The 69,280-nt window shown below is 58.2% G+C and overlaps 2 protein-coding genes across 2 annotated transcripts; both read right to left on the bottom strand.

Annotated features, from left to right (window-relative positions):
- Positions 1 to 6,785: 6,785 nt before the first annotated feature.
- On the bottom strand, positions 6,786 to 8,049 carry LOC132596381 (forkhead box protein L3-like). Its single transcript, XM_060293413.1, has 3 exons — positions 7,943 to 8,049; positions 7,451 to 7,619; positions 6,786 to 7,196 (listed from the first exon to the last, which is right to left on the bottom strand). Exons 1-3 carry the CDS (start codon positions 8,047 to 8,049, stop codon positions 6,786 to 6,788), a joined length of 687 nt encoding a protein of 228 aa, XP_060149396.1.
- Positions 8,050 to 15,949: 7,900 nt separating this feature from the next.
- On the bottom strand, positions 15,950 to 52,240 carry LOC132596380 (extracellular serine/threonine protein kinase FAM20C). Its single transcript, XM_060293412.2, has 10 exons — positions 50,608 to 52,240; positions 48,697 to 48,872; positions 43,470 to 43,548; positions 24,913 to 25,005; positions 24,388 to 24,503; positions 18,927 to 19,107; positions 18,279 to 18,388; positions 18,039 to 18,120; positions 17,384 to 17,443; positions 15,950 to 16,818 (listed from the first exon to the last, which is right to left on the bottom strand). The coding sequence occupies exons 1-10, from the start codon at positions 51,222 to 51,224 to the stop codon at positions 16,569 to 16,571; spliced, it is 1,764 nt and encodes a 587-aa protein (XP_060149395.1). The 5' UTR covers positions 51,225 to 52,240; the 3' UTR covers positions 15,950 to 16,568.
- Between the last annotated feature and the right edge of the window lie 17,040 nt (positions 52,241 to 69,280).

Below are 69,280 nucleotides of genomic sequence, written 5' to 3'. Positions count from 1 at the left end.
AAAGGAACTTCTCAACCTGATAAACAACATCTATTTACAAAATAAATGTAAATAAATTTACAGCTGGGTTCACACATCACAGTGGAAGGTGGAATTCTTTCCCCTCAAGGATACCGACTCGTGCCACTTCCATTCAACGTTGCACTGGAGGTTCTACCCTGTGCAAAAGAGCAAGGAAATAAGGCGCATCCAGATTGCAAGCCACGAGACGAAACTTGTAATTTATTCGCCGAAGACATGGCCATCCACGCAGAAAACCTGATGGAAACTACAAAAAGCTAGTAAGTGGGTTTAGCAAGGTTTTGGAATTCAAGATCAATATACAAGAATTAATTGTATTTCTGTAGACTACCGACAAGCAATCAGACCTTTAAAATTTAAAAATACAATTCATAGTAGTATCAAAAATATGAACTAATGTCAATTTTCCCGCAATTGATCTATGGCTTCAACACTATACTAATCCCTCCCAGCAGGTTTCTCGTAGCAATTCACAAACTGATTCTAAAATTTATTTGGCATTTCAAAGGCTCTAGAATAGCCCAACCAACTTTGAAAAAGAAAAGCAAAGCTGTGAGACTAACACTCCACACCTTCCATATGTATTTTAAAGCTATAGCCATAGATATAGTGTGGTATTTGTGCCGAATAGACGAGCAGATCAATGGAACAGAATGAGAGTTTAGAAAGAGACCCATACACGGACAACTGACTTCCAACGGAGACATCAAAATAATCCCACAGGGAGAGGGAATTAATGGTGCTGAAATGACCCTATGGGGAAAATAAACTTTAACGCATTCCTGATGCCATACCCAAAGCTTTATTCAAGAAGGAGCGTATAACTATGTGTAAAGTATAATACTGTGAGCTTCCAGATAATATAAGACGTTTATAACCTGGGGTTACAGGATGGGCAGTGGGGAAGGTTCCTGGATGAGGCAGGGCACAAGCATGAGTTAGCAAGGCTGAGAGCAAAGGCGCCCAAGGGGAGGGCCTGACGTTTGGCCCTTCACGGGGAGCGGAGAGCCGGGCAGCCAGGCGCACTCAGCTCGGAAGCTGGCCCTCGGCTCTGGGTGGGCGGGCAGGACGCGGTCATGGTCTCTTGAGGCAGAGAGAGGGGAAGTGGCCTCTTTTATTTACTGCAGTTGTAGAAATGCTAAAAAATGAAGAATTATTTTTTTTAAATGGAGTAACTGGCCAAACAGGGCTGTGAGTTTTAAGAGTAGTTTTAATGCTTACATTTAACAATGTTAAATACCGACTGCAAAGCATCATCTCATTTGGAGATAATATAGAAGGTGTACCTGCAGCCCTTTGCAGATGTAAGGCCTGGAGCCCCGACATCCCGCCACGGCTCAGGCCCTGCGCTCGATCCTGCCTGTCAGAGGCTGCCTGGAGGCCCTGGGGAGAGTCTTGGCCCCATTTGGAGTGTCCGGCGTGAGGCTGGCAGCCACAGGCAGACAGAAGGCACTGGGGCCTCGACCGAGCGGGGCAGGAAACAGGCTGCGTGGGGAGCTCTTGGGGAGGAAGGCGTCTGCTGAGCTTTCTGTCAGGCTCCTCAGGGACGATCCCAGGATGCACGTGCTCTCGGGCCATTTGGAAAGTTCTCGTGGCCTGACCCCGTGTTTGTGACGCGTCCTGGATGTCCTCAGCACCAGCAGACCCGCGCCTGAGCGCTGGACACATGCTCCCACCTGGGAGGCAGCAGAGACTTGCGTCTGGAGTGAGGGGCCATCAGTCTGGGGATGTTACGGACGTGATTCTTCTGAGGTTCCGTGAGCAAGTGCCCAGCGCTTGGTCCTGCTCCAAGTTATGCCTCCACCAGTGTTAGAAGGCATTTGACATTTCCTTTTGATTTATGCACTAACCTTTACAACCATCAGCTCTGATCATGTTCATCAGCTGTGGCTGCCCCTCTCTGAGAGCACGTCTCACCTCGTCCTGCTGAGCGGCTCCAGCAAATGGGGCTCACCACGGAGACCCCAGTGGGACCCCCACCAGCCACCCCACAGAGGAGCTGGTCCTGCAAGACCTGGGGAGCTCCCAGGCACCTTTGCTTTGCATACACGTTTCTTGGCACAAAAAGGACCGGAAAAGATGTTGATGTGACACACACTCACGAGTGTACACTGGTATGTGCACACACTCTTGTATGCACACCCATCTGAGCACACTCGCAGGTGTATGCTCTGCTCAACCATGTGCACACACGATGTACACTCATTCACACCCACACGTGCACACTCACCAGGGCTCACAGAAGCACAGCTGGGAAACACACACATGGCCCGTGCACGCCCAGCGTTCAGATACGCACAGAGCACCCCAGGTGGGGAACCCTCTCTGCTCCCAGTGGCCAGGGCCCAGGGCAGACAGGACTTCCCATCGCACCTGGTGGACGCAGCGATCCCACTGACGGTGCCCTTGGCCTGGACCAGTATCTGAGGGAGGCGGCGTGCTGAGCCCCTGACCTGCCCCCGCAAATTGCACCAGGCCTCCCTCCCGTGTCCCTCCTCTGGCTGAAATGCCAGGCTCCCTGCGTGTGGATGGAGTCCAGGCTCCAGCGCCCCAGAACCAGTGGCGTGGCCTCCTCAGGCTTCTCGCGGGGAGCAGACCCTCCTGTCCCCGCCACCTGAGTGAGGCTCTGTAATCCAGGATGCCCGTAAGTGGGTGGGGCGGGGGCAGGCGGTGTCACCCTCAGGAGCCTGGCCTCTCGCGCCTCGGGCTTTGCTGTGCCCGCCACGTCTCCCACACCGAGAGGCCCCGGGACTTGCGCTCTGTGGCTCCCCATCTGCGTTTGAAGGGATGGAGAAGGGTATGAAGCAATTAATGGCAGGAGTGGTTACGGATCCCCTCGCCCTCTGGAGCCCAGTGCTTTTCGTGGGCGTCTGAAGAGACAGCTGGTCTGAACTCTCTCTTCTCGCCCCCAGTTCAGGGACAAACAGTGTGGTCTCTTGGATCGTGGGGCCCTGGGCTTGGCAGGGCGGGGGGCACACATCGGCTGCCCCAGTGGACGGCGGGCTCCTGGGTGAGAAGTGTGGACGGAAAACCACCTCCTGATGGGCAACAGGGTGAGGGCCGGGCAGGAGCCCGGGAAGGGAGCGCCCGTCCTCCCACCTCCCCACTCGCATCCCGCACAGAGCCAAGCAAAGTCGGACGGGGAGCTCCAAAGTTCCCACCCCATTTCCGCTTTTTGAAAACGGCACAGCCGCGCAACCTCTCTCAGTTTATTATAAATCTAATACTGTGAGATTCAGCTGAGTGAACTCACGTCTTGTTTGGACTCTGGGCCTGAAGTCACCTAAAGCTGGGGAAACGTAATTGCACAGCCGCACGCGAGGACAGTTAATTTGTCCTCAGCGGCAGCCTGAGGAGCTGTGTCTTCGGTTCTGGGGAACCGGCTTCTCCAGAAAGGCAAGGCCCATTTACATAAGATGCGCTTGGTATTTTAATGGGATGGAAACAGCAGTTTTGCAAATGTTTATGGACTGTTAATTTGTCCTTCCTGGGTTCCTCCTGAAGCCAGGCCTGGGGGCCTCACACCAGGCTGGCCCCGTGGTGGGGGCGAGGGCAGTGCTGGCGCCCCCTGGCGGGGGGCGGAAGGTCGGTCTGCTCGGGGCGGGCAGTGCTGACGCCCCCGACGGGGGAGGGGGGGGGTTGGTTTGCTCGGGGCGGGTAGTGCTGGCGCCCCCTGGCGGGGGGCGGAAGGTTGGTCTGCTCGAGGCCACGCCCTCGAAGTCCCAGATTCGGGTCCCTGGCACTTGCTCAGGGCTCGAACGCTAGTGGACGCAGTGAGTGGCTGGAGGGGGCCCGGAGTGTGGTTACCTCTAACCTCCTGGCCAGAGGGCGTTACCTCCTCCTCAGCCAGGCATCCTGGGCACTTGGAGTGGGGAGGGGGGGCCCAGGACCTGCCCCCCTGAACCTCAGTTTCCCCATCTGTGAAATAGAGCTGTGTGTCTGCCTGTCCCTGCTCACCGGGCTGCTGGAGCTGGCAGGACAAGGCCACTCGTGTTTACATATAGGCTTGGCAGTCGAGGGCCCTGGAGAGGGGAGCCACCCCTGTGGGGTGGCCCTGTGGGGATGAGGGGATGCCGCCAGAGGGGGCATCCACCCTCCCCTTGGTTGTCATTACCCTGTCCTCCCCTCACCCCTGCAGCACCCAGCTTGGGTGGAGGCCCCTCTCTCGGCCGGCTGCTCTGAACAGGGACACCCCACGGTCCGTGGGCGGGAGGCCGCACAGCCCGGGAACCTGCTCTGCACAGTGGCAGTTCGCACGCGTCGCCCACACGCGGGTCCCCGACTTCGCTAATGGAAACCTGGTGATCCATGACGCGTGTGGCAGACATCTGCTTGGGGTAATGTGCTGGTGATGTACGTATCGGTGGTCAATCAACGGATTTGCAAGAGAGGCATAAAGTGTTTAATTATGATTGCGTTGGGCAGGTGTGGCTGGTGGAGGCGACATTTGAATAGGTCAGGCCAGCCCTCGCCCCGCTGTGTTGTTGGGGATTAAATGCCATTCACTCTGAGGGCTGGGAGGCTTTCTGAAGTCGCAAGGTGTCACACGCTGGCAAATTGAAAATGTCCCTTTGCTTCTAAAAACGTGATTGATATCCTTTGCAAAACAAATGCTACACCTCACAGTACACAGGTCTCGCGGCCCGGTGCCGCCCCGTGGCTGCGGCCGCCGTGGGCCTTTGCCCAGGAACGTGTGCAGGGAGGCCGACCCGAGGCCTCCTTCCTCTCCAAGGCTGGTGCGTCCAGATTGTCTGTTCAGGGCAAAGGGTCTTTCCATCTCCGTGAGGCTTGATCACCGGAACGAAACTCAGGAAGAGAACTCGAAAGATAAAGTGAAACGTTATTTGCTCAGTTGGTAGCAGAAAAATATATCTTCAGATACTCTATATGCCGTATACTTGCGTATAGAACCACCTGTATCCTGTCACCATCTGAATTACACCTGGTATAATTTAAAATGATGCTTTCGGCACAACTGACAAGGGGGTATAAGTAAGAGGAATGAGACAGACATAACACATGCCCATGAGGCACATGCATGCACACATGCATGTGACCACGGCATGGAGGAAGCCGTATGTTAGCAGCCTGACCCCGGAGTCACACGCCTGCGTCCTGGACCTGGGCCTGCTGTGCCGCAGGTCCCCGATTTGTAAATGGGATGAGGGGAACAGGGCTGGGGTGCTGGCCAGTGGACAGTTGGCACTGGGGGCTCAGCACTGTGCCTGGCCAGCCCTGAGAGCCCACAGACACTGGCTGCTTCCCCAGCAAAGAGTTCTGGCCGTGGGTGTTTGCGAAGGCGCAGTGATCTCCACGTTACAGACCCTGGTCCTCTCCCACTGACAGAGGCTGCCTTTGGCGGCCTGGCCAGGCCGAGAGGACGCTGGCGGAGCGAGGGAGCACATCACCGCCAGTGCCCATCTCTGGAGTCAGGGCTCGGCACCTCACACGAGTAACCCCCCTCTTCTCAAAACCACCCAGAAGGAACACGTGGGGTTTCTATTCACAGGGCCGGTGAAGGAAGGAATTCTGTGATTTAATGAAATGCCCAGCCTTCTCTGAATCAGCGTGTATTTTGCGTGATTCGGCCTGTCTAGCTGCTGCCTACCTTCATCTACCCCCAGCCCCAGTTTCTCCGAGTCCAATAAAGCAAGACTATAGTTCCCAGTCGAGACAGCCGGCCTCCTTGGGTGTGTTTTTGCCGTTTACAAAATTAGCCAATCATTGTCACCTAGTGAATCAGATTAGGTGTAATCCATACTAATGTTCAAATTAAGTCATGGAAAGCAATTAACTCTGCAAAAAAGGACTGGTGAAAAATGATAAGGTTGGTCAAATAGTTTCACTGCGCATAATTGTGTTTTTTAAATGCCCATCTCTACACGGTAATTAAATCATTTCCATTTCAGATGGGTGCACCCACCTCCATTGCTTGTAATTGTGCAGTCCCTAACCTCACAGTGTAGCAGGAATTTACCAGCCGCCTGCCTCGGAATGTCTGCTTTCTCGGGAAACCAGCTGGATGGAACATGCCAGGACAGGGCTTACTCCCTGCTCAGAACAATCAAGAAAAGTGCGCTTTGCGCCCATGCTGTCCCAGATTTGGACCTCCCTCCCTTCGCCCTCCCACCCTTCCTTCCTTCCTTCTTTCGTTTATAAAAAAAGTACACAGAAGTTTTAAAACAATCATCAAATATTCTGCCCACAACACGAGATGCATTTGTCACTTCCAATCACATTACCCATAACAGGGACACAGTCAAAAACCTTGGGCAACATTCACGGGATTGATTAATAGCTGACTCGACCGTCTGCACTGTATTATTATTGCTTTCAGCTCTAAAGGAAGATGCCCACCAGCTTCACTGACTGGACACTTAGCTCATCGGCAGCTTCGTGCGCATCCGTCTATGAAGCAAACGCTCCAGCGTTACCTTGACTCTAAGTGAATGTGACCCTGAACCCACATTCTTCGTCCTCAAGCAGGATCACCCGGTGAGTCTAGAGCAAACCCTTAAGTCGACAAACGGGAACCCGATGGGTTTCATCTGAAGGGATAAAGCCACAATATGGAAATGAGTGCCTTTCATCAGATCGCCTTCTTTCCCTCCAACCTAGGCTGGTTTCAGCGTTGAGCCTGAGTCTGTGGAAGTTTGTGGGATGTGGCAGAACCTCACTTCTCCACTTGAGGTGGGCCAAAACCACTCAGAAGACCCCAGACTGATTGGCTGCCAGCCCCGGAGGCGGAGGAGCCTCAGCCCCTCTCACATCGTCCAAAGGTGAAGATTCATTTGCTGGGCCTCCAGCCGGGGGTATCTGCCCTCCTGCGCGTAGGGCGACCTGAGCCCGGGAAAGGGGTCGGGGGTGGAGAGGATGTAGTCGATGCTGAACTTGATGTCCCTGTGTGCCTCCCTCCCCAGGGCGGCGGGGCTGGCTGGGATTGGGGCCTCGCGGCGGGGGACGGGGTTCCCCCTCGCAGTGGCCGGCTCAGGGGGACCCCGGGGCGCTTCCGCTTCTGCCGCGCGCGTCCCCCTCGCCTCCTCGAGTTTGGGGCCGCGCCGCCGCCGCCTCCGCCTGTAGTTGCCGTTCTCGAAAAGGTCCAGTAGCGACTCGCAGCCGCCGGCGAAGGTCCAGTAGTTGCCTTTGCCTTTCTCGTGGCCGTGGGTCCGCGGCACCTGTGCGAGCGAGGGGCTCAGCGCCCGGCTGGCTCCCAGGTGCGACCCGCCCGCCGCGAGCGCTCACTTAGGGCCGCTTAGGGTGAGCCCTGGGCAGCCCTGGAACGACGCGCCCGGACCTGGGGCTTGGGGGTGTCGCCCGGTGAGCCGGTACACCCCCGCTCCCCCCGCCAATCAGGGATGACTTGGTCCAGGTGTCGCAAGACCTGGGACCCTCAGGGGCCGCTCGGGGGCGGGGGAGGGAAGGGGCTCACCTTGACGAAGCAGCTGTTGAGGGACAGGTTGTGGCGGATGGAGTTCTGCCAGGCGCGCTGGTTGGCGCGGTAATAGGGGAACTTGTGCATGATGAAGTCGTAGATGCCCGACAGGGTCACCTTGCCTGTCGGGCTCTGCTGAATGGCCATGGCGATCAGCGCGATGTAGCTGCAAACAGGGGCGCTCAGGCCAGGCGGGCGCCGGAGGCGGGACCCCGGAGCGAGTCTGGAGCCTCCCCCGCCTGCCCTTCCCGGCCGGACCCGCTCTGCTCTGCCTTCCCCCAGCGCGCTGAGAACTCCCAGCGCCGTTCTGCGCAGACCCCAGAAGCTCTGCCTCACACCTGGGGGTTCCCCGGGGAGGGTGGAGAACCTTCTCGGCTACCTCCAGACGTGCGGACGAGAAGAGACCCCTCCCTCATCCCAGGCGCGTCTTGGCCCCCTCGCGGAGGAAGGCCGATGTCCCCTGCGGCCCCGCCCCGGCTCCGCGGTCACCTGTACGCCGGCCTCGTGAGCCGCTTCTCCTCGTCCGAGCTGCCCGCGGGGTAGTCGTCGGCGTCGTAATTGAAGCAATTGTAGGGATACTGCGAGCTGTCAAACATCGTGGTGCGCCGGACGCCTGCGGGGCCGCCGCTGCTGCCGCCTCCTCCGCGCCGCCCGCCGGCGCTCCAGGTCTGCGCGGAGGTTCTCGCTGGCGCGGCGCAGCAGCGTCTGAACTGCCGGCTGCTCTCCTCCTGAGCTGGGAACCCGGGTTTCTGGGGTCCCCCCGCCCGCCCCCACCCCGTCCTCTCGCATCCAATCCCGGAGCGGGGGAGGCCCCAGTCACCGGTAGAGCGTCCGAGGGGAGCGGAGCGGGCTCGCGGTGGGCCTCTGACCGGCGGCAGGAGGAGGGAGCCGCGCGCTGGGTGGACCGACGGGCGGGGCGCCCACCGTCACCACTCTGGCCTGATGCACCTCGCGCTTCCCGCGCCGGCGCCAGACTTCAGGGCAGAGCTCGCTGGGTCCCCCAAGCCTGGGCGCACCCCGAGACATGTAGGTTCTTCCCTGGCTCCTGGATCCCCATAGTGGGCTCCTGCGCTGCCAGGAGCCAGGCCACAGAGAGGGCGGGGGCTATCGCCCCTCCCCACCAGGCTCTGCACCTCCGGCCTGCAGCCCCAGAGCAGCAGTGGTCCAGGGTGTGTCCTGCCTGGACACTGGATCAGAGCCAGGCCAGAGACACAGGGTCCAACACATCCTCCAGCGCCCTGTGTCCCTGACGCACTGTCTCTCACTGTCCCCTCCTCCAGGGGCCCGGTGCAGGGCTCTGAGCCCAGTGACCACCTGCCCTGTACCCGGCACCTGCGGCCTGGGGTGAAGAGCTTGCTCTTCTCATCAGCCAAGCCGCTGCGTCACCGGCCCCTTCTGGGGGGAGTGGGCCGCTGGTGGGCGCACGTGGGAGAGAAGACGGGGAGGACGCTTTAGGAAGAAGTGAGGTGGGATCTTAAGGGGGCCCCTTTGTTTCAAGTTGGATGTCCACCCAAAGGCATTTCCGTGAATAATCTGCAAAATTCCTGCCATGAGACTCCAGACTGTGAGCCTGCCCAAGGCCAGGACACCTGGATCGTCTTCCAGAAGATTTCGCCTTCAAAGCTGCACCTGTAGCTCTGAAATGACCTGTGCTCAGTCCAGCCCATTGGCCCAGGAGGGCCTGCTGCTGCCCACCTTGCTGAAGAAGAGTGGTCGCCTGCTGGGGTGGGGCGTGTCCAGGACCTGGGGCCACCGGGGCAGCTACACCAGCGCCCTTCCTGCTCTGGCTCCTGTCCGGGTGGGATCTGAGGTGCACTCGGGCTCAGATGCATTCATTGGCTCCAGCTTCCTCTCTGCCAGGTGTCAAAATTTAAAATGCTGGAACGCGGGAACGTAAACCGGTACAGCCTTTGGGAAAACATTTTGGTTGTTTCTTTAAAAACTAAACTTGCAGATACCATGTGACCCAGCAGTTGCACTCTTGGGCGTTTATCCCAAGTGAAGACTCAACTTCACACAAGCACTTGTGACACGTGTTCATAGTGGCTTTATTCCTCTTTTCCCCAAACTGGAATCAGCCCAGATGTCCTTCAACAGGGAAGCATTGGACAAGCTGCGGTCCAGCCACATCACGGACACCACCAGCAGCACAAAGGGACCAGCGGCTGATATAGCTGAGACCTGGGTGAAGCTCTGACAGAGGCAGGTCTGCACAGTGAAAGTAGCAGGACTCCTACCCTCACAGCAGTAAAACCAGAGCTCTGCACAATCATGACTCTACTTGAATCTGTCAGAGAACTGAGGTTTCAGGGCAACCGGCTCAAGCCCAGGGGAACAGGCCCGGCAGAGGAGAGCGGGTCTGAACGCCCACTTACCTGCAGCAGGTGGGGGGACAGGATGGTGAGTCGCTGAAGCCATGCGAGTGCTGGCGGGAGAGCCCAGAGCCCTGGACAGGACAGGTGGAAGCACGTTCTGCTCTCTCGTGGACCGGCTCTCTCGCGGATCTCACTGGATGCACGGGAGGAAGAGAGAGAGCAGGGGACCGTCTGGAAAGGTCTCCTGCGGGCCAGGCCTGGGGCTGTGGAATCGCACAGCTCCCTCCCGGAACAAAACAGAGTCTGCCCAGGGAAGGTGGCAGCCAGCTGTCGCCCTGTCCCAGAGGTGCTGCAGGTCCTGAGACAGGGAGGGGCCTCTGAAGCATTGAAGAGCGGATGGTAGAGGAAACAGCTCCATTTGTTCACTGATTTAATTGAATAGAAAATGAAGTCTGGTTGGTTAGAAAACCTTCCGAGCGTGTTTTGGTTTCTCAGGCTTCTGAAGACTGCTTGACTTACTTCTGAAAATAACATTAATTTGGGGCCCGGCAGTGAGAAGGAAGGTTTTTCTGGTCTTTAAGCCAAAAATTCCCTCCCAATACCACTAATACTGGCGGCACCAGCCGCAGTCATAGGCCAGCAGTGTTCTAAGGTTCTTTTCGCTTTTTATGCTCACTCACTTCTCAGGACCATCCTGTGAGTCAGGCCTTTTGTTTAGTCCCCTTTACCCGGACGGAGAGGGCAAACAGCTCACCCGAAATCACAGCACTCGTGTGGGGTAGAGCAGGATTTGAACCCAGGCCCTTCAGGAAAGGATGTGACGGCAATTCCAGGGCTCGGGAGGCGGCCTGCGGGAGCTTGCACGCCTGTCCACTGGGAGGCCTATACGCAAACGTGGGAGACCAGCCAGAGGGGGCTGCAGCCTCTTTGGGGACAGTCCTGGACCCCAGCAGCCCTCACCCAGCATGTCTGATGCAGAAACATCACAAACGGTACGAGAGGAGGGTGTGGGGGAAGACGGGACTCACGTGATCGCTATAGTGTCTTATAAGTTACTCATACGCTTTTTTTTGGTTACATCTTTATTGGTGTATAATTGCTTTACAATGGTGTGTTAGTTTCTGCTTTATAGCAAAGTGAATCAGTTATACATATACATATGTTCCCATGTCTCTTGCCTCTTGCGTCTCCCTCCCTCCCAACTCACACGCTTTTGTGTTTTGTAGTTAAAAGCTGTGTTTGTTACAGAAAGTTTATAAAGTAGAGGAAGGTGAAAACATAAAAATCCTCACACGTGGCAGCTCTCCCCCTTCATAATAGGTCCAGAGAGAGGGGCAGGAGCCCAGGGTGTCCTGTAGACCAGGTTTGGCCGTGACCGGCTACCACTCACGTATCCTATTGGCCTCAAAGAGAATTTGGGCACCAGGCGGCGGGGGCTCACCCGACGTGAATAGCAGGAGGTGTGGACCCTTGGGGGCCTGCCTGGGGGCTGCTACCACACACGGGGAATTGGGAACCCTCGACCCCAACGGCGGGACTGCGTGGGGTCTGCAGAGGTTCAGAAAGGCTGGAACGATGGACCGGGCCAGCCTGGATGCAGGGCCGGGAGGGCTGTGCCTCTGTGGAAGCTGACCGTTTCCGTGTCAGGGGAGCAGGCCAGGGCGGAGGGGGCCGAACCAGGCAGAGCTGCCGGCCCGTACGTGCTGGAGCTGTGCTCCTTTTTGTCCTCACGTGGCTCCCAGTCTAGTGAGAAGCGGACACTGGCCAGATGACCTCAGAAACACATGATCTGACATGGGGTGGGGGGGGGCGTCCATGGGAGAATGCACTTCAGTCACCCAGGCTAAAGGCTAGGAAACCTTCCAGGATGAGATGTTTCTGCAGCACTTGGAATAAGAATGAATGAAATAAGGGTGGAGCGGGGGCAGACAGCTCCAGGGTGGAAGGCTGCGCCAAGACCCAGGGACACCATGGAGATGGTGCTTCTAGAAGCTTCCGGAAGGCCAGAGCACTTCAACCCTCCACATGAATTCCATATTCTTCTTCTTCTCTGGTGTTGGAAGTATGTATCAGTGTACAGAACTTGTATTCAGCACTCACTGAAGAACGACCCACTGACTCTATAGGTATTTTGGGGCCCAGGCACTGTGCTAGGTCCTGGAAAACAGGGGACCAAGGTCGACAGCCCCCTCACCTGGGCTCCGAGCCTGGCCTGGGGGGCTGGTGGGGCCACCCTGAGCCCCTGGACCCTGAAAGGACAGGCTGGCCTGGTTGGGGCCCGGGTAGCCACTGGCAGGCCTTGCTGCTGCTCTCGCTGGCTGAGGGACCCATCTGCCAGGCAGCTGAGGGTCTTCGTACCCCCTCTGCTTCTGAGGTGTTGGACTCCGATCCTGAGGACCTAGGGGGCTTCTGAGGCCAGACTCTGGTCATCTCTGCCCTGGGGAGGCTGGTCTTGCTTTTCTCAGGTTCTCCTCTAGATGGTGCAAGGGGACCAGACATGGGCTGTGTCCCCAGCGCAGGCCTCCCAGGGGCCCCCAGGACGGCAGTGACCAGAGGAATACATGCAGCTGAGTGTAGCTGGGGTGCTGCGACCTACAGCAGGGACGGGACCGAGCACAGGCCTTGGGCAGGGCTGGCTGCCTGGAGCCGCCACAGCAGCCCAGCGGGGCTGCCCTGGGCCTGGTGTGCACCCCACAGACGCTGCACTGCAGCCGGCCCCGAGGCCCCCCCAGCCGGTGTCCTCTCCCCGCTTATCCCATCAAAGCCGAGAGGCCAGGAGCTGCCCCTCCCCTTGGGGACGGGATGGACACTGTTCCCAGGCCCCGGCCAGCCCACACCCCGGTTCCCGAAAGCCAGCTCCGAGAAGAGTAAGAAAGACCCCTCTGTGTGGGTGGGGACCCCTCCCACAGGGGCTTTGGAGCTCTGCTCTCCTGATGAAGGTGAGCTTCCTTCAAGCCCCCTCCGGTCCCCCAGGCCAAGGCTCCTGAGGCGTCTCTGCTCACCTGCTTTTGCCATGGTCCCTCTGGGTGGGGAGGACATTGACTTGAGGGAGAGTTTCCTGTGAGGGCTGAGCAGGACCTCGGAGGGTGGCCTGGGGCCGCTGCGCCGGCCTCCTAGGGAGCCTGCGCCTCTGGGCATGGCGTCTGGGGGACTGGCCCCAGGAATGTGCACATGTGATTTGCTCCCAGGTGGGGAGGCGGCGGGGAGGGCCAGGGCCCTCTGCCAGCCCCCTCCTCGGGCCTCCCTGCCCTCCATCCGTCTCAGGCTTGTGGGTGGGGCCCGGAGTGAGGGTGAGCCCACCACCTGAATCCCCAGAGCCCCACTGACACACTCCGTCCCTCGGGCCCACAGGGCAGGGGTCGTGCACGCGCCCCCATCTATATAGTGATTTATTTGTTCATTTACTTGTTTGAATTCAGGAAGTGGTCTCTGCCCTCAGAGGGGTTGCCTCCTGCCTCTTGATTCTCCACAACCAGGCCCCAGGCCGACTGAAGGAGGATTTTTGTTTTGATTTCCCCCCAGTTTGTCTTTTTAATCATGTTTGAATTCTTAACCCTTTCTCCTCAGCCCTGTGGCAGGTGCTGTCCTACTGTGGACCAAGCAGGCTGCCTAACTCTCGTGGGGAAGTAGCCTTTCACCTGGAGGAATTTAACCGAAAACCTTTTCTTTCGTCCTGTTCCAGGCTTCCTCCACCACCCTCGCCCCCTCAGCCCCTCCCTCTGCAGATCTGGGTCCCGAACACCACACGCTCCTGCGTTCATTCAGGAAAGTCCCTTTACCTGTCTGGGCCTCGGTTTAGATGGTGAAAACGGGCACAATGGAATTCGGATTTTACGGCACAGCTGTCGTGAGTAGCACACGGGACAAGGCAGGAGGGCCCTGGGCTGGTGGCGTGCGGTCTCGCGGGGCTCACAGCTCAGGCCCTGCCCCCATCTCTCCTCCCACCCAGCCCCTTTACCTGCTGTTTGAATTCGTATCAAAGTAATAGATAAACACAGTTTTAAAAGTCAAACAACAGGTCAGATCATGGACAAGAGCAGACCCCTGCCCACCTCACCCCTGCTCCCGAAGCAAAGACCCAGAGAAATCACTTCTGTAAGTCTCCCTGGCTGTGCTGTCTCTTGTCTCGTTTGCGCATCACCTCCGTGTTTCTAAATGACAGGCTTTTTAAGTTTTACAAAATCCCTGCCAACTTCCTACCTGAGAGAGGACCGGCCCCTCCCAATTCAGCTGCATCACATTTTCCTTTGGGGAAACATGCTGACTGCTGACGGCCATGTCTGTGAACCTCATCCCGGCCGAGCCAGACTGTGCTGGACCGCGCTTCCTTCCTTGTGTGACTGTCTCCCGGAGGTAGCCTGTCTCACAGCTGCCGCTCTAGGCCTGTCCTCACCCTGACGAGGCCACGGCCTTCCCCACAGAAGGACCGGCTCCTCTTGGCTTCCGTTTTCCTGGGGACTCTGTACTCCGCGCCGTTTGGCAACTTCCATCATCACGCCAGGGGTCCCACCCCGCCTCCCGTTTTCCCTTTTCTGGACTCATTCCTGGCCCCACACCCCGCGGCAGCGTCCTTGGGGCCTCGAGGTGTGCGTGCACAGTCTGTTTGCTTCATGTCTGTCTGTCTCTCCCAGGCTCACCTCCCGGCTTCCCACTGGTGTCTCAGCCGCTGCCCCAGCTCTGGAGCCTCTGAGAGCACTGCTTGCTGTGTGCTAGGGGGACGAGACCCTGTGCTACCCGAGAGGTGTCAGTCAGGCTCCTCCGAAGCCCCTCCCAGCGAGGCCTCGACTCCCGTGTCTGGCTTTGCATCACCCAATTTTAGCAAGAATCCTGTTAGCTCAGTTGGACGAGAGACCCCTGGCCCGCCATCACCGAGAACCCTGGTTTAGCCAGAACCCCGATGCAGTGATTTCCCATCCCCCACCTCACCTGCTCCTTGGCTGTCAATCCCTACCTTCCAGGCTGCATTGGGAATTCGGCCAGTTCTGTACTGAGGCCTTTTTTTGTCCCCATTGCAATGGTGCTGAACGAACCTGTCTCCATGGCTTTAACTGCTGTCCAGCTCTGGGCCTCTTGGGCAGCTCTGCAGAGCTCGGAACCTCCTTTGTGACACTGCTTGGCCTTTGAGGGGAAGCCGATGTCACCTAACGTGTGCCTCTTTGGCGTAACGATTATTTTGAGAAAAAATAGAGCAGAAATTGCCCTTTTGGGAGGGACGTTCACACTGTTAAGGAAATCTCCCCCTGTACGTGTCTCTCTCTCTGTACCTGAACGGGGGTGGCTCTGGATCAGGAGAGACTCTTACTGGGGAGAAGCCCAGATTGAAATCCACGTAACCACCACACCCCGCTTTCTGCTCTTCTTCGTCACCCCCATAACTGGCTTCCCCCACATCCTTCTTCTTTTGTCTTTAGCTCAGGGAATTCTGAGGGACTGAGAAGCTCTGTGTCAGCAACGCGGGGCAAAGACCACATGTGTGTTTCTGATCGTGCCCTGGGTGCCGCACCAGGACGCCACAGACGGCGCAGCTGAAACACAGACTCTTCTCTCTGTTCTGGGGTTGTATCTGGTGAGGCCTCTCTCCCGGCTTGCAGACGGCCATGTCCTCCCTGCATCCGCACGTGGTCTCCCCTCCTGTGCGCACAGGGAGATCTGTGGGGTGACAGCTGAGGGAACCCCCAGCAAAAGGCACAGGGGCTGTGATTTCTCTGCTTCATGAACCGGGGGTCACGCGAGTCCTCATGTGAGTCCTCCAGGGTTGGGCCCCGCCCACAAGCCCCAGCCTCCGGGCCAGGAGACCAATGTCCCCTCCCTCCAGCAGGGCGTTGGGGGGCTGGCTCTCCCAGGCCACCCCTGGCTCAGCCCCTCCCTCGCCGTCCCCGTGGCCAGTCCAGCCACCACTGTCCTGGCTCCTGCTGGGTAAACACGGTGCCCACGTGATGCCAGGCCTGTAGAGACTCTGGGGCGCACCTTCAGGGATCTCCACTCAGCTCCCCGGGAGCAGCTGCAGCAACAGCGGGACAGGCCACACCAAGGCCCACCTCAGACCTTGCGTCAAGCCCCTCCTTCCAGCCCGGACGCCGGGCCACGCCTGGTTCTGGGACTCACTCTTTTGGAGGGCGGGTGGGCAAGCAGCTAAGCACCACGGAGTGGGGGACCCAGACCCCAGCGAGGCCCCAGCACACACTTGCTGAATCTTTATTGCACCTTTACCACATTGCAAACTCTTCCACGAAGATGCCGTGAAAGTAACCAGCTGCCCGGCCACATGACTGTGTCACACACGTGCACAGGCTTCCGAAGCAAGTCAGAAGGTGCCCCGAGGCAGCCCGGGCAGCCAGGTAACGATTGGTCCTTCACGTCGCCCGAAAGCTACACGGTGTTCATCTGTCGACGGGAGTCCGTGACAGCCTCAGGAGCCTCCTGCAGCCCCAGACACCTCAGCCCCAGGCAGGGAGGAGAGTTTTTACTGTACGTTCGGTCCAGAGGGGGAGCCCTTCGCAGGGGCACTTGGCCCTGCCGGGTGGCCCTCCGTGTGACTTGCTGGGTGGTCGGGGTCTGCATAGATGTCTCTATTTATGTACATTTACACCAGGTATAAATACAAAATAGTAAGTAAAGGCTTCCTTTCCATACAAAAGGGTGGTGGGCCGCCGCCAGGCCGCCTCTGTCCACGGGGGCGGAGTGCGCTCCCGCCGGCCCGCCCTGGTCTGGAAAGTGAGGACACGCGTCCCCGGGCAGCCCGTCCGCTCCTGCGTTGGCCCGTGTGCCCCGGCAGCTGGCCTGGCCACGGCTCACGGTCACTACCTCCCAGCAGAGGCTCTGTGCTCGGGGCTGAGGTCGTCCTCCACGACACCGGGCAGCCCGTTCTTCTCCACGCAGTCCCTGACCGCCTGCAGCACGACGCGCAGCCGCCGGTCCAGAGCCTCCAGGTGCGGCCGGTACAGGACGGGGGCCACGCGGTCCCTACGCAGGGACTCGGCCATCAGCAGACTCAGCTTGTACTCCTCCTTAGCCAGGAGCTGCAGCCGCAGGTACGTGGACCTCCTGATCCTGCGGGGAGAATGACGTCAGGCCGGCACCGGGAGGAAGAGCCTGGCCGTCGCTGCAGCCGCCCCGAGCGCGGTGCCGGCCCAGCCCCTGGCCCACTCCAGCCCCGTCCTCTCAGAAGCACGTGGTGAGGGTCCTGCCTCCAGGAGGGGCCCGGGTGGGCCCAGCGGTGTCCAACGGGCCCCGTTACTCCCGGCAGACAGTAGCGGGGAGGGAGGCAGCCCCGGCTTGGCCTGCTCGTTGTCTGGGCCAGGCGACACAGAGCTGCCCCGGGGCCGAGCAGGTGTTTAGCCCCACAGCCTGTTTCCCCATCTGCTAAAGGAGGGGCCGGGCTGGGAGCCCCGAGAAAGGTGGCAGAGTGGGAGCCCGGGGCTTCGGTGTCTTCCGCTGCAAGGTGGGCTATTACGGTGACACGGAGCTGGGTCCCGGGAGGAGCTCTGGGAACTGCCGGGGTGGGGACAGGAAGGCTCGGCCTGATCTGCGGCCGCGGCTGTGGCAGCATCCGGCCTCCTGTGCAGTGACAGGGCCAGCCCAGGGGTGGGGCCCTCGGGGAGGGGCAGAGCCGCACCTGCAGCACTGCTGTAAAGGCACCAGGATGGAAAGCTCGTCGTGGGAGTATTTTCCAAACCTGCGGGAAGAAGAACAGAGCTGTGGAGAGGCCACTCGCAGGGGGACACCGTGCGCAGAGCCCAGGCACTGGGACGGGAGCATCAGAGCAGGCGGTGCCCGCGTGGGCCCTGCCTCGTGTTGCGGGGGCCTGGCCCCTGCTGTCCAGCCCCGGGTGCAGGGCCTGGGACGAGGCAGGTGCCTGAAAGCGGCCTGACCTTCTGGCCACTGGACTGAGCAGAGGTTCGAAGGGGTGAGTCCGGGCAGAATGAGCGGAGAAGGCTCGAGGGCGGGTCAGCCAGGAGTCTAGCTGCAGGGGCGTCTTCTACAGCTGGGAACGCGTGACCCACAGACGTAACTGCCCAGGTGCCCAGAGCTGATTCCCTGAGGCGTCTGAGAACTTGCAGCTCTGACCGCTGGAGTGGTCTGTCCCCTGCACACACACCCACTGCAGGCCTCAGTCTCCCCAGCTCACAGGCTCACAGGAGTCCTGGCCAGAACCCTGTGTCACATAGCGGGGCCTTTGGGGGCTGGGCCGTCCCTCCCCACAGAGCGCCTGCTCCCCCAGGTCTGGGTGGGGACACGGCCAGCCCTTCGCTGCGTCTGGAAGGACTCACCCTCTCCCATTGTCCAAGTGGATGATAAACGTTTTGTTCCCAAACTTCTCGAAGGTCTCGTAGTGATGGCGGTCCATGTTTCCTGTAGGGACAAGCCTGCTGGGAGCCTGTGTGCAGCTCAGAGGCGTCCCCTCCCTCCCCCGTCTGGCCTCCAAGCTGGCAGAACCGAGTACAAGCAGGACCACGGTGGCTGGATCTGTGTCAGGCGTTCCCAGGGCAGGCCGGTGGCCCCGGACATACCCATGAGGAAGTCGAAGATGGTCATGTCCATGACGTCCAGGATGCGGTGGCTGCTGTCGTAGGGGGGCGTCTGCTTCACCTCCTCGCAGTAGTCAGGGTCTACTTCCCACCTGCAGGGGAGCCGGCATGAGAAGGGCGGGCTCCCCTGTAGACAGGAGGACCCAACCAACCTCTGGGGCTGCCCAGCTCAGCACACCGGGTTCCCGGGGCAGCACCGGGCACCGGGTGAGAAAAGGTGTCACCGCAGGACAGAGTGTGGGCGGATGATGCCGACCAGCGGCGGGCTAAGGCTGCATTAACAGGAGCATGGGGCTGGGAGGCGATGGAGCTATAGCACGCGGATGCCACGTACTGGGGGGGCCTGGACAGCACACTTGCAAGGACGTCTCCGTGGCTGTAGGGACTGTGGCTCTCTTGCAAGAAGAGCAGAGGTCTGAAGCCTCGTCTTAACACGGACAGATCCCAGAGGCCAGTGAGCACCCAGTTCCCAAGTGAGGGGCCCTTTCTGATCATCTGCTCCCACACACTTGGCCCTGCCATTCCTCACACCGAGCTTGTTCCCTGCTGCAGGTCGGGCAGAAGCCAGCCCTCTGGAGACCCCGGGGAGTCAGGATCCTGGAGTCCCCGCCCAACGTGCGCCCAACTCACTCTGCCTTCTTGCGCTTGTGGTATGAGCGTCGCCAGGGGTTCCGCCAGGTCTTCCTCTTGGCCAGGGCCAGGTCAGGCAGAAAGGCGGCCAGCGAGCCCTCGATCTGGTCTGGCCGCCCGCACAGGGCGTGCTCCGTGGAGCAGTAGTAAGAGCACTCCCCGTAGAAGCAGATGTTGTTGGCTGTGGGTGGGGGACACGCAGGCAGTGGGGCCACTCGGGCAGCGTCCCCATGCCGGCCCCTCCCGGACATCCACCCCACCCTGGGCCAGCGTGTCTGCGCCACATCCGACTCGTCCCTCCCCTGGGCAGGGCTCACCCACACTCTCACGCCTGACCTCAGCCGCCTGCTCCAACCCCGCATCACAGACCCTGGGGCTCGGACCTGAACCCGAGCTCTTCCTCGTTACCCTCGAAACTAAGTCTGGAGTCTGTGGGGATTCTGTCCAGTGGCTTGAAAAAGGCCCTCATACCAAGAAAAAAAAGTGAGACTCAGCCGGCGGGGAGAGGCCTGCAAACCGTAAGCTAGTAAGCGTCCAGTATTTGCACACAGAAGAGTTCTTACATCTCAGTAATGAGAAGATGAACAGCCCCATCAATAAATGGGCAAAGGAGTTCGAAGGGTATTTCTCCAAAGAAAATATAGAAATGGCCAACAAGGACACGGAAAGATGCTCGACAGCGTTAGTCACCAGGGAAATGCAAACCAAGTCCACAGTTTCTCAACCAGGAGGATAGTTTTGATCAAAAGAACAGATAATAACTAGTGTGTTGAGGGTGTGGAGAAGTCGGGTCCCTAACACAGTGCTGGTGGGAATGTCAGATGGTGCAGCTGCTGCGGAAAACAGTCAGAAAGTTGGAGCCAGAACTACCGCATGACCCGGCCATCCCACTCCCAGGCACACGCCCGAGAGGAATGAAGACACATCCACACACACACTTGCACACAGACGTTCACAGCAGGCCACTCCGGCAGTCAGAGCGGAACCAACCCACGTGCTCGTCAAGGGATGGGCGGATAAACACAGTGCGGTTCATCCATGAAGTGGAACAGTATTAAACCACAGAAGGAATGAAGTGTAACACCTGCTACCACGTGGATGAACCGTGAGCATTACGCCCAGTGGATGAAGCCAGACACCGCTCACGTGAAACGCCGGGAACAGGCAAACCCACGGGGAGACAATGGCAGCTGTCGGGCAGAGCGGGGGTGACTTTGAATAGGGACGGGGTTTCTGCGGGGTGAGCAAATGTCCTGGAATCAGATAGTAGTGACTTGCACAGCACTGAGAATGTACTAAAAACCACTGAGCGGCACACCTCAAATGTTGGCTTGACGACGTGTGGATTATACCCCCACAGAGAAGAGTGATTTGAGAAGCATTGGGCGGGGAGCAGGCTGCAGCCACTCCTCAGTGCTGGGCGCGGTGGGTCTGTCCGTGCAGTTACCAACCGAACCATGTCCTCAGGGTCAACCACTTCCTTCCTTTGCTGGGGAAACAAACCCCGAGCCTGGGGTGTGCAGAAATACAGGGCCAGGGCCCCAGGCACCACTGCAGGCCCCCTTCCCTCCAGGGCCAGGGGTCCCCCCTTCTGCTGCACAGCCTGCCCGAGTGACACTTGTGACCTTCTCTGGCTACAGACAGCAGTCACACCCCCTGGAATGGAAGCGCGGGCTCGGCGGCTCCTCTGAACACGCAGAGTCCCAGGCAGGTCGGGACACGGGGATGGGAGACAGCTCCCTCACACCCCCTGCTTCCCCCCCCTCAGGATCTCGCAGCTGCTGCTGAGTCATGACTGTCAGGCGATCAAAGAAAGATCAGCCTGAGATCTCGTCTGTGGAGACACAGTTCAATCTCAGCCCATTGTCAGGAGGAAAATACTTTTCTGAGCCCTGGAATCGGTCCCTCTAACAGCCTAGACTGGCTTTAGATGGACTCATGTGAAAAGACAGGCAGTCCCTTGGGCCCACGGCCTCTTCTTCATCAGAGACCCAAATCCAGTCTCTAAAGGGACGTCCAGGGTGGGGCTCCGATAGCCCGTAGCCTGTAGCTTCTCAGCTGTGCAGCCTCGGGGGAGGCCCTTCACCTCTCTGTGCCTCGGTCTCCCCTGAACGGGGGCTGCAGCAGTTTTGAGGCTGAGTGTTAAACTTGTGACCCGAGGGAGGAGTGAGGGGCCGGTCATGGCAGTGCCCTGCGTGTGGAGAGGAGGGCGCTGGAGGAGGCAGTCCTGGCTCATCTTATAATGACACTCCAGACAGACAGCTGGGGGTGGCCGGGGCCAGATAGCCAGGAGGGCCTGCCTGCTCCAGCCCCAGAGGACTTGGATGAGATGCACTGCCTGTGCAGGGAGCCTCGTCTCTGCGAGGATCAGTGTCGATCAGAGGACCAACACCCGCCAGCCTGAGGGTCCCGGACGGTCCAGGTGCGCCGTTCTCTGAATGTTTCAGGGGTTTGCCGGCTGGAGGCTGCCAAGATGTCACGTGGGGCAGGGCTTCTGGGGGGGGGGCGCTGAGGATGCCCGGGTGCAGTTCTGGGAACCCCTCTGGCCCTCAGTGGGACTCTGAGTGGGCACTGACCACAGTGTGTGGACAGAGGCCCAGTGACCACCCAGCCAGACCGCAGCCGGCATGGCAGGAAAAGAGCCGATTTAAAAGTGGGGCTGAGTGGCTGGGAGGGGGCAGGAGAGGCTCCTGGGGGGTTCACACGGGGTCCCTGTAGAAGCCCACAGAATTTGCGCAGGAGGACGCGGGCTGATCTCAGGATATGAGGCACGTCCATAGGAATCTGCCAGGAAAGCACGAGGAACGTGTTCCGTAGAAGACGTGGGCTCCAGCCGCTGGCCTCCGCGCAGCCCCACGGTGGCAGGCACTCGGCTGTCCCACAGTCCAACGTAGCCCTGCACCTCCGGCCGCACACTGCTGCCCTGGGCCTGCCGGCAGGAGGGCCGCCTCCACCTCTCACCCCGCGGGCTCCCTGCCCCCAAGGAGGGCCGCCTCCACCTCTCACCCCGCGGGCTCCCTGCCCCCACTCAGGCCCCTGGAGGCGGAAGGGAGCTGGCGTGGATTAAAGTCTACAGGGAAGCTCGGCATCTATGGTGAGTTTGGCCTCCGATGGGTGCAGAAGTGCAAGCAGAGCCAGAGTGGTCCAAATGAATCCCGACAGATTTCATTTTCCAAGACGAGGTCAAAGCTGGCTGCTTAAGAGAAAAGCAAACCTCCCCCAGGGCTTTCAGGAAGAGGTCTGGCTGGCAGAGCAGGGCGGTGGGGACACAGACAGTCTGGTCAGAGAGGTGGGTGTCAGGAGCGGCAGACCAAGCTGAGCCTGCGGCCAGCTGCTCCGAGGACAGCGTTCAGGAGTGCGACCCAGGTGGGGAGCTCGGGCGCCAAGCAGGATTCTCGGAGAAACCCGCGGGGCCTGGGAGAGCAGCTGGGAGCTGGGAACCCGAGTGGGTCCAGCTGTCGGAACCGACCAGTCAGAGTGACGGCTCTGCTCAGGGTGAGGACGGGTGTCGGCATGAGGCTGTGTACTCGGGGACAACCAGGGAGACCAACAGTCATGATTTGTGTGGAGGACAGGGTGGGACGCCAGCATCTCAGCTCATCTGCTTAGGCTAACAGCTGACTCCATCTTCTGGTTGTAGAAAGGACTCCCCACTCAAAGCCCAGGCTAAGGCTGCCTTTCCCCAGGAGAACACGGAGCGGGCATCAACTCGGAGGCCCCTCTGCCCCAGAGGAAGTGGAATCCAGCGCAGAAACCCCTTGATTTGTGTCCCTTTCTCAAGATTTCAAACTTCAATCCCTCCCTTTCCTTGTGGCAGGTTACATCATCCCTTCCGCTCAGGGCCCTCAACTGTCGGGGCAGAGCTCAGAAATGAAAGAGAAAATGCGGGGACAGGCAACAGTGTGGGTGACTCTCAAAATAACCACGTCGAGGGAAAGACAAAGAACAGGCCCAAGGCCGCCCAGCCTCCACTGTCAGAAGCAACCCAATGCACAGATGGAAGGTGGCCCCAGGCCGTCTGGGGGGACGCAGGGGCGGGAGGGGACTCTGGGGGACGGACACGGTCACCATCTTGACCGTGGGGATAGTTCAGACTCCAAACGTCAGTTAAACCATTTAAAAATGGGGATGTGGAAACGATGGGCCACCCCAGGGCCTGAGCGAGGAATCCCACGCAGGTGCTCGGCGAGGCTGGGGCGCCTGCCGCTGTGGCTGCGTCACCTGAACCTTCCCACCTGTGCCATGACAGAGGCAGGGGCACACGCCCCCGGACGGGCCTGTCCCACCCATCCACGCGGCTCGGGCACAGGCAAGGCGACCCCGGAAAGCCCTCAAAGACCCCTCCCGACGCACAGGCTCTCACTTTGCCCTTTGGTTTCTGGTCACACGGGTGAGACACTGACACAAAAGGGAATGAGAAGCCTCCTGCCTCGGGCGGGTGGGTGGGTTTCTGCCCTACTTTCCTCTCTTTACGGGCTCTGAGAGGAGGAGCCAGACGAGGCTCTCGGTGAGCAACGGATGACAAACATGGAGCTTCATGAAATTAAGGACGTGTGGCCTCAGTTCTGATGAATTTGTGAATGCAGCTGAGAAGCGTGCCGAGTACGTCAATCCGAACGTCAGTCTACAAGAAAGGAGTTTCTAGGCTGGGCTTTTATTCGCCAGCAGGTCTTCAGACACAGACAATCCAGGGCTTATGTGGCTTCTGTCGGCATGAACTAACTGGGGTGGGTGCCAGGCATGGCGGAGGCATTCCTGCAGGGGAGCGGGGGGCGAGGTCCACTCTCTGTGGATCTCGGTGTCCCAGCTGGGTCACCCCGCTCTGCTGTGCCAGCATCACTGGGACAACTCAAAATGTTCCAAGATGAAACACAAGAGAGTTCTCCATGGCCCAAGCCTAGTGAGCGTGGGCGCCTGGAACAGCTCAGCGCAGGGCCTGGCGCAAAGGAAGTGCTTGGGAAAGGGATGGGCGGATCGTGGAGGCCCAAGTCTGAAACAGGCTGGGGCAGGTAACTCAGCAGAGCGTGACTTACGTTTATGTGTGCACTTAAGGTTTATAATATGCAGTCTTGAAGGTTTTCATAAATGTCAGCACCTCCTGGTACATGGAGCGTGCAGGGTACCCGAGTGCAAGGGGAACCAGGGTCAACCCTCCAGGGGACCAGGTGAAGTCGCTGCTCCCCGCCGGCACTTGGTGGAGGAGGGGGGCGCAGCACGGCCCCTGCCACTATGGGGGGGTCTTGCTGGGGTGTTTTAAATCTGGGGGAGTCCAAAGGACGGAGTTCCCCTCTGGCCGGACCACCTGGAGGAGAACCCCGAAGAGGTGACGAATTTCCTTTTGCCTTTGGTAGAAACAATATCTATGCCAGCCCGGGGGGCGGAGTCAGGAACGATCAAGACTTTTAGACTTAGGGTGTGTGGCACGCGGTGCAGGGGCAGGTTACCTGGGGAATGAGGTTACCTGGGGAAATGAAGAAGGTTCTCCACAGCTTCTTGTCCCGCGTGACGTCCCGGATCTCCTTGGTCATGTTGACCATCCTACCAGCCACGGGAGGGACCCGGCGGAAGTCCAGGATCCTGGCAGAAGGACAGGGAAAGGAGTCCTCACCTCCGTACCCTCCAGCCGCTCCCACCGGAGCTGAGTGGACACCTCACTCTCCTCCGTTAGGCCCAGACCCCTCACGTCGGCTGCCCACCCTCCTCCCCAGCAGCAAGGGGCCTGTGAGGCCACAAAGAATTTGCATTCTGCTGGCAGAGCTGCCCTGAAACAGGTGATCACGGAGGGAAGGGGCCCAGTTTTGCGAGACTCATGACCTTTGGTCTTGCCAGAGAGGCTGATGCCCTGTGAGTGTCCTCTTTTCTCCCCTTTATTCCCGACGGCCGGCTCTCTACCCTGGGTCACCTGGGCAACTCCTGTCGGCCAGGCACACAGCAGGGCATGGCCATGGGGTGACAATGCCACGAGGGTGCCGGCGGGAGGGCTCACCTGTCCAGGTGGAAGGCAGCGATCTCTGCATTGTGCCTCTCGTAATCGGAGAAATAGAAGAAGTCAGGGGGTGTCTCCTGCTCCCTCATTTGCCTGGAGAAAATGGAACAGAACAGAAGTTTATCAAAGAGAAGTCGTCCCAGTGGAAGGGGGCGTGTGGCTCGTACCAACTCCGGGGAGCTGACTGTCGAATTCCCAAGGATTCTGGGAACAAGTCGTTAAATGTAGTCATTGTTAAAAATTAAATTATATAGGGAATTCCCCGGTGGTCCAATGGTCAGGACTCCAAGCTTTCACTGCCGAGGGTGCGGGTTCAATCCCTGGTTGGGGAAGTAAGATCCCACAAGGTGTGTGGCACAGCCAACAAAAAATAAAAAATAAATAAAATTATATAAACCTACAGCTAAGTAAGTTGCATTTAAGAATAACCACTTAGGGCTTCCCTGGTGGCGCAGTGGTTGGGAGTCCGCCTGCCGATGCAGGGGACGCGGGTTCGTGCCCCGGTCCGGGAGGATCCCACATGCCGCGGAGCGGCTGGGCCCGTGAACCATGGCCGCTGAGCCTGGCAAACACGGTGAGGGCCAGGCTTTGACCTCACATTTTGGGGCGTTTGCCCACTGTCCAAAGTCATGTGGGAGCAAACACACTCCCTGCATGAGATCCAGGTCCGTTCCGTGCCCTGCCTCCACCGCTGGGGACAATTTCCCCAGGAGGCCACCTGGCGGCACCCAGGGAGGAAACCCAACCTTCAGCCTAATAAGAATTTACCAAATGCCAGCGATCTTCTCTGAGCTGGGAAACAGGTCGGGTGAGAGTCAAGGGCCTCCCATGGTCTGGCCCACACCGCCCACTCAAGGCGGAGGCTGTCCAGTACAGGCGTGAATGCGCCAGCGACAGGAGACTCACCACATTTCCCCAGGTAACTCTCCCAGCCTGGCTTCCCTGAGTCCTCACTCCCCAAAATGCAGCTCGAGTTGGCCAGAGACCGCCTGACCCCGAGCATCTGGACCCAACCGCCAGCCGACATCACTGCTAAGCACACAGGCACACGCACAGGTATTGAGTACTGGAGAGCCACCCTCAGGAAACTGAGGCCACGCAGGGAGGACCAGACCCAGGCCTCAGTCCAGTGGGCTGCACATCCACTGGAGGTTCCCTCGCCCCCTGTGCTCTCAGAGCTCCTGACGGGACTCGCCCCTTTCCCCGTGCTTCCCCAAATGTCACCTGAATCAGCCTTTCCAGAACCAGCCTGTGACTCTGGGAACAGACCAGTGCTCACGATTCCAGCTGGTGTAACTCTGGCCTGGGCAGGACTCTGACTGGGGACCACCCTGGCCTTGCACCAGTCCCTTTGTGAGCCACTTAGGGATACCCTGCAGACGGCTGCTGGTGACCAAGGCACAGGCCACCTAGTCACCCGGCGGAGCTGGAGGTGGCTGGCGTGCATTTCCCAGTCACAGACCCTGCAGGGGGCTGGCACCAGGGCGGGGACTGCTCGGCACCTGGGAGAAGGGAAGGCCACGCTGGCCAGGGCTCCGGAGACATAAGGAAACCAAGTTCAGGCTTCCTGGTGGGATCTCCTGACTTTTAAATGCTGGCAAGTAAATTTCCTTTTTTAAAAAACACTGTGGGTCGAATTAAATACATGCGCCTCCCTCACTGGAAGCCACCCATGCCCTGGTCTGCAGCTGGAGGACTGGGCATTTCGGAGACTGAAGGTGGTGGCTGACTTAACTGAGAATCCCGGGCTGAGCCTAGCACTGTCTACACAACACTGCTTCTACGGACTTTGACGTTTAAACTGGAAAAGAGCCGGTGCAGATTTAAGTCAGATTTCTTCCCTGCAGACCCCAGAACAGCCCTCCCCGCAAGGCAGCGCCTCCCAATTGCACAGCCTGCAAACCCCACCCGACACATCCCCGGCCTTTAATTTTTTCAGTCTGTCGTGGAATTAAGAATTATTTTCGTTGTAAGATACATCAGAACTCACCACCAGCTCCTGGGGCAGAGTCCCTCAAAGAGAGCCCTACAAAAGTGTATGAAGCTGTGGGCCCTCAGAGTCCCCGGGGCCATGCCCGGGGCTGGCAGCACAGCTCTCGCCTGTGCTGCCGGAGGATCGGCCATTCTCGCCCCACCCAGGGGCTCCGGGTCACCGACTCTGCTTCTCAGCGTGGCCTGCACTGCCCTCCCCAGCCCAGCAGGACTCTCCTCGGTGATGGACATGCTCTGCACCTCACAGGCACACCCAGATGTTGGACACAGGACCCGACTTCCACATTTTATTTTAATTAACTTACACATAAACAGGCACATGTGGCTGGTGGCTACTGTCCTGGACAGTGCAGATCTAGAGGACGGCCTTTCTGAGGCCTCTCTGCTCCCTCCGACTGTCCCTCTGCCCGTATACCCTCACGCCTGGGTCCTCCTCTGCCCTCTGTCTCCCAGGCTCTGCCTCTCCACTCAGCTCATGGCTCCCCTGACCCAACAGGGCTCTCTGTCTGCCCCCCAGTGGACCTTCCTTCTTCCACTTTCTCGGCCAGGCCATCATCACCATCACCAGTGCTTCAGCCTTTGTTCCCTCTCCCTCACCCTGACCCACCCCTCTGAGCAGGTCACACACGTGGAATGCAGGTGGCTCTGAGCCCTGCTGCTCTGGGAAGAGCCCAGCCGCTTCCTGAAGGCACCGTGACCAGGCTCCGGAACAGTTCCTGGTACCTTCCCATCTCCCGCCTTGGGGTTTTCCGGTGGCCTCTGTCCCCGGGCCATTCACAGGAAGGCAGCTCTGCTCACCTCCTGGCGTCCTTACCAGCCAGTTCACAGCTGGGAGAACTCAGGGAGTCTTGGAGTTTCCATTTATCTGCTGTGGGGAGGATGCCGGCCCACCTCAGGGCGCAGGTGCTGAGCAAGGGGTAGCCTGGGAGCGTCTGCGGGGTGCCGGGGGCCAGCAGCTCCGGTCCCACTGTAGAGACTGGGATTCTGTCCTCGCACTGAGCAGGGAGCAGGTGGGCCATGGGCCCCTCCATGGGGGGCCGGCCACCTTCCTGCCACTTCCTGGGCTGCACTGGGAAACAGCAGGTACTTTGGAAAACTACTGAACCCAAAGCGCCAGGCAGGAGACCGGACTTGGCTGAGCCGGGCCACCTGGCAGCCTCTCCTTCCTCCAGGTGTCCCGGCGGAAGGTGCGCTCAGGTGCAGGAGGGCAGGTGTGGGGTGCGGCCCGCCCCAGGCTTCTTCCTGGGAGGGCGGCATGGAGATGTGAAAAGGAGACGCTATCGGACCCTCTGGAGCTGGCTGAGCACCCAGGGCTTGCCCTGACGAGGGGCGGAGAGCCCAGGGGCCAGGGACCAGCATTTCCTGGAAGGGCACCTGCAGCCCAGGAGTCACGGCCCTCCCCCACCCTGGCCTCGGGACTGCAAGGCAGGGAAATGAAAAGGTGTTAAGGCTGATGACTTCCTGGTCAAACAGCAGCTGAGGATCGAGGCAAACCACGGATTTAGTGTCTGTTGAAGTGAAAGGTGGCCTTGGCAACGGCGACTGGGGTTGAAAAGGGCAGAAAGGTAGAAACTGGTGGAAGTGGGAAGGGCCAGGGTCCGAGGAAGGTTCGGGTCCGCTCCTCCTGTCAGGAAGGCCCTGGAACTTCACACTCCACCTGGCTCAGACAGTCAGATGGAGCCCCAGGGCCACCAGAAAGCAGGCCCTGGAGGGCGGTCCCGGATACCCTCAAAGCCCAGACCCGCTAAACCCTAGTGAGAGGCTGCTTGGGACCAGTTCTTGGGGCCTCCTGCATGTCCCTCTCCCCTTCCTCTCCAGAGCTGACCACACCCAAACCCCCTTCCTTTAGAGGGACTTCCCTTAGCTCGGAAGGAAGCACAATACTACGTGATGGTGGTTATTCACACTAAAGTGAGAAGGACTGCTATGTTGGCCTCTCCCAGGAAGTCTGTGCTCTGAATCCCCAGAACCTGTGAATAGGCTGCCTTAAATGGCAAGAGGAACTTTGCAGGTGTGATTTAGTTAAGGATCTTGAGATGAGGAGATGGTCCTGGATTATCTGCATGGGCCCTATGTCATCAAAAGGGTCCTTATTAGAGGGAAGCACAGGGAGATCTGAAGCCAGAAGAGGCTACACTGGCGGCCCTGAAGATGGAGGCTTGGGGCGGGGGGGAATCTGTTTCCTTCTCTAGCTTCTAGAGGCGCCTGCATTCCTCGGCAGAAAGCCAACTCCAGAGCCTCCAGAAGCCCGCAGCCCCCAGATCCATTTTACATTTCGGACCTCCAGGACCGTAAGAGACCAAGCTTGTGTTGCTTTAAGCCACTAAATTTGTGGTAATTTTTTACCACCGGAGCAGGGAAGGCGTATGGAATCTTTGGCAACACGAAAGCAGCACAAAGGACACAGTGATTTAGCAACCCTGGAGAGGTTGTGAAATTCCGTCTGTTTCCTCCAGATCTGGTCACGCTGAAATGCATTACACTTGTAAGAAGTGACGCAGACGTTTTGAGAGAAGCACCTCTGTTTTCACATAAGCTGAGGGGGCAGAATCCGACGCGCATCGTGGGCCCTCCCTGGGCTGCATGATTTGTGCTTGGGGCGCCCCTCAAGGCTCTGATCTTTGCCCCTGTTTTGATGACACAGACGTCTGAGGTTGGGAAAGGGCGAGTGACGTCTGCAGAGCCACATGGCTGGAAATGGCTGGCCCTGGGTCAGGACCCGGGTGTCTGACCCAGTCCTAGGCTCTTTCTTTAGGCCCCAAAGTCAGACATGGCTCCGGGTGTGGGTCTCGAAAGCCTGCGTTTCCTCTGGGATCAGAACCGCCTCTGGGCACAGCGAGGCCGGAAGACGCTGGCTGCCAGCCGCCAGGTCAGGTGCCTAGGCTCACAGGGGACAAGGGGCTGCAGCCCCAGAGGTTCGGCTGCAAGAACCGTCCCCATGTCCCCAAGAAAGGTCCTGGTTCCTGGTGGGAGGAAGGGCCCACCAGTGCGTCCAGTTCCTGCCAGACGCTTGGCCCAGCTCCCAGCAGGTCTGCACCACTGCACCCCTCTTAACAGCTGTCAGACCCCTTGTCCCTCCCACAGACCAACAGCCTCCCTGCTGACCTCACTGCTACTGCCAACATCTCAGCATTCTTTCACTTGCGCGAAAACAGAAAACTTTTGCTCTGATTGAAAGCAGAGTAAGTTGGCAGCTTATGACCAAACCCACGAAGGGATAAAAGCCAACATTTATCCAGCTCTTACTCTGAGCTGAGCGCCCTGCTAAGTGCTTTCCGCGCGTTCACTCTCTGCGTCCTCACGACCCCTGTGAAGTGTCCTCGTCCTACAGACAAGGACACAGCCAGTGAGAGGTTTCAGCTCACCAACAGAGAGGTCCCGATACAGGGCCCAGCGCTGAGGTCCAATGCCCTGCGTTAGTCCAAGGGGACCCCCGGATTGAGATGGGGGGACTGGGGTGGGGAGTAGGCTGGACCATATTCTCTTCACTGGACACCTGGGGAGGACAACTGGTGGGGAAGGGTCTGCTCACACAGGCCTGCCCGGGCTGCCACCCTCTCCAGGCTGACGGAGCAGGTGCGCCCTTGGTGCCTCTGTGAAGTGGGGCAGGTAAGACGGCTCAGGGGTGACACCGCCAGGGGGAGCAGAGCCCCGCCGTGCCCCTGCTGCTGGCTGCCCCACCAACCCGTGCCGAGTTGCACACGGCGAGCCAAGGCCAGTTGAACGGGGATGCGGGAGCCAGGAGAGAGAACGGCAAACCGTTGGGTGAAACTTTGGAAAAAGGGCAACGGTGCAATTTGCCCAGGGCACACACAGCTGTCACAAGGCTTTTCCGTGTCCTTGTCAGAGCTAAGGGCCCCCGAGATCCCTGAGCCCAGATGGGAAACTGAGGCCCAGAGTGAGGTGGGCCACACATACACCTCTTGTGTGTCGGGCAGGCCCAGCAAGAGAGGCAGAACGAACGAGAGCGTCTCCAAGGCCACGTGAGAATCGCGAAAGGCACCCCTTCAGGTGTCTGCAGGTACCCGCTCGGCCCCGGAGATGCTCACAGACGGACGGCGGTGCTCCCGGGGGTCCTCCCCTGGGTCCCCGTGCACCCAGCCTCCTCTGACCCTCTTCTATCCATTATTCAGTAAGCTACTGATGACAGCAAACCCTCCTGTAGAACTTTCTAGCACCTGGCTCTGCTGTCAACGCTCCACTCACACTGACGCACGCAGGTCAGGACTCTGGGAGGCAGGCAGCGTGACTAGACCCACCTCACAGGTGAGGCACTGTAGCCGGGTCACGTGCTGGGAAGCGGCAAAGCCGGGCGAGGCACGTGGACCGGAGATCCTGGCGGCGTCTGTATCCCCACCGCCTCCTCCTAGTTCCAGGAGCTGGGGGCCCAGGAGGCGCGTGGATGGGTGTCCTGCAGCTGCTGTAACAGATGCCCACAGACGTGCTTCACACAACAGGAGTTCACCCCTCACGGTTCTGAGGACTGGGGTCCAAAATCAGGGCGTGGGCGGGTCACACTCCCCCCAGGGGCTCCGGGGGTGGCGGGTCCCTCCAGCCTCTTCCAGCTTCCTCAGCCTCAGCTCTGCCTCCATCACCATATCCCTCCTCTGGTTTCTCTGTGTCCAAACCAAGGACACACGTGACTGCATTTCGGGCCCATCCAGGGGTCCAAGGTGACCACCTCGCCCCAAGATCCTGACTCCATCACTTCTGCAAAGACCCTTGTCCTAACCAGGTGGCCTGATGTCCTGGGGGGCAGAGGCCACCGCAGGGACGAGGCTCTGGCTCCCGTCCCCGGGCCAACCTCAGGGGCAAAACACCCAACGAGACAGACGCTTGCTCGTTCCTCCAAAACGCGCAGTGGATCCGGTCACCCGGCGCAGGCGAGGAGGCAGAAATCAGCCTTTCTTTCTCGGACAATCTTCCCATCACTCACACGGCAGCAAGCGAGCACCTTGTCATTAAGGAGATATACTAAGCTGTTTAGTATCAGGTTTTCGGCTGGTAGACATTCTGGAAGGGAGAGGAGTCCGCCCCCTGGCAGTTACCTCGGCGAGACCTTTCCGTCAGTATCTCCTGCCAGTTGTGGCAACGTTTGTCCTGGCCCCTGCGGGGGTTGGGATCTGTTTGGTAAAACACGCTCTTCCTATTGAGAACCTCCAGCACCTGTTGTCCACTCCTACCAACCTATTTTCTTTGGGGGGAGGATTTCCCTGAAGGCTATGGGCCTCATAATGACCACACCCAGGGACGGGTTCCCCCAGCATCTTGTTACTCGCCCACAGACCTGCCCATGCCTCGACCGGCCACGCCGTGAGCCACAGCCAGAGCATCAGGACCAGTCAGCGATTTGCCGCCATCAGGTGATCACGAGGGGCCTTCACACCCGCTGACACCCTCCCCTTGGGTCTCCAAGAGACATGGTGACAGCTCTTCAAAGTAGGACACAGGGGACAAGTTGCTCACTTATGGTTGGGTGGAAAAATTAACTCAGAAGAGACTCAAACCTCTTATGGTCAACTTCATGAAAACCAATTAAAAAACAATTCAAAGATCTGTAACTGCAAAGAAAGTCTGAAGTCGTTTCCATTGAAAAATAATTGCAGTGACTCAGACTTGCGTTCCAAAGCAAAGGGTCGGGGCGGGGTGGGGGGTGGGGGGGAAGAGATTTGCTTGAAAGTTTAAGATCTATTGTGTTTTAAATACTTTTCTGTCTGCTCATCTGGAATTTGGGGACGTGACTAAGGAATGACATTAGAGTGCAAATGAATGCTCTGTCCCTGGCAACCATGAACACAGGCCCCTAGTTCTTCTTTCCGTACTTAAGCCTCCGTTGCTCATCTTTTTATTCAAGGTAAAAAAAGATGCTCAAATCTACTAAACCGTGTATTAAATATTTAGCACCAAGGCTACTGCTGTGATGTTGTTTTTCCTGCTGAAGGAAAAACAAAGTCAATCCCGAGCGTAGGGTCGATTCCAGCTTATTTTCGAGGCTTTTTAAGGAGATGTCAGGTCTGCAAAATTTCCTTTTACGGTGTAAAAAACAACCAGCTGACCAAACTGCTCTTGAGATGCCCGACTCGGTTTCTTCTCTGGCATGTGGGAATGAAGACCAGAGTTTCTTTCCTTCTTCTCACCTTCTGCCCCTTTCACGATAGCCCAGTGACGGCCCCCAGAGACCCTAACACCAGGGAGACTCTCCACGCTGCCGCTCAGGAGGATGTTTTCGGAAAAAATGACTTGCTTGCATTGATTTGAGCAAAGGGGATAATCTTTTCCAGAAGCTTCCAAGGAAACATTTGTCATGGTCAGCTGGGGCGGGCGTCCTGACGAGGCTGGGGGGACCGGGAGATGGCACAGCCCCCCACCTGCTCGACAGCGGCCAGAACTGCGCCCTCTGCAGGTTGTACTAACTTCTTACCTTTACCCACTTCCCTGCCTGCCTCCAGTAGTTTCCTTTTTCTTTTCTTTCGTCAAGCAAAGGAATCCCAGCTGCAGGAACAGCCGTGGTCGCCCGAGTCAGGGAGCTGTGGCCGCTGGTGAAACAGCAGGGTGTTTGGGGAGCCTCAGTGGCCGGGCCCTGGCCACTCGAGCCCACGCACAGTGGCGGCCCAGCATAACGGCCAGGCCAGCCACAGGGAGCCACCCGGGAACCTGGGGCGGGCGGTCCCCTTGGCCACGACGCTGGCCTCGCAGCTCTGCGGGCAGCCATTCCCTCCCTGGGCCTCTGGGTCCTGTCTGAACGGGCTAGGATGACGAGCCCCCGGGGCTGCAGTGGGGACCAACTCAATGAATCCTCCCGGCGCTCAAGCATGCCAGCGCCCAGGGCACGTGGGAGGCGGTGGTGCTGCGCTGCCTCGGACCCTTGGGAGCCTCTGACTGGGCAGCATCAGGCCAGCCCTTCCTGGGGGCCTAGGAGCTCAGCTGGTCGGGGCAACCATGTCCTCCACATGGGGACACGGGGACGCTTGGACCCCGGGGAGAAGGCTTGCAGTGGACCCTGGAAGCGAAGCAAAGATTGGAGCAGGAGAAGCCCCTTCTCCAGAGACCCTTCCCCGAGGCCCGGCACCATGCTCCTCAGGCAACAACCCCCCACGTCTCAGGTGAGCCCCTCTGTCCCCCAGAGTCTTCTCCTGCCCTCTCGTTTCCTCAAGACACTCACTCTCAGTGATGGTGGATCTCGAAGGTGGACAGCTGACTCCCCAATGTGCTGTCGGGCAGAGAGCCCAGGGTGGCCGTGCAGGCTCAGCTGGGGTCCTGGCTGCTCTGCCCCGAGCCTCCACTGGGCCAACAGCTCTGCTCTGCTGCTGACAAGCTTGGGAGAGTCTCTCAAAAGCCTGTAATGGGTTGTTACTCGTTTTTCAATTAATAAAGTCCACGGCTTTCTGACTATAAAAATAACCCATGAAATTGGAGACAACCTAAGTGTCCTACAACTGGGGGCCTGTAAGGCGATCAACCACGTGAGACCTGGTGTCTGTTCATCACTCCCAGTGGCATGGGGAGGGCGCCGTGGAGACGCACCAAAGACCAAGGACTGGACCTGGAATAGCTGCTGGAGAGCCCCCCGCACGCTCAGACCCTCACAGGCCAACCGCAGGACCCGTCCACCCACCCCCGTCACAGGGCCTGTGCTGGCCGAGGAGGCCCCCCTGGGCCTGGTGCACTGGGCTCTGCAGCTCTGGACGTTTTCTGTTTGCACCACCCGCAGAGGCCAGGATGGCCCTCAGAGGTCCCGCTCCTTCCTGCAGGGGCCACGTGGGGACACCAGGTGCTGCTCTGAGCCCGCGGGAGCCCCGCACAGCGTCCCTGCCGGGCTGTACATGTGAACTGCAGGAGTTTGGCGCCCGAAGCTCCCCTGAGTCCACTAGGCCCTGTGCATATTGGAGACATAGATGGTCACACCCAGGGCTCAGTGGGAGTCAACTGAGGTTGTGGACAAACTGCAGGGCACTGGGCAGCCCCGGATATGGAGCGCAGGTGGGGCCCTCCCCCAAGGTAAGTGCAGGAAGGGGACTCTGGGCGCCAGCAACCAGCTGAGGTGATGAGACCAGGCCAGCGGGGTGCAGAGCTCCAGAACGACCCGGCGACCCCATCTGTACTTCAATCCCACAGTGGCTCAGAGAGGGAACGGCCAGCCCGGCTGCCCTGCTGTGTTCCTAGTGTGGCCCCTGTCACCGGCAAGGACGCCGAGGCCAGGGGAGCTCAGGGCCCACAGGAGGTGGCGCCTGCCTCTCTCAGCAAAGGAGGCAGCTCTGTGGCTCACAGCCCGGCCCCCGCTGTACAGGATCCATATGGCATGTCTGACGGGAGCATCAAGAGATTAAATATAGGAGAGGCGCTGTCTGACTCATATATAAATCGGTCCTGGAGACCAACACGCAGTACAGGGTCATGGACAACAAAACTGCATTTTACACGTTAATCTGGGATAGCCGCTCAGCATGCAAGGCCGTAGCGGCACCTGTGCTGCAGTGACAACGTGGCCATGGCTCCCGCTCTGGCAGCCAGGAGCCTCTTTAAATCCTCTCCTCGTAAAAGTGATGAGTGCAAATAGCGTGCAATGGTTTCATGCTTTGATAACGAGGCACCGAGCCCCAGGTCCACGGACGCGGTGGCCACGTGGGGACCACGGAGAACGCCACCGTAGACCCTCTGCCTGCCAGCCCTGGAGGGAGGGGGAGGGAGGAGGTGTCGGGGAGAGCCAGCCCCTCCAGTCGCCTCCCACAGAACTGTACCAGGGACGGATAACCTCACAGAGCCAAGCCCCTTGCGACTCCTGCCCCGTGTTGTCCCAGAGAAGCTCGCCCCACGAGGTTGCAGCCAGTGGGCTCCCCCGGGCCTGTGCTCACGACAGCTGGATGCGGTCCTCGTGAGGAGGCGCCCCAGCGAGGCGCAGGGCCTGCTCAGGGCCAGGCGGTGGGTCTGGACCACCGTGTCACTAACCCAGAGGCAGTGCAAGCACTGGGAAGACAGCCGAGAGGGCGCCCGTCTGGGCGCCGCACCCTGCTGGACGCACTGGTCATCGGGAGGCCCTGGCGGGGCCTGGAGGGCAGGCGGTTCAGTGAGGCTGCCCGCTCGCGCCCCTGGGCCCCAGCGCGGGCCTGAGCAGGGCTCAGCAGGCTGAGGTGCAAGTCACCAGGGGAGGCCCTGCCCTCCAGCACTTCCTGTTCTCAGGCCCGCGCTGCCCCCGGCGGGCCAGGCTGGGGGTGGGGGGCGGCTCGCGTTTCTGCGGTGAGAAGGGCTGGCTGGCCAGAAGGGGTTTCTGCAGCTGCCTCTGTGTGTGCACCTCGGCTACAAGGAGCTCCTGGGCCTCAAAGAGCTGCTCAGGGATGGTTTCTCCGGGAGATGCGCACAGGCGCGCGCACACACACGCACACACACACACACACACCCCTGTTCTTTGCAAAAGTAATGCAGGTACTTAGAGCCTCTTCACATGCGATGCCTCTGGGAGGAGTGGGCAGCATGGGCGCCTCCCCAGCAGAGACCCCGGGTCCAGGGTCCCCGGACGGCCGAGCCTCGGCCTGACGGTGCCTGAGAGGCCTGGGACCTGACGTCCAAGACACTGGAACCAAGCCCTGGCCGGCCTCCCACGCCCGATTCACGTTTAAACCCCCTGAGCCTCAATTTCCTCCTCCTTGAAGGAGGGCTGGTGATAAAATTAAAACATGACGTGTCAGCTACAGGGGCACTGGCTTCGCCGGCCAGAGTGGAGGCTGTCAAACCCTAACAGACCTGAGAAGGCGAGGGAACGGGTCTCACTGGCGTGGACAGCGCGGCCGAGCGTGGTAGCCTCAGGGAGACCAGCCGTGGCACGAACAAGGAGCGCGTGGTGGGCACAGGCGGCCATGTGTCCCTGCAGGGCGGGCAGCAGCCCCCGGACGGACGTGCAGACACAGGCCCCTCCGCCCGCAAAGCCACACACGCGGCTGTCCCTCCAGACCAAGGCTCCCAGAGCAGGACAGAGGGGAGCTGCTGCCCGCAAACAAAGGGAGTGAGGCCCCAGGGGCCAGAAGTGGGGTTAGGCCTGGCCTGGTCCAGAGGCACAGGGCATTCACGGCCTGCGACCTGTCCAGGCTCCGTGTACGGCCATCACAGACACTGGCATCAAGCCTGGGTGCCACACCCTGCCCTGGAATGAGCTGCTGGAGTGTAGACCACAGGATGGCTGCCCTGGACAGCGGCTCTACTGAAGCCAAGCTGAACAGAGCCCGACCCTGCCACCCAGCACTGCGCTCCCGGCACAGCCCTGCCCCCAGACGAGCCCTCAGAAGTACGAGAGCGGTCAGGGCAGCTCCACTAACAACATTCTTTAACTGAAACCGCCCCCAAGTCCGTCAACAGGAGAGGGATGAAGAAACCGGAGGTTTTCACACAATGGAACGTGACTTGGCCACGAGAACGAGCCACGGGAGAGGCATCTCTCAGACGCGCGGGCAGCATGGGTGGGGGCAGGGGGGCGGGGATTCACTCACTGGGAACCGGGGGCAGGAGCCACCCTGGGAGGAGGAAACTGCAGCGGCCACAGGGGTCCGGGCGCTGTCAGTTGGCCCTGACCTGGTGCTGGTTTGCTGGTTACCTGGTCACCTGGTTACTGGCGCGTGTTGTAAACACCCGCTTACCGTCTGTGTGCATTTCCATATGAACGTTCCAACTCAACAGAAACGTGCATTTTAAGAAGGCGGGAAGGTGGGGAATTACAAGTGTCGGTAAAGCTAAAATTGTATTGGATTTTACCAGCACTGATAATATTTGCCCTTGATCTAACTGACCCTCCTCATACAACACACAGAGGAGACCCAGGCAGGCGGGGCGGCGGGTGAATCCATCAGCCGTGAAGATGAAAACTCTTTCCTACCTTTCGTCACCCAGGCACTGGGAAGAGGTGCGGGTATACACGGAATATAGTCTTACCTGGATGTTGGAAAGGGTTGAATTGTGTTCCCCAAAATGGGATGTTTAAGTCCTAACCCTGGGGACCTGTGACTGTGGCCTTATGTGGAAATAGGGACTTGGCAGGTGGGGTTCATTAAGAAAAGGTCATAGTGGATCAGGCTGGCCCTGAGTCCAGTGACTGGTGTCCTTATAAGAAGAGGGAATTTGGACACAGACCCGCAGGAGAGACCATGCGACAACAGAGGCAGAAAAGGGAGTGAGTGACCTGGCCACAAGCCACAGAACGCCAAGGATCGACAGCCACGCCCAGAAGCCGGAAGAGGCAGGAAGGACCCTCCAGAAGCCTTCGGGGAGGCGGTCCTGCGACACTGTGGTTTCTGCCTCTGGCCTCCGGGACTGAGGAAGAAGAGCTTCCTGACTCTCTAAGCTGCCCGGGTAGTGATGCTTCCCGACGGCAGCCTGGGACACTCACACGGTGTGGACGCACAGGGTTAGAGCTCAGCTGTTGTCATAAATTAAGGAACCAGAAACGAACCCACACGTTAACGACATCAAAGACGATGATGACCACTGCGCTGAGATCTGAGTAGGGACAGTGCAGTGGTCACTCCAGCCACATCTACTGCTGGCCAGTGCCCTTGGGTGCCCTCGGGCACTCTGAGCCTCAGTCTCCTTGTCCACAAGGTCTGTGGGGTAACAGTGGCCTCCCTCTCTGGGTCCGTGAGGCACTGTGTCTGGCATGGCGCCCTTTCCTGCACCCACGACCTCGGTCCCATCTGCCTCCAGGCTGTGGGGGTGGTGCCTTCTTTGGGGGCGCCTTCCACTGTCGCCCCAGCTCCTCAGCCCTGCCTGACAAGTGCTCAGTGAGCCAGACTCGACCCATTTCAGACTCACTGAGCCTGGCCCGTGGGGTTTTTCTCTTCTTCTGCTTTGCAAGTGATGCCGGGTCTGTGGAACACCAGCGACCGGCTCGTCTGTACTGGAGGTGTCGTCTTGCTGTTGGAGCTATTTTCCCCTCAAAGCTACCACGGGGGCAGGTGTGCTTTCCTTCCCTCCCTGCGTCTGAACACGCTTTGGATCCCAAAACACACATGGCACAGAGGGCGCTGTAGCTCCGGATTCCAAACGCTCAGTAGGCGGCCCGGCTGTTTTGGTGAAAACGGACCGTTAAAGCAGCCTCGCCAGGCCGCGGGGAGCGACGGGTCGCCTGCTGGCAAGTGACCTGAGCAGAAGCGCGGCTGCAGCTCCGTTTCCAGCCTGCATTCAGCTGCTGTGCCCTAAATAGCCACTGCTCAAGCGCACCAAATAGTCATCATCCCTCGAATGTCTGCAAGTCACAACTGCAAACTCCAGCACACCAGCCAATCAAAGAGCAAGGGCTGACTCGGGGAGGCGACTGCAGTGGCTCCGGGAGCCCCACCGGTGCTGAGTTCACCGTCTTCCTTACTGGAGATACAGAGGTCCCATAGGGCAGGGGCCCGAAGCCTCCCGTAATCCAGCCTCATGCAGCGTAAGGCAACCAAGGCCCAGAGAGGGGAGGGAGTGTTGCAAGGTCACACAGCAAGGATACTCTCTACGGCTAGGCCTCACCTTCTAGGTGCCTCCACGTGCACCTGCTCCCTGCCTGGACCCCCACCCCCCACCCCGCACGGCCCCGCAGGCCACTGGCACCTAGGTTGGAAGGCTTCACTCTCTCAGCCCCGACCACGTCCGTCACTGTGCCCAGGGGGTCTTCCTCTCCCAAGTGTCTCTAAGAGCCACGCTCATCCCCCATCCTCACGCCTCCTCAGGCGCAGACGCCAGCACCTCCCATCCGACACCCGATTAGCCCTCCCACCCTCCCCGTATAACGTGGCTGACTGACACTCCTGGAAAAAATCCCAACATCCAGGCCCAGATGCCCTGCAGAGTCTGACCGCTGCCCCTCTCCAGCTGCCTGGACCCGTCTCCCCTCGAGTTCTGTGCTCAAACACAGAACTGTCCCACAGAACTTCCTGTGACGCTGGGCGTGTCCAACACGGCACCACCAGTTATGTGCAGCCCCTGACGCCTCAGGTGTGGCTGGTGTGACGAGAGACTAGGTTGTAACTTCATCTCACTTAAATGAACCTCAGTATAAACAGCCCCGTGATGTACTCTGCACAACAGCACTGGTCCTCCAGACTGTAGAAGCCGCCCGGTCCTGGACTGTGCTGCCTCCTCCAGGCTGTCCTCCTGAGCGTCACACCTGTGCTCAGGCCTCAGCTGGAGGTCACTTCTGAGAAACTTCCAGCTGCCTCCCAAGTGCTCACCAGCCCTCAGTCTCCCGTCTGCCGTCAGTGGCTCGTTCTCTTGTTCGTTCTGCAGACGTACGTGTGGCACCCAGCGAGGACCAGGCCCTGCGCAGTGGAGCAGACACACCGCTCTCCATCCCACCCTAAGCAGCAGCAGTGCCGGGCCTGAGTCACGCCCGCATTCCCTGCACCTGGCAGGAGGCCAGGCCGGGCTCAGTGCTCGTGGGGTGACTGAACGGCGTACCTCTGCCAGCAGGTGGTCACAGCTAGTGTTACGGGCACACCTGGACGCTTCCTTTCCAAGAAGCAGGTTGAATCCTATTGCAAAGCCCGTACACTCTGGTGCATCTGCCCAGCCCCACCCCATCTTGCCAAATACCAGCTCCTCCTGCTTCCTTCTATAAACTTGGTGCCCTGTCTCCTAAACCAATCCAACAGAGTTTAGACCTCAAACCTCTTCCTACGATGCCTTTGTTGACAGATGGATAAACTGAGTCCCAGTAAGGGGGTGAATTTACTGGAGGTCACACAACAATGGCCTTGCCAGGCCTGTTGTCTCTGTGGATACACCAATGCTTCTGAACTTCAGCCACACACAATCACCTGCACCACTATTACCTAGCATGTACATTTTTCGATATTACAATTTAAATACTACACCAAAAGCACGAGCTACAACAACATAATAGTTAAAGCCAACATCCTCAGAATGAGAAACTTGTGCCTCAAAGGACACCACGTATGTGATAAGGGTCTAATATCCAAAATATATAAAGAATTCTTACAATTTACTAATGGAAAGACAATGAACTAAACAACAGCAAAAGATGTGAACAGACATTTCTCCAAAGAAGATCTAAATGACCAACAAGGACATGAAAAGACACTCGACACCACTCGTCAGTAGACAGCTATGAATCAGAACCTCAAGGAGACACCACGTCACACACCCACCAAGATGGCGAGGACCGAAAAGGCGGATAAAGACAAGTACTGACGAGCAGCACGTGGAGGTGGCTGCTGGGACCACACGATACGTAGCCGCCGAGGAAAAGCGTCTGCAGCTCTTCAAACAGTCACACTTAGTTATTATGTGACCCAGCAATTCCACTCCCAGGCATACAGCCGGGAGAAATGAAAACATGTCCACCCCAAAACCTGTACATGAATGTTCATACAGCGTTATTCATACAGCCAATAAGTGGAAATAACTCCAACGCCCATTAACGGATGAAAGTACAAGTAAAATGTGGCCCATCCACACTGGGGAGTGTTGTTCGGCCACAGAAAGGAAGGAAGCTCTGACACCGGCCACAACGTGGATGAACCCTGAACACATGATGCTCAGTGAGAGACGCAGACACAAAGAATCAGATAGTGTGTGATTCTGTTTACATGAAACTCCAAGCTGGCCAAGTCCACGGAGGCAGAGAGTAGCCCAGCGGCTGTCCAGGCCTGGAGGGAGGGCAGCATCGGACAGGCTTTTTCTGGAGCAACGAAAAGGCTCTAAAATTGTGGCGATGGATGCACGGTTCCGTGAATATACTGAAAGCTACTGAACTGTAGACTTTAAGTGGCTGAATTATGAAATATGTAAATTACATCTTGATAAAGGTGCTAAAAAATCTTACTTTAACACTAAAGCAAGAATACTCAGCAACTCATGGGCTAATGCCCTATTTAAATATTTTTCAATGTCTATTAAAAATATATACCCATTAAACTTTAAATGGTGGGGCTTCCCTGCTTAAGAATCCGCCTGCCAATGCAGGGGACACAGGTTCGAACCCTGGCCCGGGAAGATCCCACATGCCGCGGAACAACTAGGCCCGCGCACCACAACTACCGAAGCCCGCACCCTAGAGCCCGTGAGCCACAACTACTGAAGCCCGCACGCGCCTAGAGCCCGCGCACAGCAACGAAGACCCAACGTAGCCAAAAATAAAAATAAATAAAGTAAATAAATTTTAAAAAAAACAACTTTAAATGGTCGTGCACAAACCACGTAAATTACACTTTGCGGGCCCCCCAGGCTCTACCTCCACCTCAGGGCTGTTCCTCTCTAGACCCTCTCAGCATACATCCTTCAAGATCTCAGAGGAAAAATACTACCACCTAATTAATTCAGAATCTTCAACTTACATAGCTCTGGGCGCATCTGGAGACGACTTACTGGACTGTGGACAATACACCACCGAGACGGGGGGGGCCTGTGTGGCCGACGGGGCGACAAAGACATTGTGGTTTTCAGCTATCGTCCTGGCTTCCTGCCAGGGAGGGGTCCAGGCCCACCTGTCACCTGGCCGTCAATGCAACATCTGAGCTCGACCCCGCCTGGCACACCCTCCTCCCCACACAGTTCCATACTCACTGTTGCGACATCAAGAGGCCTGGAAGGGGCCCCTCTACTCAAGCTCCAATCTGAGAGGGCACAGAGGAGCCCACGGTGGCCAGAAAGTTCTATGAGGAGCCCCCTCCCCTCCAGAACCTTCCCCAAGGAGCCCACATGCAGCTAGGCCTCACCTCGCCCACATCACCCCTCATGAACGTTGGGGTTCTGTCCTGTGTGAACCAGGCTGGCCGTCCGCCCTGGTCACGGATAGCTGCTCCTTCTGGGGGGGCCCATGCCCTGGAGCTTTGCCGCAGTCCCCACCCAGCCCAGCAGCCCCACATGACCTGAATGGCCTCATGGGCTTTTGGGGGTGCAACCCATGCTTTAAAAACAATGAACCGTCTCAACAGTGCAAAAAAGGCCCTGTTTGGTAAGGTAGATAGCTAGTGGGAAGCAGCCGCATAGCACAGGGAGATCAGCTCGGTGCTTTGTGATCGCCTGGAGGGGTGGGACAGGGAGGGTGGGAGGGAGGGAGACGCAAGAGGGAAGAGATATGGGAACATACGTATATGTATAACTGATTCACTTTGTTATAAAGCAGAAACTAACACACCATTGTAAAGCAATTATACCCCAATAAAGATGTTAAAAAAAAAAAAAAAAGGCCCTGTTTGAAACTAACCAAAGATGGCAAACAACTGGGCCCATGCGGGACAAGCAAGCCCCAGGACCATCAGAGTGGACATCACAGACCACAGCTGCTCATTTCCGGGGTAGTCCCTTCTCCACCAGCCCCACAGTTTTCAGGGGCCACTGAGGGATTCGTTTTGATTTTGGTAGCAGTTTCTGTTTCATCTAGAATAGGGATCGGGGTCAAGTCAGCTGACCCACTAGTTTTAGAAACAGAGTTTTACGGGCACGGCTGTGCGCATTCACAGACATAGAGTCTGGCTGCTCTCGGGCGAGGAGAGCAGAGCTGAGAGGCTGAGACACAGATCACACGACCTGCGCACTCCCGACCACAGCCCCTCGCGCCTGACCCCCACCGGCCCGGCACTTACTTCATGGGTTTGAACAGTGCTTGCCCGTAGTTCTGGAAGGTCATGATGAGCTTGAGTTGTGTGCCCCCCGACTTCATGGCTGCAACAGGAGGGAAAGAATACAGGGTCACCTGCTGCCTTGGGGCAGGCCCGTGAGCTTGATGATGCACTGCTCCAGGCTCTGGGGGGACCCCCGGGTAGCGGTGGCCTGAGGCTGTGGGGTTAGGTCAGGGTATGGGTGCAAATGTGAGGGTCGTGGCGGTGGAGTGGGGAGGGTCCGGGACCAAGGCCCGGGGCAGGCAGATGTTTCAGGGTCAGGAAGCGCCAACCAGGGGCTGGAGGAGCCGTGCTGAGGAGGGTGGACGGGGCCTGGGAAAATGGGCCTACGGCAGAGGTGGCGGGAGGTTGCCACGCTGGAGGGTTGGGTGTGCGGTGGCCCCAGCTGGCGCCCTAGACGGTGTCTCCGCTTGCCCCGACCTCGGCCCCCTCTGTTGAAGGGGGCTCACCACACCCACCCAGCCTCCCCCATGCGGCTGGGGGCAGGGCTGAGACCCACTCGTCGGTGCCTCAGGGGACTCAGGTGAGCACGGGGACGCCAGCAGGGCCACTGACGTTGTGCCCTCGGCCTCGGCCAGTTCATCTGTGAAGTAGGACCAACGTCTGTCCTTAGGGGTCACGGTCAGGACGCTGGTCCAGCTGTTTTCACAGCCCCTGCCTTGATTTAAGGGTCAGAAGAAGTGAGGCCTGGCCCAAGGACGGCTCAAGTTTGGAGAATGTGACACCAGGAGCCGCTGGGTTCTCTGTTCTCCCCACCCACCCCATCGCCACGGAGAAAGGCGAGAGCGCGTCCATTTACAGGCACTGAGGGGCCAGCCCCGTGGGCACCTGCCCCACGTAAGCCTGTGCCCTGGCCTGGGTCCTCGGCCCAACTTGGGGGTGCAGCCCAGACTTCAGGCCATGACACAGGCCCCAGGATGTTCGAGAAGCAACAGCTTCCGGCCTGGACTACGCCTGACGCCGTGATTTGCTACCCTCCAGCTCACCCTTATGGGGCAGTTCTGCTTACTTGCGAGGGAAACCACAGCACTGCCCCAGGTAGAAACCAGCTCCCGCCCTGGACTTAGACGGAACCCAGTCGGAACACACGCCTGCTGGATTCCGGGGCCGTGGCTGCCAACGGTCCAAAATGGAGAAGGCAAGCGCCGGGGGTGCAGCTGGGCCAGCAACGCACAGGTTTTGTTTTTGACCTTCAACCCGACAGCGGAGAGACACAAGGAGGACCTCAGCTATTCACCGCCTTCTCCGGGTCCCCTGGGGCGGCCTTTGTCCCTCCTCCAGGATGACCGAAGGCCCCTCTGGCCCTGGGCATGGGCGTCCAGCTTACCGGGCATTTTCAGTTCCCTTCCTCCGGGTCAGTGGAGCCAGGCTCCGGGGACTGACGCGGAGCACGATGCGGTGGTTTCCCCGGGGAAGGAGGGGGACTGTAGCCCTTCTGGGCCCAGAGCCACCTTCCTGAGCAGCCCGCTTATTAGGCAGGGCGGCCCTCCGGCCCCCTGGGCTGCTGTCCTAGCAGGTGAGTGAGCGCCCAGGACTTCTGTCCCGTGGAGCCGCGTCTCCACTGCTCGGCACCACCCAGGGCTTTGCCCTGATCTGGATGAGCAACTGTGGGGTCTGTGCTTCAGGCCAGAGGCTGCCCGAACCCTCTCCTGCTGAGTGACTTCTTTTTAAGTAACTCCAAGTACAGAGTAGTTAATTGTGTCATTTATTCTTTGCATCCATGATTGTGCACAACAGTGATTTAATTATCAACACTATCACTGGCCCAGCCAAAGCCTCTGCAGGCCTGGCTTCAGGGTCCTGAGCCTCTTTAAAGGCAGCTAATAGCCATTGCTAAGCAGCCGGGAGGCCAGCTCTAAAGAAATCTCCGCTGGCCACATGAGTTTTGTGAGTGGATCAAGGGGTTCTGAACGGGGCGCCTTGACGGAGCTGTTCTGAGGGAAAGCATCGGGGGCCTCGCAGGACCTGTTCTCATCGCCACACCACTTCTGGGCTCACGTTCCAAGACTGAAGTGACCATCTGGGTCCAGACACAGCCCAGAGGTGGGGGCGGAGATGTGCTGACCATGGGCAAGGCTGCCCTCCCGGAGGCCTGCCCCCCGATTTGCAGGGTGGGGTCAGGAGACGGGCTGGATTTCTAGCTCTTCTTCCACTTTAAGCTCAAAAGGACGGACGGCGCTGTTGAACCCTGACTCCCAAGGCAGGTTCCCGGCTCCCATGGGGCCTCCGAGGGCTGCACACCCCCCAGGCCACAGCAGCGCCAGGGGCAGGGCCTCCAGCAGCAGACAGCTCTTGTCCAGGGACCCCGGTCTGCAGACCCACCCAGTGGCTCTGCTAAGCTAAGGGCCCAGTCAGAGGCTGCTGTCTCAGCAGCTGGGTGTCCAACAAAAACGACCAGCTGGATGTGGGGGCAGACACCCCCGGGGACGCCTGCAGCCTGGCCGGGCCAGCCCTCCCCTGCTCCCCACCCAGCAGGAGCCTGGGCCTGGACACTTGCAGCCATGCTCCCGGGGGCTCCACTGGGCTCCGGGTGAGAAGATGTCCTGCTTCCTCAGGAAGAGGGGCCTCCTCTCAAGTGTGAACTTGCTGGGAGCCCCTCCAGGCACAAAGCCGCACACAGTGGGGCTGAGCGTCCGGCGGAGGCCTTCAGCAGGCTCCAGCTTGCCCAGTGCTGGCCGCCCCACGCACAGGTAACGAGCGGGGACGCTGCCTAGCCTCTGCTCCCATCTCTTCCTCACCAACACCTTTCAACAGCCCTGGGAGGCAGGTTTCATGGGTCCACGCTCGTCTTCAAAATCTCTGGGGCAGAAGTGTTCAGGGGTTTTGAAAATTTCAGATGACAAGAGTTGCAGGTGGTGTATCCATCCCACAGATCCTGTAGCCCTGAGCGGGTCGGGGGAGAACCCCAGAATTAAATGCACTCCATGGGAACATTCACTCCAAGTGAGAAAAACAAGGGTTTAACAGTCTCTCATGTTAGGCTTTGCCTCCATGTCCGTTCATGTTGGGTCGGGTTTTGCTGTCAAATGGGTTATGATTTCAGATTTGCAAGCTGGAGATTACAGGGTCGAGGATATGACCACGTCTGTGATCCACAGGAGACGTGGGGAGGCCCACAGAATTTAACCCATCTGCCCAGAGTCACGCTGACTCGTGACTGGGGGAGCCGGGACACACCAGGCCTGCTGTTCGCTGTGGGTGATGACACCCGGGGTCCCACCAAGTCAACCTTCCCATACTCGTCAGGCACCTGTGAATGTCAGCCTGGGCTCTGACCGGCCCACGGCCCCAAGGAACATGCTGGGTTAGGACCACCTAGGCCAGGGTAGTCCAGTGGGTGAGATCAGCTCAAACAGCCCACAGGACACAGATGGGCAGGCACTCACCCCAGGTCACCCTGCCAGGCGCAGAGCAAGCCAAAGGGGGTGGGGGTGCCCCAAGGCCAGGCCCCCGGGAGAATGGGGGAGGAGGGTGCCCAGGGCGGGCAAAGCTGCCTGTGAGCCCCCGAGGGCTGTCCTCGGCCTCCGGCGGCTCCCTGGGCTCCTGGGCTCTGCTCTCTGCACAGGGCAACGTCCAGTGAGAGCTGGGAGGCTGTCTGTCCCCTGAGGGGTATGGCGAGCCTGGCTGGCATGTGGGATCCTTGCAGCCCTGCCTCTAACCAAGACCCTGCACAAAGCCTGAGTTAATACTGTACAAGCCTGGGTGCACTGTCCATCTTCTTGAAATAAGATGCAACGTGCCCGAGCCCACTTGACAGATGGGAGACTGGGGCGGACAGCAGCCTGCAAGCATGAATGCTGCACTTCCCTAAACCCCACCTTTAAAATGCTGTTGTCATTTTTCCAAAAGGCCCACGCTCCCTGCCGCCTTCCATCATGGAAGCCTTCGCCCCATTCAAGACCTGGTCCTCCCAGGTGGAGGTCGCCGCCTCGTAATCACTCTCGACTTTATCTGTCCATCGGCATGTGCAGGTCAGGACGCAGCAGAAGCTTGTTGAGGCTGGATTCACCCCCAACTCCCACGGCCCAGAAAGGGGCCCTGGGATGCAGGAGGTGCTCAAGAGAATCCACTGAACAGATGACAAACGGTCATCGCATTGGCTGTTTCTCGAACAACCTCGTCTACTCGGGAGAGAAGGGGACGCCCCGGCTGTGGCCTCTCCCTTGCAGTCCTCTTCGTCCGCACGGATTGCCTTCCAGCACAGGAGGAGGGCTGGGTGGGGCTGGGGGCCGGGAGGCACTCAGATTCCTCCTGGGCAGCAAGAAGGAGGGGAGACCACCGTCGTGTCCCGGCGAGTTCTCTCTCAGGGTGAACAACCATATGCCAGGGAGAAGGGTGCTGCCTAGCAGCTCAGCACCGGGCGGAGCACCCAGCACAGCGTCTAAAGCGCTCTGGAGACCCGGGCGCCAGCCTCACAGGCAACTCCCGGCTCCCCGGCATCAGCCCAGGTTGGCAGAGCCCCTTCAGCCTCAGGATGGCCCAGACGCCAGTAAGACAGTGCCTGGAACCCCCTGCCCCCAGCACGCGTGCTTCCTGGGGCCTCCCTCCACCCTTCGCGCCTCCTGGGACTGGCCCTCCCACCCAGGGCCTCTGCCCACCCGCTCTGCCCTTGGAGCTATTAGTGACTCATCGGGACCTTCACAAACAGTTGCCTACAGGCCCGAGAACAATGGCGTCAAACCTCCACGCTCAGAAACCACTGCCGGCACACCTTCCTGGAACCAGTAACTGGATGCCCTGAAACTTCTGATTCAGCAGATCCCAAAGAACTCAGAGGCGTCTCCTCCAAACTACTCCGCGTATGGGGCTCCGCCCTGGGTAGAGCTGAGCCCTAGTCACTCCCCGCCCACACGAACCCCAGGAGCACCAGGTGGGCTCTGAGGCAGAGCCTCCCCAGACAACCAGAAGATGCCGAGCTCTCCAAGGCGTCTCCCTGCAGCTGCCGGGGGGCCTCTTCTTAAGCCGCGGGGGGGACCCGTGGGGCACCCCCTGCAGCAGAACAACAGGACTGGGGGCGGCGTATTGCCCCGCCATGCTCATCTTGCAACAGCAGAAGACGGCCTCCTGCTGCCCCCAAATACTGAGAGCATCGAAGGCCTGCAGGCGCCTCCTCTGGGAAGGCTGCCAGTATAACTCGCCCGCGAGGTGAGGCTCCAGCAAGGAGAGCTGGCCGGGCAGGGAGGTCACCTACCAACACTGGTGATCTTCTGGGCGCCGAGGTCACGCAGCAGGGCCTCCACAGCTGGGTTGTGTCGAGAGTACAACTCATAGCGGTTGATGCCGATGTGGAATTTGAGCCAGTTGGGATAGGAGTCCACGGCCGTGTCCCCTGTGGGTAGGAATTCATCCTCAGGACCTTCGTGTGGCCTGCACAAATGAAGGTGACCCAGGTCAACAGGGAAAGGACAGAACAGCACGGTCTCGAGATGGATGGGGGAGTTGGCATCGATGCCAAGGTTTTCACTTTGGAGCCAAGCAAACATGGATTTACTCAGAGGCGCCTCTACTCAAACAGGGCCCTGCGACGTCCGCACTTTCTCTGTGGCCTTTGTTCCACCAGCTAATAATATATTTGAAGACCTGTAATTCTCACTTACCCTTGGGAGACGCCACAGACAGCTCTAACTAAAGCAGACCAAACCCAGACCGTCAGCGCGAAGCCCCGCCGCGTCTGGCCCAGGGTCACTGAAACACCTGACAAGCATGATGTCAGCCTGGGGTGCGAGGGGCTGCCGGCTTCCTGGGGGCAGATGAGCCCAGTCTGGCGGAAGCCTTCGCTGGGTGCTCTGCCTTGGGACAGCAATGATTCAAGAGGCTAAATTTGATTTTCAGGAAGCAGCCGTGGGTGGGGAGAGAGGAAAGTGGCACTCACTCCAGCCGAGGCCCAAATCGAGGACCTGCTGCCAACGTGGCCCATCCTTGTCTCTTGAGCCAAAGGGCCAGTCTGGGGGAGGACAGGCCCTGTTTGCCGCTGGAGGGAAAAGCGGAACTTGTCTAAGCGCTAATTCACCGGCAAGTGAGGCCTTTTCAGCCCCAAGTTCTGCCCCACAATGGACACAATGGGTTACGAGAAGCTGCCCAAGGGCCCCATCACTGACCACTGGCTCTGGGCTCTGTCTCTCCTACAAAGAGGCCCAGGCCTAGCACACGGCTCTGCCTCTCAAATTTCTGAGCGTTTCCGTGAACCTGGCCAGCAGACAAAGCTCAGAGGCCACTAAACACCTTGGTGTGTTTAGACAGAAAACACTGGGTCTGGTCCAACTGCAAAGGAGAAAGGATTTTATGAGATGTTTTGGAAACCTGGCCTTTCCCCTCTGTTGCCTGTGTAACCTTTGCAGGTACTTATTTATCGTGACCTTGCTGTTGGTTAATATTTCACCACCCAGGGCAGCAGCATCTGCTTATTTTGATCTGTGTGGCTGAGGAGGGCCTGGGGGGGAGGGGTTAAAGCAGGACAGTTTAAAGAGATGCTCCTGGGGGATGCTACTCGCCTTTTAGGAAGCTGTCACCCCCTTGCAGCCTGGGCAGGGGGAGAACCCCTTGGTTATGCCTCATGGGCGCCAGCATGCCCCTCTGCTAATGTTTTCCCAGGGACTGGTTTACCAGGCTCCTGAGGCCTCTCCAGACCTCCCCGACACGTCCAGCAGAGCGGTGCTGCCAAAAGCACCTGCAGGCAGCGGCTTCCCAAGGAAGCGCCTTCACTCACTGCCTGAGTCCCTTTGTGAGCCAGTGACCAGGGCCTTGCAGGCCAGCACTGCTTTCCTGTAAATGCAGAACTCACTCTTCCCGGCTCCTGCCTGCCATGTCTGCCTTCCAGGTCAGTGGCCACAGGAAACAGCTCCCAAAGCACCCAGCAGCCCTTCTCAGGGAGGCAGTCATTCTGGAGACAAAGGCAGTGCCCAGAGCCTGCACGCTGCCCGCCCCACAAAGCTCCCCTTCCTGGGGCCTCTGCCTTGGGGTCCACGCCCTCTGCGAGTCTCTGACCCTGAGCCTCTTTACACAGCGCCTTGGATGTGCAAGGATCTTTATTCTCAAGGGGCGCTTGGCTGCCTTGGGTGTCGGGCCTGCCAGCACCCACCTCAGCAGCTGCAGCCCCACTCACCAGTCTGGGTTCTCCGCCGCCGCCGCCGCCGCCTTGGGGTTGAACCTGATGTCGCTGTTCACGTTGAAGAGGACATCGTCCTCCGTTAGCGGCGGAATGGCTGCCTGGTACAGTGGGTGCTGGAACAGCCTGGCCAGGAGGGAGCCGTCCCCGCTCGGGCCGGGGGGCGGCACAGGTCCACGCGTCCCGTGGCCTCTGAGCAGCGGCCGGTGACCGGGGTCTAAGGGTCGCAGGGCGCCGGGATCCTGCCCCGGCAAGGCGCCCTCGACCGGTTCGGCTGCGGGTGGCAGTTTCTCAAGCGAGTGGGACGTGAGGTTGGAGGAAGGGTCGGAGCTGAAGTCCTGCAGGATGCGCAGTGTGTGCTTGTTGGGCCAGCCCGCGTCGCCGGCGGCGGAGGCTGCTGCCGGGGGCTCCCCCGGGCGTCCGCGCGCCTGGGCCCAGCCGGGTGCCGCCGCCTCGGCCGCGGGCTGCGCGCAGGAGCAGCCGGGTTCCCCCGAGGGCTGCGCTCCGCTCCGCTCCAGCTTGGGCAGCAGATCCAGCACGATGTGCAGCGCGCAGGCCACCAGGAACGCCATCAGGATGAGCACGCGGAATCTGCGCACCAGGATCATCTTCATGGCCCGGCGGGCGAGCGGGGCCTGGAACTCCGGGCGCCCCCAGAGCGCGCTCCGCCCGTGCCCTTCTAGTCTTGGCTTGGCACGAACGCGGTGCCGCGGCGCGGATCAAGGTCCATCTGGCGTCGGCCAGCTACTCGTCCCGGGGCTGTCCCACGCGTAGGGCGCCCACCGCCAAAGCGCCCGCTCGCCGGGCCATTTCGGGGCCGCTCCCTCTCGCCTCTCCGGAGCGGCCGCGCCCTCAGCCGGCCGGGCCCAGCGGCCCTCGTCCGCGAAGCTGGGGGCGCAGCTCGGGGAGGCCCCGCGCACGTAGCGGCCCGCTTGGGTCTCCGGGGCCGCGGCCGCGCTCATCAGGCGCGCAGGGGCTGGACACTTAGGCCCATCTCGGCCAAGGCGCGGCGGCCTGGGGTGGGGGGTGGAGGCGACCGCGCGGCGCAATCCGATCCGAGGCTCGGCGAAGTCTCTTGGCGCTGCTCCGTGGGCCGCGCTAGGCGCCGAGCCGGCCGGGCGGAGAAGGGGCGGCTCCTTCGGGCAGGGCTCGGTTCTCTCACGCTGCGGCCCGCAGGCGGGGACCTGGAGGGGAATGAGGGCGCAGGGCCGCGGGGACCGAGGAGGGGGCGGGAGCGGGGGGGTGGCGCACGGAGCGTCCGGCGAAGTCCCCGGGCAGGTGCACCGGCCGTCGCCGGAGCGCAGCCCCCGCACAGCCGAGCCTCTCCCCGGGCGGTCAGATATCCGAGCGCAGCGGAGCCGCCCCCCGCGTCAGCGCCCGCAGATTGGCGGAGCCGCAGCCCCGCGAGCCCGGGCCTACGCTGCTCCCTCTGTTTTCTCCTCCCCTCGGCCGCGCCCCGCGATGCTCTGCAGCTCCCGGCCCGCTAAAGAGAGGGCGCTTTCTTCCCGCGGTTTGCCCAGAGAAGACAGGAAAGCAGACGGCGCTGATCCCGCGCTGCGGGTTCTGCCGAGAAGGGCTCCCCGGCCTGGCTGCCACGCCCAGGACCTCGGCCCACTCGGGGCAGGCCGCCGCCAGCTGCAGCCTCTCGGCTCCTCCCCGATAAGCCGAGGACCAGAACCCAGGCCAAGTCCCTCCCCGGAGGCGCTGGGCGTCTGCGCCGCCGGATGAGCTCCCTCTGGGCGGCGACCTTATGCCCCACGCCCCCGCCTTGGGCGGGTGCCGCGCCCCAGGCTGCCGGCGAAGGGGAGGAGGAGGGGGCGTTGGGGTCGCCACCGCGGGAGACGATGAGAGGAGCGGAGCGTTGGCCCAAATCCGGAGGGGAGGCCCGCACCGGGGCGAGGCTCCTGCACGCTGGGGCCCCATCCCACCTCGAGGGGACCACGCCTGCGCCTTAACTATGGCGGTGCCGGTGCCCCAGTTAGAATTCGCTTGGCACAGAGAGGTGCCCGGTGTGTGCGGGAGGCGGCACCTCCCTCGCTTTGGGCGGGACGTGTGTGTGTGTGTGTGTGTGTGTGTCTATCAATTGGCCTCGCCAGATGCGCAGAATTGGCCACCTACAGCCAGGGGCGTGGTACTTCTGTGCCCACACAGCTTCTGGACCCCCAGCCCGCAATAGGGAATTTTTTTTTAATTAATTAATTTTATTTATTTATTTTTGACTGCGTTAGGTCTTTGTTGCTGCGCGCGGGCTTTCTCCAGTTACGGAGAGCGGGGGCTATCTCTTTGTTGTGGTGCGCGGGCTTCTCATTGCGGTGGCTTCTTTTGTTGCCGAGTTCGGGCTCTAGGCGCACGTGCTTCAGGAGTTGTGGCGCACGGGCTTAGTTGCTCCGTGGCATGTGAAGTCTTCGCGGACCAGGGCTGGAACCCGTGTCCCCTGCATTGGCAGGCGGACTCTCAACCACTGCGCCACCAGGGAAGCCCCCCAGTAGGGAATACTAATGTGCATTTCAGCCTAAAGTCATAGTTGGGAAGGTAAGTGAACCTGGCCAAAGGAGACGTCACAAACACACCTACCACCAGGCTCACTGCCCCCTGCCCTTCAGGGGCTGAAGTTTCCAAGGACGAAGCCTCTCTGGCAGGACTGAGGGGAGCCAGTCTCTGGTGGGAGCCCTGGGGTGGGACCCCTAGTCTCCCATTGACTCACTGTACTGCCTTCTCAGGACTGCAGTTTTCTCTTGCATGGATTCAGGGTCCATTTTCCCTGAGACTCACCATTGAATCTCAGTGCCTGGCCCAGTGCCTGACATTCAGAAGGCGCCCATTAGATACTTGGGGTGAAGGAGGGGAGTCCCAGCCCAGCAAGTCAGTGAAATAGATGTTTCTGAGGCCATCTGAAGTAAGTGAAGGGCTGGGCCCTCCTGGAACTGGATCTGGAGGATGTGTTGGGGCCAGGGCTGGGGGTGGGTGGGGACGAGAGAGTGAAGGTGGACTTGACTGGAAATGGAGCATTTGGGGGCATTTTCATCCCCTGGAGATGGAGCTCCTCCCTCCCTCCCTCTCACACTGACAGCACCATTTGTGTGCAGAAGAGGTAACTTTGGACAAGGTTTACTCAGAGAGGCCAAGGAGATGCTGTGCAAACTGAGATGGAGGTTGAGAAGCACCAACCCCCATCTGGGGGAGGGGGAACCCGGCAGGAAGGAGCTTAGGTCTGTGGTCACCACGGCGTCTGCCTCGGCCTGGGGGTTCTATAGGCTCCAGCGCCCCACCCACCCACCCAGGCCTCCCATGTTCAGTGTCCGTGGGGTGGGCGGATCCCATGGACCGTGGACATTAAGAGTGGGGGCTTCACTGGGGCCCCCTGTGCACTTAGGTTACCTCTCCCCCCACCCCCATCATTCTCTTGGGACATATATTATTTGGACCCCACCCCTAGATGGCTCCAGTGCACAGTTCTTGCTTTATCTCAACTATCACCTTGGAAAATCATTGTCTCACTAGCCTCACCCCACTTCCTCTCATCCCGCCACTCTAATTATTTTCCCAGCAACGCCATCACCGTGTGAAGATACTGTACCGTCTTCTGTTCTCATTTATGGTTCGTATCCCCTAAAATGCACATGCTCCACAAAGATCAGTGCCTTGTTCACACCCGTGCCCTGCTCAGATGTGGGGCGTGTGCCAAAGAAGGGACCACAAGCCACCATCCAACTTGGGGTCAGGTGTCAACAGGCGAAGGTGACGTGAAAAAGCCTTTGAAAACAGAGCACTCACCACAGGAGGTCAGAGTATGGAAAACTCTTGGCCAGGTCTTTCTGCCTAACGGTTCCTTGTATTTTGCTCTGAGAAGTAATTTGATTTGGCCTAATGGACTCATCCAAGGAAATACACACACACGCACAGACGTGCACAGACACACACATGCACATGCACACACAGAGGCACAGCCACAGACAAATACACACACACACTCAGAGACACACACACAGGTACACACACATGCCCGCAAATGCACAGGGTCCGAGGCTCCCTTAGGCCTCTGCTGTACTGTCCCTGGGCAGAGGCCAGGACAGGTGGGTTACTCCCGGAAGGGCACCAGGAGGTTAGATGCGGCCGCATCCAAGGCTGAGGAGTAGCAGCAGTGGGAGCTTTTTCCTCCCAAAGGCTGGCGCTCCAGTAAACCAGTGTTAAATATGTCAGGTGCTGCCAGGAATTACGTAGAAAAATAAAGTTGGTACCACAGAGAGGGAATAATGCATGTTCTGGGTGAGGGGACTGCTACTTACACGGGACGGCCCCTGCGAAAAGGACATTTGACGAGAAAGCTGCATGGGAGGGAACAAGCAACTTGGAGGCCTGTGGGGCTGGAGTCCTCGGCAGGACCGGCCCTGGTCCTGAGTGGGGTCACCTGGATGCCGAGCCTGGTGTTTGTTGAGGATCCTGGACAGGAGCCACTTTCTCCACCGTGTGACCTCACCTGGGCTTATGCAAGGAAATCCGACGTGAGGCCCCGGCTCGAGGCTCAGCAGCTGCCCTGCAAGGACAGGAGGAGGATACTGGGGCTGCAGGGGTGGGTGCACCTCACAGGAGGTGCTGGGACTGGGCCAGAGGACAAATGGGGGTTCCCAGTGAGGAGTGTTCCAGGCAGAGAGAGGTGAGGTCCCTGGGGACAGACACAGGGGACACGCCACCTGCCTCTTCCCCGTCTAGGGCCCCTGGTTCTCCCACGTGTCAGGGGCTCCTTCCACCCACAATCTCCCCAGGGTGTGGGGAGCCGCCAGTGGGCCTGGCTCAGGGGGCTCTGTTAGTCTTTTCAAGCAGAAAGGGCTGCCTGTGGCAACTGGAGACAGGAGAACAGGGCAGTGGCTGCCTTTGTGCAGAAGGGGAGAAGTGCACACACTCGCTTGTGGGTGTCATGGGAGGGGTGCGGGACCACACTGGAGCCTAATCCAGTGTCACCTGTGAAGTGGCACCTGGAAACCTGGGACAGGCTGGGAAGAGACTTGCGCCGTGAAGTTCGAGCGTGCGTTGGGGCGGGAGGGGGACGACCGTCCCAGGACCTGTGGGCCGACAGCTGCAGGGTGACAGTTGTCCTGCAGGGCTGGGCAACATTCCAGGAGGGCCCAGGACCCTCCTTCCTGAGTTGGGGGGGTAGAAAGGGGAGCAGCATAGCCCGCAAGCTGCCATACCTCCTCCTTCTGGGACACCAAGCCTGCCTTCCCCACTGCAGCCCCTCTGTACCAGGCCGGCCTGTGTCCAGCCTGGAGTGGAGGAAGGAGACCTGGAGGGACCCGCCCACCAGCTCAGGTCCCAGTCCCACCCCTGTGTTTTCCTAAGGATGACTCATCCCAGACCCACCAGGGAGGCTCCTGGGCTGTTTACCACAGGCCAGCCCTGGCCTCAGGCTATTCTGGGAGCTGGGGGTTGGGCTAGCTGGGCTGGTGGAGGAGGTTTGTCTCTGGGCAGTGGGCGGGGGTGGGGGGGTGGGGGGTGGTGCGGGCATCCACCCGTGCGCTCAGGTGTTACGGGGTTTGGGGTTTTAACCCTTGTCAGGGGGAACTAGAAAACATGGAAAGATTCTTGCCCTCCCCCGCCTGCCTGGGACTTGGGGCCGTTGGGGTAATGGGCCTGGAGAGAGGGATTTACACTGACCACTAGCAGGCGGGACGCCTCCGTAGGAGAGCGGGACAATAAGACCAGTGTTATCTGTGCTGGGCTTGGGGGGGGACTCTGAGGGGCGGTGCAGTGGGGTTAGCATCCTGTGGACGAACCCGGCCCCACTGGCCCCGCCAGCCAGCCCACTGAGTGCCTCCTGCTGAGGCTGTGGCCCATTCATTCTCCTGTCCTCTTCCTCACAGACACAGCCTGAGGGGTCTTTGGAAAATAGAGCCCCTTTGTTCTAATTAAAAATGACAGATCAAGATGCCAAAAAAATGAGCAAATTAAACAATAAAAAAGCTTGACTTTACTTTGCACATTTTGTATCACTCAAATACATAATATGTTATTTTCCATCATATATGGAATAGCCACCAAAAACTGACCATCCACTGACTACAAGGAAAATTGTCAAGAAATTCCAAAGGAAGAAAATCTACAGTCTGTTCACTGAGTATGTGTGTGTGTCTGTGTGTGTGCGCACAGACACATGTACATACGGATACATCAGCATATATAATCTACAGAGGGTTCATGGAGTATGTACGTATATATACCATATGCATATATACAGATACTTATGCATACATCATCTACAGTCTGTTCACTGAGCACAGTGCAGTTTAATAAAAAAGAGCTAAGCTTTAAAAATATTTCTACCTGGAAATTAATACCACAAATAAAAGCACTGCTCTATATAATTTGGGGGTTATGAAGGAAACCAAAAGGCAAATTAGACCATTTAAAAATGAACACAGGGCTTCCCTGGTGGCGCAGTGGTTGAGAGTCCGCCTGCCAAGGCAGGGGACGCGGGTTCGTGCCCCGGTCCGGGAAGCGTGATCCATGGCCGCTGAGCCTCTGCTCTACAACGAGACAGGCCACAACAGTGAGAGGCCCGTGTACCGCAAAAAAAGAAAAAAAAAAAAGAACACAAATGAGAACGGCACCTATTAAAACCTGTAGGATGCCACCAAAGGGGTACTCAGAGGAAACTTGGAGTGATAACCGCATTTGTTAAGAAATGATAATGACTAAAAGTAAGCGAACTAAGCTTTCAGTTAGAGAAACTAGGAAAAGAACAGTAAAATAAGCCCAAATAAAGAAGGAATGGATTCCTACAGAAGAAACCAAAAACAAATTCCATAGAAAACAAACAGCCGTGGAGACGGCAAACAAAACAAGAAGGCATTTCCTCGAAAAGACCAGCGGGAGAGTCAGAATGCTGTGAAATCTGATGGAGAGACAAGAGAAGAGAAAGGGGCCTCTCAGCTAAGGGGCGGTGTGGCTAGAGGAGGAGTTCTGGTCCTGCACATCTCTGGCCTCAGGAAAAGCAGGGGAGAAGGCGGAGCGGTAAGAATCTGGTGGTGTAAGATCTCCCTGCCCAGGGAGCACGGTGGGGTGGGGCGGGGGAGCTCCACGAGGGCCCCGTAGGGTGGGGGGTCTGGCAGATTGAGCAGAAGGGGACAGTTACTGGGCAGAGCGTCCAGAGCGCCTGGGGCAGAAATGGACCTCGTGAGGGCGTCCTGGTGCAGGTCTTGGGGGTCTGGGTGCTGGCTGGGCACTGTTTGCTGTATTGGCCCAGCTGTGGTGTCCAGCTGGCACCATAGTGCACTCTGTCCTCTGAACACACAGATATCACAACGCAGGCGCCTTCAGATCCAAACGGAAAGGCATGCAGGAGTATTTGGGGTGCTGCTTTGAGACCGCCTGAATCATCCAGGGCCATGGCCCCCAGGATGGGAGGGTCTGGGCAGGATGAGGACACAGTAATTAGAGACGTTATTAATTTAGTTGTCTCTTTCCTTTCAGTAATTGAGGGATAATAGATGTCCACTGCTAACCTGAACAGCAAAAGCCAAAACTGATAAGACTTACTAAATATTTTTGTCTCCAAGTTACCAGTGACACCATTTTGTCTTTTCTGGGGTGTAGGGGAATAATTTTAGAAGGAGGCATTTTGTAAAATTAAAAGGCATTCACCAAACATTATGCATGGATGTAATTTACAGGTTTAATGATTAGAGATGAAAATGCAGATATCAGACAAATAAGATTTGATATTTAAAGGCAAATGCAAGATTCAAGTGAGAGAATAAATTACAGCAAAAATTCTTATTCAGAGCTACCAAATTTCTGGATCTGGAGCAAAAACCTCATGCTGACAAGCCCCATGGTGGGATGTCAGGTTCTCCCTGGGGGAACAGCCTGCTGTGGGGTCCATTTGACCGCGCCCCAGCTTCAGGTCCACCCTGGTGGCCCCATCCAACAGCCCTGTTGCCACAGTGATGGCTTCCAGTAATCAGCCCTTTCTGAGAACTCCATCTCCTCTGGCAACCCATGAAGATTCCACGTCTCCTCTGGTGTCGCGGGGCAAGCCCCAGGCTCTGCCCTTGGAGGGGCATGGCCAGAGGGGTCGCCTCACAGCCCTGGCCAGGGAGGACCCCCCGAGTTAGGGTTTCACGTCCAACCCAGACAAAACCCGCTGTTCTTTATGGTACCATAGAAACAGACACAGGACAGAGCTCAGCTCGTCCTCCTGGCAAATGGGAGGTTGCTGGCATTTCTGGCCCTGCCTGCCAATGCGTCTGGGGGCAAAGGGCACAGGAGCACAGCTCTGCCACTTGTCACTCAGAGGGACAGTGGCCTGTGCTCCCGAGACTGCTTGCAGGACCACAGGGGAGGGTTTAGGAAGGGTCAGACAGTGAACACGGTAAAAGTTCAGGGGTGTAAAATGGTTTCACATAAATAATCTGGGAACAGCTGCCTGGAATGTTCTTTGCATTGGAAAGTATGCTTTGAGATGAGTATTCAGGATTTTATAGGCCATTGCTTGCCTGAGCCCCAGGCTGGCTTCTGGCTTTGCAGGAAAGTGATGTCATGTTTTACGAGTGGCAGATGGCTTTTATCACAGCTCTGCATCATCGCCTTGGTGACAGGGCTGTGCGCTGCCCTGGGACGGGGTACCGCATGGCTGCACGCGGGCCGGCTCTGCAGATCGGGCCTTGAACAGGGGCCCCTGGACGAGGCCTGGCCGAGTGCGTTCCTCTCTGTAGCTTCCCGGCAGCAAGGACAGCACCCGTGCCCCCTGCCCCACCCCCTCAGGGATGGCGTCCACTCCAGGGCCCACGGAGGCCTCTGGCCTCCTTTACCCCCGCTTTGCTCTGCAGTCACCTGCACAACCTTCCTTGGCCAAACCCCGTTCTCTTTATCAGGAGACAACAAAAGCAGCTCTTCTTCTTCATCGGCGCCCCTCCAGTCCAGGCCCTCCTCGAGGGGGAAAGGCCAAAGTCTCACTCCCCTCTGCCCGCTCCCGCCGGGCGCGAGGGCGACGGACGCCTGCCTCCCAAGGGCTCCGTAAGCTTGACCTGCCCCAGCCTCCCAAGCGCTGCAACAGAATTTGGAAAGAAGGACTGAGTTCACTCCAGGGAAATCACTGCGTTTGATCCAAAGGGACAACAGCTTCAACTTCCCCTCAAAGCTTTGGCTCGTCTCCACTCTCTCCAGAGATTAAAGGAAAACTTGGGCCCACCAGAGGGGGCCCAGCACCCAGGACCCCAGCTGGGCCTCCAGAATGAGGAGCCAGAGGAAGGCTCAGAAGCATCGGCCAGGGCAGGTGAGGCAGGGCGGAGCCCCGGGTAAAGAGTGGGCCAAAGCCAGGGGCAGAGGGACTGAGGCGGCAGAGATGTGAGTAGGGGGTCCAGAACCTTCTCTAAAGGATCCCAACAGCCCAAGCCCACGTCTCTGGCTCACAGGAGGGAGGAGAAGCGGGCGTCAAGCTGTGATCTGAGTAAGCACAGCAGGGACCCTGTGCCTCCCAGGACACACTCCCCACCACACCCCTGTCCCTCTGAGCAGAGCTCACTACAGGCTGCTGTGGTCAGACAGGATCTGACCGTGGTCCATGCTGGTGCCACGCAGAGTGGTCTTTATTTTCTCAGAGGAGCCAGGGAGGGGCCCCTGAGAGGCTGTGGGGACGCTGAGTTCTCTTTAGAAACCCGCCCCCCCACTGGCCCTAGGCCTCAGGGGACTTGGAGGGGATGGGACCCCTCCCTGGGACTCAGCCTCTGCAATGGTCTGTGTTCCCCCATCGTGTCTGACTCTCAGCCTGGCCTCTCACTTCAGAAGGCAGGTGTGGAGGAGACCTGAACGATGTTTTCAGACGCCTCAGCAGTTTGGACTAAAAATAGGGTTAATGAGAAGTGTAGAAGCAGGTGCCGAAGGCGGGACAAACACTCGCGCCCACAATGATGCGAAGCGACGGTGACTTCCCAGAAATCCCACCCTGCAGTCCTGGAGCCTTCGGCCCCAGTGCTGACATCCCCTACCCAATCCATATCCTTCACTCTGCAGAATGGTTGGGGCAGCCCCCAGGATTGGGGTTCCCCCAGCAGCCTCCCAAGGCCCCGCATTGCCTACAGTGGGGTGTGGCCTCCCCGGAACACAGGAATCTGGAATTGCTCCCCCGGACTCCGGGCACAAGGCCAGCACTACCAGGCAGCAGGGGGCCAGGTGTGACTGGGGGGACGTTGCTCAATCCCGAGTCCCCGGGAAGTGACCTCCTGGACAGTCACTAGGCTCCCGAAGGGCTGACGCCGCCCTTGGAGGCCTGGGGGCCTGGAGCCACGTTCCGCTGTGAACCCAATGCAGTGTCTTAGGACCAAGAACAAAGTGACCATCTGGGGTGTGGCTAATGTTATTTTAAATACCTATGGAACCCACTGATCTAAAAACAAAACCGTTTTCTGAAAGCACTGAGCTCAGAGCAGAGTTTTCCTTCCCCTCCCACCAGGGCGCCCGGCTCCGCCTCCCTCATGGTCGCTGCTGGGGGCGGGAGGGGTGGGCTGGGCTGGGGGCCTGTGTCCACCTCCCTTCAGCTCCCTCCGTCCACACAGGTCTCAGGGTGGTCAGGCGACTTTATCAGAAACACCACAGCCGGGGCGGCTTAAGTAACATCTATTTCTCAGTCAGGAGGCTGGACGTCGAGATCAAGGCGCCGGCATATTTGGCATCTGGTGACGCCTGACTTTCTGGTCACTCGCTGGCTGCCTTCTCACTGTATCCTTGCTCCACCCCTGGGACCTCATCACCCCCCAAAGGCCCACCTCCTGCAATAGTCACGTTGGGCATCAGGTTTCAATACATGAATTTTGGCAGGGACCCAAATGTTCAGTCTACAGCAGAAGTGGTGCAGGACCTGCCTGGGTCTCATCTCATCCCAGAGTCCAAATCCACTGGCGGAACAGAAGGGGAACTGACCCCTGCCTGGACCAGCCACCCGCCCGTCCGCCCTCCCTGTGAACAGCAGAACAGGGTGGGAGGTGCCTGGAACACAAAGGAGCGCCTGGTGGGCAGCACAGGGCTTGGGAAGAGCTGGGAGGGGAGGCTGGAGGGGAGGGGACAGCCAGCAAGGTCCTCTCCCAGCAGAGAGACCCTGAGAGACCCTGCCAGCCCAGCTATTGGCCCAGCCTCTGTCCACCTGAGGCCCGACCTCCACCCTCTGCCCCTACCCTGCATGCCCGGCCCGGCCCAAGGAGAGCACGGCCACTGCACTCATGCTCACACCATCTGCAACCCCCTGGCCATTTCTTCATCCACGTGGGGGCCATCCAGCTGGCCGCCAGGCCTCGGTGCTCAAAGCAGTGTCTGCTGCAGCCATGATGCAGCGGCTCCTGGGCGAATTATTCCCAGTGCCTGGATCACCTCCCTTCTGCCAGGAGGACCTGAAGAACCAAGGATGCTTGGCTTCCTAGCCTCGTCGGGCTCTGCCCCAGCCCTCCATGCTAGCCCAACACAGGAAGTCGGGGTGTCTGGAGCGGAAGAGGGCGCAGTCTGTGACACGGAACATTTTAGCCTCTGCGGGTGTAGCTGGTGGGAGGCTGGGCCCAATAACACTTTATTATGGACACTGAAATTTAAATTTCATATAATTTGCACGTCAAGAAATATTCTTCTTTATATTTTTCCCCAACCACTTAAAAATACAAAAATCATTTCCGTTTGCTGGTAAGTGAAGATGGAGGCAGAACAGGGCCTCAGATCTGCAGTTTTCTGCCCTGGCCTTAGATGGTTCTTTTTAAAGAGACCCTTTGAAAGAGACCCTTTCGTTTCCATATTTTAAATACAGAATATTTTATAAAGTTTCCATTTATACACTTTTTTTAAAAATGTTACTCTAGGACCACAATTGCCACTTGGTTTGGAATTCGTAGATTCTGTCCTAGACTTCTGGGCCTGAGGCCCCGCCCCAGGCAGCCCGTCCCAAGAGCCTTGGGGAGGCAGCTCCTGAGACCACGCAGTCCCCGGCTCACACGTATACATGGGGCAGGGCACCCCCCCGCATCCACCCTCCCGCAGCTCGTTCCATCCGAAGGACCCAGGGTGCCTGGAACCTCGCAGCAACCCCCGAGGCCAAGGGGGCGTCCACCAGCTGAGGGAGGCCAGCGGTTGCGCAGGCTCCAAGTGAGGTTCAGAAACCTCGGTTTTCCGGGTCAGCCTCTGCTCGCTCTGGACCTTGTATATAAAGGTGTGCATACACCTCAGAAGCACAGGGCCTGGGCTGGGGGCCGGTACACAGCCATACGCAGGTGTGGGGACCAGAAGACAGTCCCAGGCCTTGGTCCCGGGTCCTTGCAGACTTCCATCTGATTCAGGAGCCCAGTGGGGCCTCGGGAGCGTGGGGAAGGGTCAGTGTGTCCCACATCGCAAATTTCAAATGGACACCAAAGCAAGGCTGGGAGGATGGTAGGTATTATGACCATGCCTGAGTGTCCCACTGACACACGGCCTCCCATGGGTGCTGGAGGATCCCCGGCTTTCTCGGTCCCTGTGCAGGGGGATGGGTGCAGCTTGGGGGCAGGGAAGTGGGGGGTCGTTCCCCGAATACCCCCAGATATGTGGTAGGGACACACTGGCTTCTGGCCAGCATAGGAGGGGTGAGACCCCCGATCCCCTGGGGCGGGATCTGCACAACGTTTCCAGGCAGAGAACCGCCACAAAAGACCGGACACAGAGGTTAGGCCTGAAGCACTTTTCCAGCCTCCCCCCACAAAGAGAAAAAGAGGCAGAAACTTTCTCTCTAGGCCAAGGATAAATTAGCTGAGGGCAAACACAGCACAATGATCATTTATCATCTTGAGCCAGAGAGGGTACTGGGAATCCTGTCCTGGCCTCAGGACTCAAGGTCAGAGCTTCTGCTTTCCCTCATTATTTCTATTTTTAAAAACTGTGCTCAGGCCTCTTGCAAAAATAGCAAGAGGTGAGGACATGTCAGGCGCTAACATGCCCCCCTTTGTCAGAAAACCGCAGGGATGCAGGAAAAACCGGCCAGGATCTGGGCAAGTGGCATCAAGTCGTCCACCACCAGGGTTGGTGGTCCCCCTGCTGGCTGCACAAGTGAGTAAACTGAGGTCCCCCAGGGCAGGCACACACCAGGGTCAGTCCAGGAGTAAGGCCCTGGAGCCATGGGTACTGGTCCCTCTGAAACGCTGGCCCAGGCGGCCAGAAGGCCCAGGTCCTGGGGTCCTGATGGCAGGGGAGCAGCGAGAGCACAGCTGCCCCCCTGTAGGGCCCCAACCTCTCTGCTCTGCCCATAGGGGAGGGCCTTCCCAAGCGGTGCCTGAGAGCTTAGATGCTGGACGTTCAGTCCCATCACAAGGAAATTAGGATGTGCCCCTTTGGGAAGAGCTGAGGGACAAGGGACATACATGTGTGCGCACACAGACGTGGGTGAGCGTGCACATGTGTACATGTATTCGCGTGTGGATGTGTGTGGACACACGCGTGTGCGATGCGTGTACATGTGTGTTTGTGTGTTCGCGTGCGTGTTAGTATGCGTGTGCGTGGCACAGCCCCCTTCCAGGCCTGGAGGAGCAGGGATTCCTGCAAAGGCCAGGAAGCCCCCACTCTTCCCCACCCAGAAGGCTAGGCATCGGCCCCCATCTGGGAGCAGCTGCGCGGAGGTGAGTAAACCCAGGGCAGCGCGTCCTGCTGTACCTGACGTTAGAATCACCAGAGCAGGTCCAAGTCCGCTGGGCCCTGCGAGTCTGGAAAGGGTCACCCTCAGTTGACGCTCCGGGGCCACACTCCACCTCTCCTCTTCTGTCTCCATCTAGAATGCAGCACCTGGCTCCAGGCCTGGAGCCAGACAGGTGGCCCTGGAAAGAGAACAGAGAAGCAGCAGCAGGACAGCCGTCTGCTCTGTCCTCCCGCCAGCCCCCCGAAGGCCCCCGACCCACCAACTCGGAGCCACGTTGGCAGGCTGGGGCTCCTTGGAAAGGACCCTCTGGGGCTGACTGGGGACCTGCCCTTACACAGAGGCCTTGTTTAACCTTCTGATCTACTCACCCCTTCGTTAACTGAGCACACATCCCAAAGTGCCCACAGGGAGCCAGGCTCTGCCCTCAGCCCTCGCGTGTGGTGCGTCCAGGGCGAAGAGTAGGAGGGACGGGGCTCCCGCTCATCACCAGGGACCAGCGGCATCGCACACCTTCTCTGGGGGTGAGGGGGAGCCCCAGGGTCGCTTTCCCAAAGGCCTCATGACCCGCCTGCAGGACAAAGGCTGCTTCCCACACCAGAGCCCTGGGGAGTTGGTATGCAGACAGCCTGGGCCAACACGGCCTTGCAGAGCAAGGGGTGGCTGCAGGGCAGGCTGACGGGGGAGATGGCTGTGTGGACCCCTGACAAAGGGAAAGGCACTGCACCATAAAGTTGTCCCAAGCCGGTGCTACTTACCAAATTGCCCAGGACCCAGCACCATAATATGACAGCATTTAGCTTCTCTGTGGTCAGGGGATCTGGTGGCCTGGCTGTGTCTTCAGCCTTGAGGGCTGTCAGGGGGTGGGTTAGGGGTGCCATGGGTGCCCCCAGTCCACGTCACGTGGGCCCCTCTGCCTCTTCATTGGCTGCTCACAGCAGGGCAGCAGTCTTTCTAGAGGGAGAGGGAGAGAGAGAGAGAGAGGGAGAGAGAGAGAGAGAGAGAGAGAGAGAGAGAGAGAGAGAGAGAGGTCAGAGTCCTTATTCCCTGATCTCTGAGGAAGAGCCCTCTATCCCCACACTCTCCCATTAGAACCTAGACCTGGGTCCTGGCTACACACACAGGGAGGGGGTTGCACAAGGGTGGCTACTGTCTGGGATGATAACACTGAGATGTGACACCTTAAGGGGAGGGGACCCCACCTGACCCCAGAGCTGGGCCTGCCCCTTGTGCCAAGTGTCCTGCCTGCCATGGCTCAGTTCTGAGGACCCACCCAGGTCTCCACTGAGTACAAGTGTTGCACAACCTTTTTGAAAGTCAAGACCCTTAAAGCTAGGGACTTCCCTGGTGGCACAGTGGTTAAGAGTCCGCCTGCCAGTGTAGGGGACACAGGTTCGATCTCTGGTCCCGGAAGATCCCACATGCCGCGGAGCAGCTAAGCCCGTGCGCCACGACTACTGAGCCTGCGCTCTAGAGCCCGCAAGCCACAACTACTGAAGCCCGTGTGCCTAGAGCCCGTACTCCGTAACAGGAGAAGCCACCACGACAAGAAGCACGCACACTGCAAGGAAGAGTAACCCCCGCTGTCAGCAACAAGACAAAGCCCGTGCGCAGCAATGAAGACCCAACGCAGCAAAAAATAAATAAATAAAATATAAATAAATTTATATAAAAGAAAAGACCCTTAAAGCTATTCATCCCATCGACCCAGAAGGAAATTACTCAGCTGAAGGACAAACAAATAAAAACATAATAGCAACGAAAAAAAGGCTTCCAGGGCTTCCCTGGTGGTGCAGTGGTTGAGAATCTGCCTGCCAATGCAGGGGACACGGGTTCGAGCCCTGGTCTGGGAAGATCCCACATGCCGCGGAGCAACCGGGCCCGTGAGCCACAACTACTGAGCCTGCGCGTCCGGAGCCTGTGCTCCGCAACAAGAGAGGCCACGATGGTGAGAGGCCCGCGCACCGCGATGAAGAGTGGCCCCCGCTCGCTGCAACTGGAGAAAGCCCTCGCACGGAAACGAAGACCCGACGCAGCCAAAAAAAAAAAAAAAGGCTTCCATTCCTAAAGATATTTGTGACATTACGTGTAAAATATACACGTGGAGGAAAAGAACATTTCAGCATTCAAGGGATGGGAGGTGAATCATGGCTGATGAAGTTACTGGAATATGATTGAGTTACGACAGGTTTCAGCATGACTTAGACCCTGAGAAAATAGTGCCAATTATGTGTTAAAACAAGGTGGTTTGTGCACTGAGACAGAGGCCACGTGGAATGTCCACATTAGTGCTGAAAATGGTAGTAGGTGTGAGCAAGTGTGAAAAAGAATGTGTTAAAGTAACAGGATTAGGGGTGTGTGTTTTCCTCAAATTTCTCTTTTACAGAATGATCCAGGTTTTGCTAACATAGAGGAGATGAGAGGTCAGGGCAGGGGGTCCTTGCTGAGCTGGAAGAGCCTGGGGGGGTTGGGGCCCAGGGGCGTGGGAGGTGGAACAGGTGGGTCTGAGGAGGGAGAGGTGGGGAGAGGGTCTGGGTGAGTCCCCGCCTCTGGGAATCTCTCACTCAGGCTCATCGTAATTAAAGAAAGGAAGATTAATGGTGTTAACATTCTCCCAAAATGATGATGGAGAAACTAAGTACTGAAAAAACATTTAAGCTAATGGGAAATGAGGTGTGTGCATATAAATATTTTCCCTCTAGTCAGTTGTGATCAAGGAAGGCAGTGCCTCGGGCTTTTGTGACAAGATACGTCCCTCCCCCACAGTCCTGGCCGGCTGTCACTCAAGCTGGGGCTTGACAGTGAGAAGCAATTGCCCACCGGCTCATTTTATGGCTCATTAAGCAAGCACAGCAGATGCCTAGTCCTGCTTTCGGCCTTGAGGAGAGTTTGAATGTCTGCACTGCTAATGATGCTGGACTGAGCAAAGGTCAGAGCGAACATTCATGGGATCCGAATCTGCGGAGTCAGGAGCCTGTTTCTCTTCCTGCAATCCTGTGGGTGTGACTAAGAGCCAGGCTGGAACCCACACAACGAGGAAAGTGCACGACTACCTAAGGCACTGGGGAGGCAGTGGCAGGAGCCTCCAAGCGACAGACACACCCGTGTCCTGGGCATCAGGACAGGAGCTGCCCGACTTCATGAGTGTTTTTTTCAACCAAGGCCACATTTAAGGATTTCCTAGGAGGCGGGGTCTTCCCCTGAGGCAGGGAGCAGCTCAAGTCCATTTTCCCTTGGAAATAGTCCTCTTGATTTTTAACATACAAGTGGTTTAGATTCAATGATTTTATACTTGTTAAAAAAACATATGTGGGCCTGTAAATAAAAGTGGATAAAGGGATTAGTCTCCAAAATTTACAAACAGCTCATTTGGCTCGATATAAAAAAAAACACACAACCCAATCAAAAAATGGGCAGATGACCTAAATAGACATTTCTCCAAAGGAGACATACAGATGGCCAAGAAGCACATGAAAAGATGCTCAACATTGCTAATTATCAGAGAAATGCAAATCAAAACTACAATGAGATATCACCCCACACCAGTCAGAATGGGCATCATCAGAAAAGTCTACAAACAACAAATGCTGGAGAGGGTGTGGAGAAAAGGGAACCCTACACTGTTGGTGGGAATGTAAATTGGTACAGCCACTATGGAGGACAGTACGGAGGTTCCTTAGGAAACTAAAAACAGAGCTACAGTAGGATCCAGCAATCCCACTCCTGGGCGTGTATCCAGAGAAAACCATGGTTCGAAAGGATACATGCACCCCAGTGTTCACAGCAGCGCTGTTACTATAGCCGGGACATGGAAGCACCCTAAATGTCCATTGAGAGATGAATGGGTAAAGAAGATGTGGCGCATATATACAGTGGAATACTACTCAGCCATAAAAAGAATGACATAATGCCATTTGCAGCAACATAGGTGGACCTGAAGATTATCCTACTAAGTGAAGTAAGTCAGACAGAGAAAGACAAATATCATATGATATTGCTTATATGCAGAACCTTTAAAAAATGATACAAATGAACTTATTTTCAAAACAGAAACTGACTCACAGACTTAGAGAACGAACTTATAGTTACTGGGGAGAAGGGTGGGAGGGAGGGATAGACTGGGAGGTTGGGATTGACACGTACACACTGCTATTTATAAAATAGATAACCAACAACGACCTACTGTATAGCACAGGGAACGCTGCTCAATATTCTGTAATAACCTAAATGGGAAAAGGATTTGAAAAAGAATAGATACATGTATATGTATAACTGAATCACTTTGCTGTACACCTGAAACTAATACAACATTGTTAATCAACTATGCTCAGATATAAAATAAAAAAAAATAAAGTTCAGCCCTTGATTAATTGAGTGAATAAATAAATAACAAAAAATATGAGGATACGTAAATAAAAGTGGATAAAATATCAAAATGCAGCTGCTGAAGGAGTTGCAAGGGGTAGGGGACCTGGAATCCCTCGACCCTGGTCTTGGAGGGGCCAGGGACACCCCTACAGCTCTGCAGGATCTGAGGAACCCCACTGGAGACCCTGGATCCTTTAGAGTGGGAGCAGCCAGGCAGGCCACACAGGCGGCTCCACAGGGGTGCTCCCTGCAAGCAGACTCCAGTTTGGGAGGCTGACTGGTCTGGCTAGGAGCATGGTACCCACGACCAAGAGGACTGTGCTGCTTGAGAGATCGCTGGACCACGGACAATGTGTGGCCAGAGAGACAGCTGTCGGTGGTGGGTGGTGAATGAGCGATTCTCACACACAGACCGGAGGGCGGCACCCGCGGCCACGGAGAGATCCTCTAGAACTTGCTTCTTTTCGCCAGTGCTTGCTCCTATCAGGGAGGCTAGGACACCTCTGCCTGCCCCAGAGTCCAAGGGAAAGGTGGCCAGTCACAGAGATCCCACTGGTCTGGCCCCCCGGGCTCCGGGAACTGAAGAGTCCAGGAACTGAATAGCCCCACTGTTGCCTGCAGTGCAGCGGGGGCTAGACGGCCACATCCACGGAGATGCTGCGCACACCACCC

Source organism: Globicephala melas, unplaced genomic scaffold, assembly GCF_963455315.2.
Source record: "Globicephala melas unplaced genomic scaffold, mGloMel1.2 SCAFFOLD_146, whole genome shotgun sequence".
NCBI classification, from domain to species: domain Eukaryota; kingdom Metazoa; phylum Chordata; class Mammalia; order Artiodactyla; family Delphinidae; genus Globicephala; species Globicephala melas.
This window is presented reverse-complemented; position numbering and strand designations above follow the sequence as displayed.

What these genes read in the sequence shown, in the direction of transcription:
- LOC132596380 (XM_060293412.2), bottom strand. Translation starts at nt 51,224, where the DNA reads ATGAAGATGATCCTGGTGCGCAGATTCCGCGTGCTCATCCTGATGGCG. An exon ending in CACTTGGACAATGGGAGAGG is followed by an intron (nt 17,444 to 18,038) that starts GTGAGTCCTTCC and finishes TTCTTCCCGCAG; the next exon opens with GTTTGGAAAATACTCCCACG. An exon ending in CCTTTACAGCAGTGCTGCAG is followed by an intron (nt 16,819 to 17,383) that starts GTGCGGCTCTGC and finishes TTCTCCCCGCAG; the next exon opens with GATCAGGAGGTCCACGTACC.
- LOC132596381 (XM_060293413.1), bottom strand. Translation starts at nt 8,049, where the DNA reads ATGTTTGACAGCTCGCAGTATCCCTACAATTGCTTCAATTACGACGCC. An exon ending in CTCACGAGGCCGGCGTACAG is followed by an intron (nt 7,620 to 7,942) that starts GTGACCGCGGAG and finishes CCCTGTTTGCAG; the next exon opens with CTACATCGCGCTGATCGCCA. An exon ending in TCAACAGCTGCTTCGTCAAG is followed by an intron (nt 7,197 to 7,450) that starts GTGAGCCCCTTC and finishes TCGCTCGCACAG; the next exon opens with GTGCCGCGGACCCACGGCCA.